General features: G+C 49.7%; 1 protein-coding gene and 1 non-coding gene across 2 annotated transcripts; one reads left to right on the plus strand and one right to left on the minus strand.

Annotated features, from left to right (window-relative positions):
• Positions 1 to 6,147: 6,147 nt before the first annotated feature.
• On the minus strand, positions 6,148 to 37,459 carry LOC144125691 (uncharacterized). Its single transcript, XM_077659308.1, has 2 exons — positions 36,754 to 37,459; positions 6,148 to 9,888 (listed from the first exon to the last, which is right to left on the minus strand). The coding sequence occupies exons 1-2, from the start codon at positions 36,762 to 36,764 to the stop codon at positions 7,434 to 7,436; spliced, it is 2,466 nt and encodes an 821-aa protein (XP_077515434.1). The 5' UTR covers positions 36,765 to 37,459; the 3' UTR covers positions 6,148 to 7,433.
• On the plus strand, positions 30,104 to 30,175 carry TRNAT-AGU (transfer RNA threonine (anticodon AGU)). The gene has a single exon. It is a non-coding gene; the product is annotated as a tRNA-Thr (tRNA).
• Positions 37,460 to 71,877: the final 34,418 nt, after the last annotated feature.

Here is a 71,877-nt window from a genome sequence, read left to right on the forward strand (position 1 = left end):
CTAGCGCACCCGCTGTGTGACAGATGAGCCTCCCGGGGATGCACGTCGCGGAAGCGGCCTTTCCACTTCTCTTCCTCGTCTGCCCCCGACGACGCGGTGGTCTCGACAGGCGGGGGGACAGGGACGAAGACGCGAAGTCCCTACGCCGGCGCCTCCACTTTGAAAGCTAACGTGCGCGCGGGCGTGATCAACTAAATGCAGGGACGGTGCAGAGGGACCGATTTATAAAATGAAGGAACTTTCTGCGCAAATAACGCACTGACTCGCTTTATTTCGACGAAACGGGTTCAAGATGAACGTGTTTTCTTCTGGTTTAGTAATTGCTACTGTGCCTTCATCTCAAATATGTTCATTTATTGTTCGCTTCCGGAACAGGTCGATTGCACCACGCCACTGATACTGCGAGGAGCGCACGAAAGGCGTGATCTGTGACGAAGAAGGAACACTAGGAACTTGGGGGCCTTCTTAACCACATTCTTAAAAAAGGAATATGTGATAGCATTTAGGCTGCCTGCTATGATCCCTACTATGAGTGTCTGATCTTGTTCTTGCGATTTTCCCGCCATAACTCCGGTTGGAACCGGTTCCATTGCCCTTATATGGTATGCGCTTGAATCATCACCGTCTAGAAAGTTCTAGCACCTTCCATTGGATTGTCATATGAGATTACACTAATCCGACCCAATAATCAACCCTAATCCGCCCATTAATCGGTACTAATCCATCTTAAGACCCCAGAAAATGAATTAATTCATCTTCTCTGGTAGGCCTACTTCCAAAATTTTGGGGGTCCTCAAATTTTCAAATTTCGTATTTCCCTATGATTGGTTCAATGGTGGTCTCGTAAAGTTGATGACGCCACTACCCGCATTAACAGATCGCGGGGAGGAGTCGTACCAGTACTGGCGCAGTGGTGCGGCGGTCAAGCGATGCGCCACTGGCCCGGCAGGTGGCTTTCAAACACAGTCACCGGTGAGACTTGTGAGACCCAGGTCGCCCTTCCTGACCTCCCGTGAGGCTCATGCGCAGCATCACGGTGGACAGGTGGCAACTGCATTGAATTGGGTAACGGTGGGCAGTTTGCTCACATTCGATGGGCAAGCCTCCACCTGCCAAAGCGGGAAGGTTGTGATAACGTGACTTCTCTCGAACAATCTGGAAATTTCGTGACAGTGGAGCCGGACATTTTTTATGTGACGACAGCTTAAATGCTGTCGCATTAAAACGGGATGATGCTTACGAGCAAAAAGTATGAATTAGCAGCGTGAACGTTGCAGAGAATGCCGGCCTGGACCCGTAACACAATACTGGCAGTCTTCAGGGCGCGTCTCGATGATGCAGGTGCCCAGGGTCTTCGAAATGTGGACGAAGAACACTGTAAGGAACGTCCGGAACAACTGCCGAGCTTCAAAAGCTTGGGCTGCACGCAAGCAACACGTACAGTTTTTGCCAAAAGTAACCAGGCTGCAGGGTTTGCTTCTCGTTCGTATAATAGAGCCTTTACGGCTTCCCTTCAGATCAAAGGGGTCTTGGAAAATGAGGACGTGCGTTCTCCTTACCACATAGAGATTGAGATCTTGAAGGCTGACATAAAAGCTTCAATATAGGACTGAGAAGCAAACCGTGCAGACTGGTTACTTTTGGCAAAGACTACAATGTGCACGATTTGGCGCTGGCGGAAAAGAATGGCTGAAAAAAAAAATGCCGCTTAATGGCAGCGATCGACACTGCCATGCAAAGCTGCGACTTATGAACCTCCGCTAGAGTCTGTATACCGGCTGTTCGCCGACCGTATAGTTCTTGTTCCCTGTCGGCAGAAGCGAAGCTAATGAGCCAGCGAATGCACTTCTGCCTCGAAATTTATTTCTGGCGGGTTCCCGCTGTACCCGACCTTTAACTACCCCAACGTTTCACCACATGTCACAAACATTTAACCGCTCCATTGTAGATTTGGCTGTCAATTCTGAGCCAAGGAACAGGGTGAAGATCTTAGCGTTGTTTTAATGCTTTAATAAAACGCAGTGTGTTCATTATCGCATTCACTTGAAACTAACCTCTTATACATAAAAGCCATTTCCTGTCCTATTTTGATTAAAAAGGAATTATTGTTATAAAAGCTAGAAAATGAATGACTTGTGACTTCAGAGCTGCCATTGTACGTGTACAGTGGATCCTTCCTGTCCACAATAACTACATTTCACAGACATTTAACCGCTCCATTGCAGATTTGGCTGTCAATTCTGAGCCAAGGAACAGAGTGAAGATCTTAGTGTTGTTTTAATGCTTCAATAAAACGCAGAGTGTTCATTATCGCATTCACTTGAAACTAACGTCTTATACATAAAAGCCATTTCCTGTCCTATTTTGATTAAAAAGGAATTATTGTTATAAAAGCTAGAAAATGAGTGACTTGTGACTTTGGAGCTGCCATTGTACGTGTACAGTGGATCCTTCCTGTCCACAATAACAGCTGTGCCTCAATTTTCGGTCAAGCCGCGAACGATAGCTTGCTCTCCGTCTTAAAATCAAGGTGTTTTTCCCGCTTCTCCCGCAAACGCACTTTTCATTGTCAACTTTCAGTATCCGCAAGCCAGAAAATAAAATAAAAAATTAGCTGTTTTTTAAACTGTGGTTAACCCTAATGAGAAGCGAAAGCCTCATTTGCCATGGCTGCGTTCACAAATGCCGCACACACTGCCGAACGGATTGTCTGTAAAGCGTCGATGAAATTCCGGATGGGGCAGTTGCCACCTGCCACGGTGGGCAGATTGTGATGACGTCAGTAGGTCACATGACCTGCCACGTGACACCTGTCACGTGACTGCACTGGCGCTGTTTTCTTGAAGACCTGGCTAGCCTAGTGAAGCTTTCGCTTAAAAAAATCTGTCTTTGCAGAAGTTTCAGATGTTCAAACGTGTTACCCGGTGCTGCAGCCCTTACAGACGGCTGACGCGTAAAGCCTCAGCTACCAATTAAATCTTGCTTTCCAATCAACCTGTCTCATTAGCATCGGCAGAGTCGCTTATGGCAGCGGCGTTGCATCCAACAAGAAGCGTGGAAATGAATGCTGGACGCAGTTTTACACGACAGCCGAATCGCCTGCGAGGAAACCGGAAGCGCCTGCCATTTCGCTAAGCACCATCAGTCCAGGTGCATATCGTGTAAAAAACACACGGCCTTTAAAAAAGAAAGTTACGGAATATCCGCCCTTGAAAATGTTAGGCTCTTTCGAAACGGCAGGAGCTGTACTTTCGCATTCTAGGATCTTCTTTCTCTTTTCTCCTTTGAACGCAGCAAGAAACGCCCAGAATATCGCCAGTGTGGATTGTTATCGTCAGGTCCACAGACATGTTCTTCGACGGGTCTTTATTTGCCGTACGCATGAATTACATCCTGGATGTTTAGACCTTCACGGTTTGCGATACATCAGGGGCAGCGGCAGTTGTTTCTGAACGTCCATGTCCAATATTGTTGGACAAAAATTTGTAATGTCGGGAAATTATAAGGTACTGTTGTAGAAATGTTTAATGTAATGGTCCAGTCTTTCGATATGTAGCGAAAATGTTTTCTTTTGAAGTTTTTCCATCGCTCGCATGGAGCATTTCAGACTGGGATTGAAAACCAATGGGCAAGACTTTTTACGCAAGGAAAAACGCTAATAGCAAAAAAAAAATGAAGCCTGCCGACGGGAGATCTGCGGATATATTGATTTTTGTAATGAAATCTTAGAATATATGAAAAAGTTAAATTCATATACTCATTTCTGTTCAAAAATGCTTTTGTCCAGAATAGTCGGGCATGCTTATTTCATTACTTCCTGCTTGTAAGTGCTCTGCGCAAAAATTGGAGTATATTGTGCGCACTTTTGACTATTTTCCATAGAATCCCCTTGCCTTCGGAATTTCTAACAAACACATTGGAAAATTCGTAACGAACGCGCGCCCTTCTGTTCACGCACCTTTCACGTCGTCCCATTCTTTCAGCCATACTACTGCTGGATGCGGCGTTTTCCGTTCGAACATAGATTCAGCACGGGTACGCTACGGGTTTCTTCACGTCGGTCCGGTTAGCTTCCCAGCGCAGTTCGACGGGGTTGCAAGTTCCCTGCGTATCATAGAGTTTCTTACTATTAACTAGAGGGAAAGCTGCCCCCCCCCCCACCCCCCCCCCCCCCCCCCTACGGGAGTTTGCATCGAGCTTCCTCGAGGCCACCTGTACCACCATGGGCGCTCTAAGCATCATGGGGCGGAGAGCTACCTACTGCAGAGCTACAACTTTTGGCCAAAAAATAATGAAAAAGAATCATTGTTCGATAATCAAGAATGTCCTATCATTCAATATTCTGTCTATATATTGTAACAAACGAGCAGAAAAGCATGTAAACGCAAAGTTTGCTCAAAATAAGCGACGACTTGCTCTCCTATTGGCCAAGCATTGCAGACCAGAAAAGCCAATATTTTGTGTTTACCAGGCGCACTTTTGAAAAAAAAAATAAGTTTTTGAAAAAAAAATGTTCTCGCTTCAACATTTTAAAAGGTTTTTCCACAGCATTTCGGGAAACAAAACCTTTTATTGGCGTCGTGTGCTCTTGCGTTTTCGCTACTATAGTTTTTGCACACTACTTTTACGCCGAAGTCGTCTGCGCGCGAACCGCGCCGTGGATACGGAATGGGACATCTCAGTAACGCCACTCTATGTTCCTGAAAAAAAAAAACCTACTGTTCCGCACCAAGTAGCTCATCGCCCCATGATGCTTTGCGCGCCCATGGAGGTACAAGTGCAGCGCCGCCAGCTTTCCCTCTAGTTAATAGTAAGAAACTCTATGCTGCGTATTCACCTCGCGTCTGGATCTTTACGACAATCCGAAGCGCACGCGCTCGGCTGACCGACTACTTGCCTCGCTCTCAGGCTCAGCACGCGCTCCTAGTCGATTTCGTTAGCGTCGGCGCTCTGCTCTGCCAGAACCAGCCGCTTAATGTATATGTATATGCCGTTGATTACCGCTCTACTTTCCCCGTCGCTCGAAACGGGCTTGCCTCGCGAGGGTTTTGCTTCTCATCTTCTCGTCGAGACCACTTCGCTCGCTCCGCGCTCCCTATTTCGTCCAGTCCTCGCACCGAGGAGTCTTCGCCGGCGTGGCCTTCTTCGGAGCGGCCCGCTAATCGGCCTTCGAGAGCCCGCTGCTGCGAGCTCCAAATTCGAAGCGCGCCGTATTTATTACAGCCAGGCCACGCTGCTACGGATGCTTTCGCTCCGCCGCCGCCGCTCGCCCGCCTCCTCGAGGATAAACGGCCTCTTGCTAAGCCTGGCTGCCGTCGTGGCTACGAACGCGCGCGCTGAGCCTCGGACGCGGGCGGCATCGTGTGTGAGGCAATAGGCATCTTGATTCCTGCCGCACGCGGTCTGCAGCGTCGGTGCGTGTGCCTGTGCACGTGTAATGACGGCGCCGCGCCCGTGCAAGCGCCTTGTGGCCCACGATGCATTGTTTGTGGTGCGGGTGGCGACGCAAACGGAGAAAACCGTCCGTTGCTGCAGCAGACGCGTGGCTATTAGGCCGCGCAGCTGGCCATCATGTCTGTGCTCTTTTAACCGCCGCGTTTCGCAAGGGGCGATTGTCAGGTTTTCTTAACCTCGTTTCGTGGGACAAGAATTGTCGGTGCGTGTGGCATGCCATGCTGCTCAGCTCTCTGGACTGCGCTTTCTTTCTTTTTTTCTTTTTTTGTAGCCTCGCGCTGTAAACTGGTTCAGCGGCTGAGCGAAAAACCAGTCTTGATTGTTTACATGGCTCAAACAGTCGAGTGTGGTTAATTTTTCTGCAAATATTGCGGTAAAGAAACTAAAGAAATCAAGAAGCGGTATTTGGGCTTAACGGCATGTTTCTTTAAACAGGAGGCCCGTGATACTGATGAAGTAGAGAGAACAAGAAAAAAATGAAGTATTACGCTGGGACAAAGCATGACCGCATACAGCCTTTCGCTGTTCTTCCTGGTCTCGAGTTTCTAAATAACAGCGCCGATAAACTGGCGTGACGTGGAGATTATGTTAGGTTCGCAAACCGTACTTTCTCTTGCCGAAGGAAGTTCGCGCGTATTACCTTCAATGTCAAAGAACTAAATACAGAAAGGAAAGCAATGAAGGCACACTGCGTAATCAAAGTAACATTTTATGAAGTTCTCTTGCAAAAAAAAAATAGTACAACAATCAAAGCACTCGTACACTCATACATAGCATGTCTGCCGCTAGCGTTCTCTTCCGTTGACGTCAGCGCGTAGGTTGACATCCACGTGCGAATGCACGTGATTCAAAGCACCCTATCAAAGCAGAAACCATTAACTAGCTTCTACCAAAGCCGTCAAAGTCACTGTCGCCATAGCGTCAAGGCTACCAAATGCAAGTTCGCCCCAGCATAGCGCTGAAACGAACGGACAACTCCTAGTTTGTCATTGGCTGGCCACCGCGTTGAGGGTTGCTTGCATCGCACGCTTTCATCGGGTGACATGGGTGAGCATGTAACGGCCTCGGCCTACGCGGCACGAAGTATGCAGTAGTATTTACAGGATACAGTGCATTTCGAGTACTGTCCAGGCGTGAAGCTGTGAGCTTTAGGTTCATTTCTCATACATCGCGCACCACTCCCGAGGATTCCGAGGACGAGAATAGTCTCATGCAGCGGGGCAGAAAAGCTTAAGGCACAGCTGGTATTAGTTGATACTTTTGTGTTGAGGAGGAAGGATTCTCGTTTGAGGTAACTTCCCTCGTTGAACTTACAAACACGTGTTCATGTTGCTGAAATAACGATGCGGCCGTTTGTATTGTTGTAATTAATTGCCGACAGCACAAATCGTCAACGTGTGTCATGGGGCCCTGTTCAAGGAAGCTGTCTCCTATGTATTGGGAGTGTCCATGGTATCTGCATAACATTTCTTTCTTCTCTGTGACGGACACTCTCACTACTTAAGAGCGGGGAGAGGGGGGCGCCATTGTTTACGCAACAAATACCCGACCTTCTTTGCTTCTGCACAGGCGTTCTTATTTATGTCTAGCCTTCTAGACTGGTCCTGGCATAGCGCCACATATTGTTTTGCCTATAGTGCGTGCAGGAAGTCGCGGAGTAGAGGTCCTGCACGCTCTAGTTCCGTGGGGGTACCCAGGCGAAACGACCAAGGCTATACTCTCACGCGCTGTTCGGGCAGCTGTCGCGATCCACGCTGTTGGTAGAGACGACAGCTGCTCGGTTGTTGGCCTTGTCAAGCGACGTTAGAAAAAAAAAACACAACAAGGAAGCTGTTGGTGTCAGCTCATCGACCACTCCGTGGAGCGCCGCTGCTTCGCACCGTTGACACACGACCGCCACGGTCTCACTGCGCACGGAGAGAGAGGAGGAAAGAGTCTCACGACATGTGTTCTCGTGATCTCGCGTGCCGGGTCACCACTCAACGTCCCAGGGTCGGCCGTGGCCGTCCACCGAAGAGCGGGGTCCGCGGTCTGGAGCCGAAGCGATTCCGGCCGTGCGCCGGCTTGCTTTCGGGCGTCACAGCGGGCGCTTCGGTAGCGTGGCTGTCCTCGGAGGTGGCCTCCGACTCGGAAGGCGCTGCTTCCTCGTGCTTGGAGGCTGTCTCTGTAGACGCCGCTGAAGCCTCTTCCTTGTTCTCGGGCGTGGTCACCGGCGACGACTCCTCGTTCTCTTCCGGCTTCTCTTCTTCCTCGACCTTCTTGGCTCCGGGTCGGTGGCGGCTGAACGGGGCGCGGGGTCTGGGGCCTCGGTTGGTACGTCCAAACAGGGCTCCAGAGCTGGGCCTTCCAACGGGCCGCTTCGGCGCAGCCGTTGTCGAAGACGCCGCCGTCGCGGATGTGCCGGATCCCCTCGTCCTGCCAGACTTTCCGCCGAAGCGGCTGCTTCCACCGAAACGCTTCTTACCGCTGCTTGCCGGCGCAGCGGTCGTCGTTGTGGGTTCTGCTTCCGCTGGAGACGTGCTCTCTTTCTCTTCCTCCTCAGGTTCTTCTTCCTTGTGGTGCCGCGAGTGAATTGGCGAAGGACGTCTGCCGAACTGCAGACGGCCCGATGGTCGAGGAGTCGGCCGATTGCGCCGCAGTCCTCCCAAGAGTCGTCGCGTGGATGGTGTGGCTGGTGTAGTCGATGTAGTGGACGTAGTATGCGATTTGCGAGGACCGTGTCCCCTGGCGTGGTGGGGACTTGCACCGTGAGGTCCTCCGAACCGTCTCCTGTTGCCGAAAGGCCTCTTTGTCTTCTCGGTCGTTGTCGGTTCCTCAGTCGTAGTTGTCGTGGGCGCCAGTGTTGTCGTTGGCTCTGTCGTGGTCGTTGTTGTTGTCGGGGTCGTCGTCTCCACAGAAGTTGTCAGGAGGTCGGCTCCCTTCCTACCGCTGATCTCGTTCACTCCCTGCGCGTCCGCTGGTGGCGATGCCGTGGATACGGGCGCACCCTGCGGTGTGACCAGACCGCGCACCTCGGGAGCGGGGCCAATCGGGACTCCAGGATCCGGCACCAGCTTTGCTCCCGTGAACTCCAAGTTGGGCGGGCCTGCAAGCGGGGGGCGTTTGGCCTCAAATGGCTGGCTTGGAAGCAAGACGTGCGTGCCTTCGGAGACCGAGACCGAAACGGAGACTTGGGTGACCGTCTGTGGAGCAGACGTGACGCCGGCTGCTTGCTCAGAAGGGAAAGCGGCAGGCGGCGCCTGCTGCTGTCCTGACGGAGGACTTGTCGTGACCGTTTTAGGTTCGAACCTGTTCTGCGGGTTGGGTGAAGCGAGCCTTTGGCTGGAACCCTTGCCTTTGAGCTTGGAGCCGTCGGCCTTGTCAAAGCCTTCCAGGTTGGGCACGTCATCGAAATTGAGGGACAGGTTGTTCTTCTTGTTGTCGTCGTCGTAGTAGTAATAATAGTAGACCACGTATTCGTCTTTGTCTTTGTCCTTACCCTTGGCTGCCTTGTCCTTGGCCTCGGCCTGCTTGCTGGATTCAATTTCAGACGCAGGAGACTTCTGGATGACCTGGGCAGGCGGCTGTATGGAGCCGACGATCTTGCCTTGCCTCAGGGCATCCTCAGACGACGTTGACGAAGAGGATACCGAAAATGACTGTCTCGGGAACGACTGCAGAGCAGGAGGAGGTTGTGGTGTGGTGGACGGTGTGCTGGGTGCCTGCTGCGGGAACGCAAAGCCTAGGTTGGGCTGCTGATGGCCGTCGGAAAAGCTGAACTGCTGGCGCTGCTGAGGCAATTGCGGCTGTCCCTGTTGCTGAGGAAACTGCTGTTGCTGCTGCTGTTGCGGATTGATGAATGGCTGCTGTTGGCGTGGCTGCTGCTGTTGGTTGCTGAATATCTGTTGCTGCTCACGGGGAAACTGTTGCTGATGCTGTTGGACTGGAAGTTGAGGCTGAGGTGGAGGCTGTGGGTTATGCTGCTGGAATTGCCTGAACTGCTGTTGCTGTTGTTGCTGTTGCTGCTGCTGCTGCTGCTGCTGCTGTTGTTGCTGTTGTTGCTGGAACTGCTGCTGAAGCAACAGCTGCTGAGGGGAAAGCGGCTGTGGCTGACGACTGAATTGTTGAAACTGTAACTGCTGTTGCTGTTGCTGCTGCTGCGGCTGTGGCTGCGGCTGCGGCTGGAACTGGTGCTGGGGCTGGTTGCGCACCGAGAACTGCGGCGGTTGGGACTGCTGCACCGGCTGAGCGAAGTCGTTCGCGAAACGGACCGGGCTGTTGGGCGGCTGCTGTTGGGGTGGCGGGCTCGCGTGCGGTGGCAGCGCCCGCACGAACACGCTGTAGTTTGGGTCGTGCGAGGGATCCTGTGGTGGCCGCGACTGGCGTCTCACCCGCACCGGTTCCTCAGCCAGGGCCCGAGCCGCGAACAGAGCGGCCATCGCCACGAGTGTCCACCTGCGGAAATAGACATACCAGCGTGCTGTAGAGTACATCATTCTTTTTTTTTTAAAAGAACTGATCCTCATCAAGCATGACGCGTTTTCTGTTTTGCTCGAATGCATTAAGCTGCAGGCACACCAGGCATCAAAGCAGGCATAGAAAAGTGTTCGATTCCTCCTTCGCAATGGCAGTATGATCCATTTTTGAAACTGAGATAAAAGCCTGTTCTCGAGTTTCATGCGCGTAGAAACATTACAGAGAGAGGAAAAAAGAGAAAGAGCAAGTAGAGATAAATCGCGAATTCATCCCGGAATGAAAGTACCTTCATCGTGCGTGCTGGCTAATGACTGCCACGTGCGTTTAAACTTATCAGCATAGTGATCCCTACATGATGTCTTACTACAATGTAGTCCTCTCTTCTTTACGTCGATATAAGAGGGCTAAAGTCTGATAGTCTTTCCGTGTACGTAATTTCGCCTGAATTCTGACGATGTCTCGTCACATTGAGCTTTATTTTTATATAATCCGAGAATAGGGAAAGAGGTCTTCACGTTTCGTTTATTTTTACGATTACAGCTACAATTGAAGAAACGACAGTTACCTGAAATAGTTGCGTAAGGACGTCGTCACTACCTTTGAACTAGCGTGATCCAAGTTAGCTCATAATTATAGGACATAAAGCTTGACAACCTTAATAGCCTTCCGCAACGGAGGCTGCATGCGTCGCGCGGCGATTGCTGACCATTTCGAAAGGGCGCCTTCCGAACCGCTAACAAAAAGAAAACCGGTTCGCCATATGCTGTTACCATCGAACTGAAAAACATTTGCATATGAAACGAACGTATCGCCTGGAAAGCGGTAAGGCAAAAGAAACACTCAGGGTACTTGATTGCAGACCGACAGAATAAAGGTAAGAGCTGCTAAATGTGCGCAGAAGTTGCGGCAGCCCGAGGTAAACAACCGTGCAATTGCGTAACGCTTTTATTTGTGTACTAACGTTTGCATGTCATTGCATCTCGAGCAATCGAAATGCACATGTAATCGCTTCAGGCAGCTATTCGATTGGGAAACTTTTGCACACAATGCCCGCATCAAACCTTTCGCATAGCTGTTCGCAGACTACCGTGTAGTGGACGAAAAGTACACGTCCGATGGACGAATGAAAGTTCCGACTCTTTCAGGGTTATGCCGTGCAGTACGTACGTTACATGACCTCGTTCAAACCGCGCTCAGACGCAACCGTGGCAAAACGCAATTGTTTTGCGGACCGCGTTGTGCGCTTACTCCTTGCGAAATAATGAAACAGCATTGTTTCCAAATTGTTTCTTGAGGTGGATCACTCTTCGTCCCGAGGCAGCATGGCGGCTGGTCTCTGCCATTACTGCTGCGCTTTTGTTTGCGTCCCAAGTTGTAGTTGTGTAAGCTGGGTGGTTCTTCGCACTGTCTGCGGCTGCTCTGAAGGCCGGCTTCGATCTGTGCAGCTGTGGAGAATTTCAGCGGTCCACCGAATGGCGCGCGTGACTCGAGTGTTCTCCGGAGTAAAGTTTGGCCATAACGGTGTAATGGCCGCGTAATGGCAGTTTCTCGCCAGAAATGCTTCTCGCACTAGAGCATGCCGCGGAGCTGGCCGGCGGCTTTAATGGCCACCCGCAGTGCCTAGAAAGGCCGCAGCTAAGGAAACCCTGGCGCTTGAGTGGAATGTAAGTTGGTTTATTTCATTTGCATCGGCCTGCGGGCACGCTTCATGGTTTAGAGTTTTGTTGATTCTTGAGGGGCCGCTGGCGTTTGGTGCCGAACCTGCTGCAAGCCCTATCGCATCAGGCGCGCTGGCAATGTTTTTTGTTCGCCGCAGTACGTATGCTGTGTTTGAATATAAATGAACCAAATAAAAACTGACGAAACGCACTAGTTTGAACAAGTTCGACGTTAGAACGTCTTATAACAATGCTGTCTATCATTTTGTTGCTCCCTTGCTTTATCAGGTTTCATCGCCGGCAAGCTAGACGTTTACTAAATGTCACTGTTCCAAAATAACTGTTATTTCTGGGCTTTTTTCGCACATCAGGTAAAATATTACCGCGGTTATGAGGGATCAAAAAGTGCCATACCTGAATCTTATATCGAAAGCTAGTTTATTGGTAACTGTATCGCCCAAGGTAAAAACTAGCAGTCAGAAAACAAATCGCAAAATCAGTCAATCAATCAGTCAAATGCTCGATCAACAGAGTTTAAAAAATCCAGCGCAAGCAATAGCACACGAATTTATAATGGCATAACCTGGGCTATGAGCCAAAATATTGCAGCTTATTGTGATGAGCGAAGAATTCACAACAAACAAGCAAGTCTGCATGAACTATCTAGCTCACTGGCACAACTGTCGTATTTCCATCTTCTAGCAAATACCGCGCCGCAAAAATGCAACTTGCTGAATCGCTCTTTTGTGACAAGTGACCAACTTCATTTGATTGTCTGTTGGAGCTTACGGCATCGGATTAAAATAAAAATTCTAGCATGTTGATGGTGGTCATAACTCCTCAGAAGCGCGGCGTTAACGGACGTTGAGGCCACACATCGCGGAGTAGTCCCTACATCCGACAAAAACTAGACATGGTAGCAGTGCACCTGGCCGCAGCAGGTGATTGCCATCTCTGCTGTATTTAATTGACACGGATGTACCAATTAAGGAAAGTCTTGCTTTCACGAAGGGGCGACAAACTCTCCAAGAAAGCACCGCAGTGCTTGCTGCTTTCAGTGGCGACAGCATTAATTATTAACACTTAGCTCCTCCGTGTAAGTTCACTTAAGGCAGATCTTCCATTCGTGCCAAGCGAGGATAGAGCGTATCAAGTGCCAAGCGTGTCGGCACCTTGTGAAGTCGACAGAATGCGAAAAAAACGCGCAAAAAATAAAGAACGATTTAGAGAAGGTGTCTCGCAGGCCAAGTTCATTATAGCCTCTACGCGGGCCTATCGGATGACACTTCTTTGACTTGGCAGCAACAGTCTTTCTGGTTTCTCCCTGCCACCTGTTTGCCGTCGTTTATAGGACCGTTGCATAGCCGCGTCCACTCGGCCGCGTCTAGTGCAGGCCGTTGGATACATCCAGGAAGCTGCCGCGGTGAAGGAGGAAGTGTTTAGCGCATTAAACGATCCCCGCTTTTCAAGGCCATGTAACGGTCTCTGCCCATGGTTGCGCGGTCTTAGTTCGGTAGAGGATCCTGCTACGTGATTTTTTTGAGGAATTCCTTCTCTGCGTGCCTTCTTGAGGACGTCACTGCAGCCGTGAGCTTTAACCTTGGGACTCCGCCCTTTTTCGTATGACAGCAATCCGGCCATCACGAATACCATCCGCGGGCGTGCCTTTCGAGCTACAGTGCTTTCGGCGGTGACCTGACGCCAAACGTGGACGATGATGCAGCGGACGCGTCATTTCGATGTACAGATAACTGACCAGATAAGTCGTTAGGCGAAACTTGTCGGAATGAAAGGCAAGAGAGTCTACGTAAGTAGCTACAAGGATCAGGTTCTTCCCGAAGAAAAGGCAAAACCTTCTCTTCGCCTCTGCCAAGAGAGTAGCTGTACGACAGGGCCGATTTTCGCTTTTTTGTGTTTTTCCTTTCTTTTTCTTTCCCAGTTCGACGACTTTCTTCTCCGAAAATGTTGCCGGCCTTGCAAACGAAGACGTGACCAGGGAAACATTAGTCCGAGCTCCTTGCAGGCTGACCTCGCCAATATGCGGCGCTGAGTAAGGCGTGAATAAAGAAAATGCTACGTTAAAAGTGTTTCTCGTTTTGCAAGCATCGTTGTTACAACATTTGGAAGGCTAGGTTTTGAAAAATGCCGAAGCAAAAGAAAAAAGATAGAAAGAAGATAAAAGAAGAATAGCGAAGAAAGAGGAGGTGTCTGGGATGCATGAAAGCGGATCTAAGAGGAAGGAAGGAAGAAAGGCCTCAGACGTTGCAGGCACATACCCACTACGGGGGAGTGGCCAAGACATGGAAGTTACAGGCGATACTTCCTCTTTGTTCCTGCAGGTGACGTCTCGCAGAAATAAAGCAGCATTGTTCGTGCTACATCCTGGAATAGTGAACATCTTAAGGGGCAGCCGAGGAACAAAAGCTTTGTCTTAACGCGCGTTTAAGCACACAAAGCGGTGCACTTTTCGCAAAGTAATATGTGCCAGGCATTGCGCTTTCGTTTTATGTACTTTTTTGTTAGCAGCGAATAAGCAGGTTTGTTGATTAATCACTTTCCTAATTTTCACGCTCTCAACGGGTGCAGTCCTTGCTTCTATATTTTTCCTTATGGTCACTGTTTCTATGCATGTAAAACAAAGCTGCAGTTCTCTGCGCAGCACATTTTACAGATCCGCTGCATGAGCTGCGAAAGTAGTTAGTATAGAAGTTAATTACTTTCTATTTGCAGCAGCTACCACAGCGCAAGTTTTGGAAAAAGTAGGTCGCAGAGGAATGGGGATCTTGCAAAGGGGACCTTACAGCTTGAAAGTGCGAAACTAAACATCTCCAATATATACGAAACAAAAATCATAAAAGAAGAAAGGAGAGCCTCGAGTTGTTTTACTTTTTTTTTATTCGAGAAGTGTGCCATGAGGCATAAGTTGAAAAAGGAAGGGGGGAAGGAATGCACGGGATTGAAAGTTAAAAGAAGGGGTGAAGAACCGTTGCGCTGAGGTAGTCGCAGAGGTTGTTAATGAAACGGTTGTCCATTGTCCACTTCACGTAGTCACTTTCGCGGTTCCACCGCAGGCCCACCTCCCTGAGGAGCCGTTTTCTGATAGCAGCCGTCGCTGGGCACGTCCACAACAAGTGCCGCACATCACATATGTCCGGTGCAGCGCCACAGTGAGGGCACCTGTCAGGTGCTGGCAGATCTTTGGCACGCCACCGATGACGGACAGATGGTGTCAGAGCCGCCCCTACTTGCACGCAACCCTGACTTCGCGCATACAGCGCGCAAATAAAATTCGCCGTAGAGAAGCATTCCGCGGGGAAAAGTTTTGCGTTACGCACAATAACACCGGGCTCCGCCCGCCTTTGTTAAGTATGTAGCCAGCTTCCCTCCGAAGCTTACCGGGAACGCCGACCATTCTGCCCGTCTTTGTCCCATCGCCTTTTAGCGCAGTGTTGAGCTAGTACCATGTGTTTTTTGTGCCTTTAACGCAGCTGCTACGCACACATGTAGGCCCTCCGCATTTGAAGGATTATTACTGGATATGCCGTTCTATTGCTATTCATTATTTAAAGAAGCGCTGAACTGCACGTTCATCTTTGAGGCCCGATCGTCAACTCCGTCAGTGTCAGCATACCTTGATCGGAAGTTTAAAACTATCTTCCTTCCAAATGTGTTCTATTCGCAACAGCAGTTTTTCCCTACATTTTAATTAGAATGCCGCCCACGCCGCTGCATAAGCCCTCGAGCCGATAATTTGGATCCGAATAGCGTGCCAAAGCTTTTGCAACTTCATCGGAGCCAGTCGAACGATTTTGAAAGGTTTTGTAAGAAATTTCAATAAATATATAAGACTCAACAAAATATATAAACGACGAAGGAATCCAGCGCGTGCGTGGCATTTAATATTCATCTGGTGCTTAGTTCTTCACGGGGAAAAGCGAGGAACCAAAAGTAGAACCAGACAGACTTGTTTCCGAGAAGAGCGAAACGAGTTTAGCGGAGACAGGAAAATAGAAACGCGAAGGGTCGGAACGTGCCTGTCTGAAAGGCTTCGCTGTGAAAACAGCTTTTGCGTCAGCCAATCTCAGCAGAGCCCACTTGTCGCATTCTGTTCCGTGCGGCTTGCTTTTCGCGAACACCGCCATCAAATGAGCACCGCTGAATAATCGCTAGCGCGGGTAAAGGAACGCGATTGGGCTTCGGTCGCACAGTGCGTCAAATGACTGAGCGCTCGTTGCGAGTGGGGCTTTATCATTCGAGGCGGCATGAACGCCGCTTCGTGTCATTCTGTGCAGAAATAAACTTTTTCTTTCTTTTTTTTTTGCAAAACTTCCCTTGCTTCTCTTTTTAGGGCTTGCGCAGTTTTATTTTCTCGCACGTGTTGGAGGGGCACGAGGGAATGGGGGAGGTGCCTGCAGTGTTCAAGGGTGTGCCATGGTCTCCAGGACAGACCCAAGTGTGCACGTTGCGTAAAGCGTGCGTGGCATATCGCACTCGCAGTTCAGTCTCCCCGCTTTTGACAGCCTTCGCCCCTGCCCTCATGCGAGCCGACGTTTAGGCTTCCACCCATATATATATATATATATATATATATATATATATATATATATATATATATATATATATATATATATATATATATATATATATATATATATATAGAGAGAGAGAGAGAGAGAGAGAGAGAGTTATCGCTCCTACCCTTTGTGCAGAACCTCCCCAGCTGCTGCCATCCACAGCCAGCGCTGACGTATGTCGGAAGTATACTTTCCCGCGCGATTTCGCATTCTCATCTGTAAAAGGCGATGCATTGTCGAGACAAGCATTCTCTCAAACTATTACGAGTTTGTGACCACCGTGCCGTTTGTATCTATGTAAGGTGTTTCCCTTAACTGAACAAAATCATTTGAGAGTGCCAGGAAAGGCGTCTTCAATCCCGACATGGTACAAAATTTCTCTCCGGTAGAAATAGCAATTTTAAAATATTTGTCTTTGTTGTACTCATTTTTCTGTTGGAATGTGGCGAATACTACTTAAAACTGAAAAAATAAATAAATACAAATGGTAAAACCAGTGGTCGAAAGTTCGAAGAATGTCCAGGCCGTTTGATTGCGCTCTTACGTGCAACGCCGCACGCCCGCATGGACAGTGCAGTGAACTGCAGTGCAGGGAACTGCTGCAACAAGGATCACCACGACTGCTAACAAACTCGCTACGAATGCTAACAAGTATAGTGCGGTACACTGTCCAGACGGTCGGGCATTGCAGGTCATTGCAGTACATTGCGAAGGTCTTACATGGCACGTTGCTTAGCAACACTATACCTCGTTACTCGGCAGAGCGGCATAAAACTGTCGCGAGAGTTCATTACGAAGGCGCATTGTAAACATGGGACATGGCGTACAATCACGCTACAGCGGACGCTGATATATGCGTTAAAGACGTGATCGATGGACACGGTTTTAGCAGTGTATACCACCGCTGACACAGCTGGCGCGAGTCACGACGATTGAAATATGGACGTTGCCCGCGTGTAACGTGGCCAGAGACTGAGAGCAGACATTTCCCGGACCACAACACAGGTCCGAAAAGATGCCGGCAGCACGCTACAAACACAGTCTGACGTAGAATTGTTCCTTGCACTTCTTTTGCATTGCTTTTTCTTTCGGGTTCATTTCTCCTATACTCGACTGAAGAAGTCAGCGAGCCCCGGTTAGCCAGTCTTTCGAACTTTTACTTGTTTGCATTATGTAAAGAAGCAATGATTTATTTTCAAATTTTTTGTCATTATGAAGGACGGCCAGAGTGGCTTATTCACCTGGCATCGTTATGACGTGGGTACGAGCCCATCAAATAGCCACAGCGAAGCTGGGGAAATTTCCGCTGCTCTCACCCACCCCTTTCTCAGAGTTTTCACTGCGGAAGGCGAGTTTTAATACCTTCATATTTTCATAGGAGAGTCACGCTTGCTTCTCTTGTTAATTGGACAACACATTCTTTTTTTTTGTTTTTTGGAAATATTCCTGCTTTCTTGACTGGAACGCGTATTTGAAAAGCTATTGTATTGTATGTGTGCGTGCGCGTGTGTGTGTTCAATAAAGTAGGCGCTTTTCTAAGACGCATTGATTATTTATTGTCGACATTTCGACCGTCTTCAAGTGTTGAAGAAAACTAGAACTTCGCGGCTAACTTGTCGCCAGATGATTTCGCCAAAGAAGCAGCGCGAAAGTTTTTCCCAAAATACGATGTTGTGCCTTCTTCAGCCGCTAGTTTAAATACTGCAGGAATCCCAGCGCACGTATATCAAATGCCGTCTGATGTCGACGCTGGTGGAATTGCGTGTCCGTTCTCTATGCTTGAGTTGCTGGCTGCAATAGGTGATGCGAAACGGAAAACAGTGCCCGCCCCGGACAATATTCAGTACGAGGTGTACAAGAACCTGAGTAGCGCTGCACTCCCTCAACTACTTGACACCATAAACAAAGTATGGCTGGATGGCGTCGTGCGCGAGAGCTGGAAATCCGCTGTCGTGATTCCTATTCCGAAACCAGGAAAGCCTCCGACAGACCTTGCAAACTTACGACCTATTTCCTTAACTCCTACGCTGTGCAAGCTGGCGTAGAAAATGCTAGCCACACGATTGTCATGGTGGCTAGAGCAGCACGGTTTTTATCACCCCGCACAAATCGGCTTTCGTCCATATATTGGTACAGAGGACGGGTTGGCTGTCTTGGCATCTGCAGTTTTGTCATCTACCCGCAGCCGCAATGTGCGTACCGTTTTAGCAATAGACGTTGAAAAAGCATATGACAACATCAGTCATGCAGCCATTCTGAACTCCATTGACATGCTCATCTCCCTCTTAGAGTGCGTAGCTTTGTGGAATCATTTTTGGAAGGCAGAAAATTTGCGATACGCCTCAGCGGCGAAGCGGTCGGATCATTTGTTCCTCTCTGCGGCGTGCCCCAGGGATCAGTATTGTCGCCGACGTTATTTAATATTGCTTTCATCCCGCTGGCTTGGCGCTTACATGACATCCGTGACATAAAATTTCTGCAGTACGCTGATGACATCACGGTGTGGAGTACTAACCAAGATCTGCGTACTCAGGAGGCTGCCCTCCAATCTGCCTTGGATGTTACCTCTAATTACGCATCATACATCGGACTTCAGCTTTCCGTGCATAAAACAACATACACGTCGGTCGCCAACCGCTGGGGACGCCGTAAACTTGCTGCAAGTCCAATCCGTCTTTGTCTATCAGGCACCCCACTTCAGGAAAGTCCGAGTGTAAAGTCCTTGGCTTAATGATTCACCAATCAGGATCAGAGACTGCATGGCTTTCTCAGGCAAAAAGGCAAGCTATTCAGACTGTGGGTTTGATTAGAAGAATTGCTCCTAAAACGGGTAGCGCAGGCTCGTTCGTTGCACGGCAATTGGTGAGGGCAGTTCTGCAGCCACGTATTGTTTATCAAGCCCAGTTTCAACATCTCACAAGAGCCCATTGGGATCGCCTTGACAGCCGTGAACCGAGAGGCTATGAGGACCATTACGTGCCTTCGACGCATCCCACCGGTCATAGCTTTACAAGAGAATGCGCAGCTCAATACCATTGATGAGCTGGTGCAGCAGCGCCGTGATGCGCGCAGCCTTAACGCCAGTCTATCGTACTCCACGCATGCACTGAGGACTTATGCAACGTCACACATCATTCCTCAGCCGCCAACGACAGTTCTTCTTCCATGGAAATTTTACAGCTCAGCGACAACAACCCAACAGATAATCGCCGACCAACATCTGCTAATTCGGCATCGTTGCTTCACCAGAAATTTGAAGAACAAGATGCTTGCCTGCCTGAAGGGTCAATATTTGTCTACGTAGACGCCAACGTCCAAGCCTGCGAAGCAACAACAGCAATCTAGACCTGCCCTGAATCAAACCTCTAGGTTTCAGCTTACGGAACCCCCTTCGTCCTTTTGTGCTGAGCTCGTTGCAGTTCAAGAAGCACTCTTCTACGTGGCCGACATAACTATGCTCCCTGCGGCCCGCGTTGTCATCCGCACTGACGCCCTTCAAGTTGTCCGGTTGCTGCGACGTGTTAGCCGCTGTCCAACGATATGTCAGGATATCCAAAGGCTCGCGGCACGCATCCCGCTGCCGGTACGTATTGAGTGGGTCCCAATGGATCTGCTGACCTATCAAAGCCAGGCAGATTTAGTGACCCGCCTTGCGAATCCAAACTCATTACCGGGTCGGCTCCTTCATTTGAACATTTTTACCCTCCTTTCATCAAGAAAGGAACTCCTCCGGCGCCGCACACGTGCTCTCATCCCTCCGTGTGCAGTAACCCTCCCCCGCGGTCTTACCAGTGGAGAGGAGGTTGCGCTTCGGAGGATCCGGGTCGGGGTTGCCTTCACACCTGCCGTCATTCGGAAGTGGCCTCAGTACCGAGATTTCTTTCCTCGGCCTGGGTGTCCGATATGTAAACGCGAGGACATCGAAGCCGACATTCATCACTTACTGTGGGACTCTAGCTCTCAAGCCTACAAGGATCCGGCACCTGAAGGTAGCGGGTCTTTCACCAAGCAACCCTGCTTCATACATTGCCTGGACGCAGGGACCGTACCATCGCTCTCTGCTGGACTTGATCAAATCAGCTAGCCTTTTTTCATTAATTTAACCATTACTACAGCTTTGATTACACCTTCGCCCATGATTGATGTCCTGAGGCAATAAATCTCGCTTAAAAAAAAATAAAGCCTACTGACTGACTGACTGCACAATATGCGTTGGGTGGCTGGGTTTTCTCTTCTCTATCTGCGCCTTGAAAATGGGGGCTAAACCTCTTCGAATTTTGTCCACTGTTGTGGACAGTGCGCAACAAACAGCAACATGCAACATGCTCACATGCCGCAGTTGCTTATCCTTTTCGTCTCTATTTTTCTTCTGCATGCTCTCCGAAAGCGTAGCACGGAAAAGCTAGGGCATCATTTTTTCCACCTTCACACTTTGGACGATGTCTTTGAGCTGGCACGGCCGTCTCCTTGTTCCGCGACACCGAAGCAGCATTCTCGGCGTTCGCCACCCGCTAGCGAAACCTGTGCGGCGTCGGCGTGGCCTTGGCGTGACACTGGCACCGGCGGAGGGAGGAAGCCGAGCAGCGGGTGTGTCGGCGAACTAGGCCGTCGTCTTTGCCGCCTCGTTCGCCCCGTGGACCGCGCAGCGAGACTTGGGGGGCCCGCAGCGCGGACGCACACAAACGCGGTCTATAGCGGCGGTTCAGCGAGTCCTCCTAACGGGCACTCTCACGCCACCACGGTCTCGTTGTAAACAGAGGGAGGGGGGCGTTGCGCGCCGAGGGGTAGCGGGCCGCGGAATTCAGCCCGCGACCCCCTTACACCGCGGCCCCCGCCACTGTAAAAGCGTTTGCCCAGGGAGCCTTATTGCATGTAATTCGGATCCTGCTGCAGCCGCTGGGTGTTGGCTCGCTGACCCGATTGCGTCACGCTGCCACTTGCTGCTGCTGCGGCCGACCTCTGCCTGCAGCGGCCAGGACCTATACACCGCTGCATGCCTGCTTGACATGCGTCACAGAGCGCGGGCGCGCACTTTCCTAACCCTCCAGAGAGCGTGGCTGCCAGCTTACAGCAGGTCGGCATGGTTTTGAAATGCGGCCTAGTCCTCCATTTAGATCGGAACGTAACTCCGGGAATAGGTTTGACTGGTCCGCTCGGGAGCGCTCGCAGTGGCGTCGGCAGCAGTTCGGCGGTGTTGCTTGCACGCCAGCACCGTACCGAGACAAGTGTACGCGCTCGCGGCCAAGAGTTGTCGGTGAACAACTTATTTGTTTCCATGTAGTAAGCATAAAAGGACCCTCGGCGAAACTACACAGAAAAAGAAAGGAACGTACTAACAGCCGCTGTCGCTGTCGTTTAGTGGAATTGTGACTTTTTTATCGGCTTTGCGTTTCCGCATGCACCATCATCAGACTATTTCAAAATGTCCGAAAAAGGAAAGGAATATCCGTTTATAATAATCATTTTTTAAGTGACATTTATTGTCTCAGGGCATAAAGGGAATAGGTAATGATGATTCAAAGAAAAGGGTTGTTAAATGAATGGAAAAAGGTTGGTCGGTCTAATCAAGTCGAGTAGTGAGGGATGATGCGGTCTTAGCGTCCAAGCGGTGTATGACAATGGATTGGTCGGTGAGAGACCCCCTGCCGCCAGGGGCCGGAATGACGGCGACAGAGCAAAGAGCCTCTTGAACAGCAATCAGTTCAGCACAGAAGAGGATGTAGGCTCCGGGAGTCGCAACGTGAACGTCTTATTAAGGGTAGACTGGCAAGGCCAGTGAACTGCAGTGTTGCATCTAGGTAGATTACGATGTAACCATTAGGCAGGTGAGCATCTTGTTTCGTAATTCGCTCGATAAGGGACGACGCCGCATGATTTGATGCTGGTCGACGTATATCCGTTCGTTTGTTGTCTCTCAGTTGTACAAACTGCCAGCGAGGAAGAGTTGGCGGAGGCGGTGGTAGGATGGAGTGTGATGAAGCATAAGCCTTGAGAACAATCGTTGTGTGCGAAAGGACCGCCTTAAGCTATACGAACATCACGTCGCTGTTGCACCAGCTTATCTAGTGTATTTAGCTGTGCATTCTCTTGGAGCACCACGATACGGGTGATGCGTGCAAGGCAAGTGATGACCCATCCTGCCTCTCTATTTACAACTTCAAGGCGATTCCATTGTGCTCTTGTCTAATGCTAGAATTGGGCTTGGTAAACGAGGCGTGGTAGCACAACCGCCCTCACCAACCGCTCTGCAACATATGAGCGGGCGCCACCCGTTTTAGGAGCAATGCGTCGAATCAGGCCCAACGTCTGTACCGCTTGCTTTTTATTTTTAGCTCGAGAAAGCCAAGCAGTCCCCGTTCCTGACTCGACGATCATCAAACCCAGTATTTTTACTGTAGAGCTTTCCTGAAGTCGAGTCCCGGAAAAATGGGAACGTATTGGCGTTGCAGCGAGTTTACGGCGCCTCCCGGCGGATGGCGGCTGTCATGCACGTAGTTTTGCTCACGGAAAGCTGTAGACCGACTGAAGAAGCATAAGTCGATGTAATATCTAAGGCTGATTGTAGAGCAGTGACTTCAGTCAGTAGGTCACGGTGAATGCCCCGCGCCGTGATGCCATCAGCGTACAGGAAAAAAACCTAACGTCAGGGTTATATCTATGCGCAATGCAAGACAGATGAAGGCAGTATTAAATACAGTTAATCACAATGCATATAGCAAATTGTAAATATTTTACAAAATTGCGCAATCTAAGGGAGAGGTATAGCTCAGTAAGGCATGTTGCTGGGCTAGTTGGTAGAGCATTTTTTGAAGCTGGGAAAAAATCCACCTTGGCGCAAATAAATTCACACAGTAAATTCACATGTCTCCTTGTGTCTTTTTTCTGTGTGAATTTATTTGCGCCAAGGTGTATTTATTCCGAGCTTCAAAAAATAAGCGGGAAATGCAGCATGTCTGTTGGGTACAGGATGGCAGCATGACGGATGCTATCGAATGCCTTTTCGACGTTCATGGCGAGGGCAGTGCATAGATTGTGCCTGCGGGTTGATGACAAAACTGATGATACCAAGACAGCTAGCCCATCTTTAGTGGCTATGGACGGGCGAGAGCCAATTTAGGTGGGCTAGTAGAACCCATTGGGCCCAAACCACCATGACAGTCTTATTGCTAACATTTTCTCTGCCAGCTCGCACATCGTTGGCGTCAAGGGCATACGTCTGCAGGCTGATCCCCTGAATTTGGCACGGGGATCACATTAGCCGATTTCAGCTATCTGGTACGACGCCGTCTAACCATACTTTATTAGTGGTGTCGGGGAGTTGAGGGAGCAGAGCGCAACTCAGGTTCTTGTAAACCGCATACGGAATGGAGCCGGGACCGGGAGCTATCTTCCGATTGACACTATCTATTGCTGCAAGAAACTCAAGCATAGAGGAAGGGCTCGCGATCCCCTTGGCACTGACTGTTGATGGCAGCTTATCGACACGAGCTAATGCATGCCAAGTAAGATCCTGCGGCTTTTGGAGGCCACGCATCATACTTTGGGAAAAACTTGCACGCCGCTTCCTTTGGCGAAATCATCCAGCGACAAGTTAGCTGCAAAGCATACTGTGGACGTTGCTTCGGGATGACGGCCGCCATGTTCCATAGCGCGGAGCATTCGCCAGAGAAAACCGTTCGATGAGTTTGTAGGAAATTGCTCACACTGCGCATGCCACTGCTGTCGTGACAGGTCGCGCTCAGTTCTGCTAGGCTTAGCATTTGGATAATTCAGCCGTGTGCGTGTTTGTGCAGACGTAGGGTTTCGTGAAGCTTCCAGCTCAGCTGGTCGGCGAGCAGCCCACAAGATAAGTAGACCGATATCCGGTGCCGGTCAATGCACGTCGGCCCAGCTGATGGCTGTGCCCCTATTTAGCGCGCATCCTTTGTGGTCAGCGAACATTGGTGACGACTCCGCAGAGAAATCTGGGGAAAGTTGTCCCAGTGGACCGCAAAACACTTGGGGTGTAACCGGCGGGCCCATGACGGGTGGAGAGCGACGACGATATATGGTGGGCGTCACTCCGTGCGCCGTGAGGTAGCGGCGCGACCCGACCACCACGCAAGGTCTGGAGCATATGTTGTACTTCGAGCATGCACAGCCCGCGTTGATGTATCGGGATGGTTCAACATGCGGAACAAACAACACACCCGACAAGGCGTCCCGCACACGCCTACCGCGGGGTCTCCAAGTGGGGTACCCCCAATCCGGGTTCAGGGTGTTGAAGACGTGTTGATGCGTGGCGTCCGTGTGCAAGGCTGTCGTTCTCCAGTATGCCTTCCGAAGGACGCTTTTGAGAACGGCGTTGACCTGAGGATTGCGTTGCTCCTGACAAGTCCCTTGGAGTGCTCGGCTTCTCGTGCATTCCGGTTGGAACCGGCTAGGCAGCCAATGTCGGCGAGAGGGAAGATCAGTCATTTGGAGGAGGCGGGGTGTGCGCTGGACCGGGAGCAGGAGCTGCGCCACCTTTAATGCCGCCGTGGCGAGAGGCGCCGGTGAAGCCACCTCCGCCAGCGCGTCACCGGAGGCAATAGGCCTAGTCTCAGGGCACAGCTCAGCAGCAGGGATGATTGAGTGACATTTGTCGAATGTCACGCAGCCCGACGGCGTAGGAGCGTCCGGAGCTTCCTCGGATGAATCCAATTCTCATGATATAGGGAACGCATTTACACGGATGGCGAGATTTTTCACTGTTGTTCTCCTCAATTTATGGCGCGTACCCACTGCGGGGGGTTGTACAAGACACAGGTGGTGACTTACAGACGCTCAAAAACGTTTTTAAAATAAGGAAAAAGGAATGCAGATTTGGCGAATGAAGTTGAGAACAATTCAGAAACTGCGATATTGGTGAAAAATGGAAATAGAACCATGTTCAGCCACCTTAGCAAGGACACTTCGTCATTCTTCTCCCCAAGAGTATTGTTGTTCGCCATATTGGAAACAGATGAGCCGTATTGGGCTGTAGTGCAAAACTGAACGAATAGCGGTACTCCATCTTAGCGTATGCTTCACTTTCGACAATATCAAACGTCAGCGTCCTCTGATTACATCTACTTCGATTGTCATTTTCTCAGCTGGCACGCTCGTGAGTATAAACGATGCACACCTTTGGGGGCCACGGCGAGTCCCACTTCTATGAGGTAGTACACTTGAAATGAACGAATGTCCAGCCAGTTCTTGTTGCAGTCATTCGACTGCCGACGAAGACGGGGCCAACCGGTTCACAAATCCACAACACAGCCGAAGCACCGCATTAGGGAAGATTAACATGTTTCAAGAATTAAAAAAAAACGCACGCTGTTTAATCTCTCGATGGACCATGGCCGTAATTTTTCGTGCATGCTTTCTTCCATTGTGCTTCAAATGGCCATTTGAAGCTGTTTCAGGCAAAGGGAAATGTGGTCTTTGTTTAGCTGCAGTGAAAAGTAAGGCCATTTTTTTATTGCGGAAGACTGCTTTCCATTAGAACATGCTTGGAGGTCTTATTATTAAGAAACGAAGCGAACTGCTGGTGTTCAGATGCTACGTGCAAGTAAGCTCTGTTCCAAAGGGGGCTATCCAGTTAGCTGCCAAACCTACCGGACCTACACCACCGAAGGTCAGTGCACACTGTTGTGCCGTTCTTCAGCGAAATATCAAATGTGTTCCCTCGTACAAAATCAAAGCATTCCTACCTTCCCACACTTAATACCGTGAACCGCGACAGACACGCGTCAGGATAAAAGCCGTCGCCTTGCTTACAAGAGGTTTCAACTCCACCACTAGGGCCTGTCTTGCTCGACGTTTCAATGTTTATGAAACAGCAAAGTAAGCCCGCCGAGACGGGTGCGCTGTGCTCATCGATGCGTTGCAGCACGCACTCCAATTGCCACTATCAATCGCAGATTGAGTCAGCCGGACGGTGCTGCAACGAATCCGCCTAGTTACCAGCTGCGTTCATACTAGCGTGATTTCAGCCTCATTGCAAAGAGAACCTTCAGTGACAGAGCGCTCCTGCTGACGTATTACAGTTCCATCGAAGAGCTTAGCGGTGTCTGAATAATCACTAGTCTTCCAGCACGTTCCTCATTACACGTGCCCCTCAATCGTAAAGCTCTTTGCAACAGTGTATGTATTACCGTATCTTTTCACCAGCTAACGAGGCTAAAATGCAGCCAAACTAAATTTATTGCCAGCAGCTCCCGCGCTATGTGCAAGGTCTAATGTAATGAGTTGCATCTCAAACGTACGCTAACCCATTATACGAGCTCGAACGTCACGGCCCTCTATTCAGAGAACCAGGAATCCCGGTCCTGCAGAGTTGCTGAGAGTACAGCCTCCTAACGCGAACGCTTCACCAAGAAAAACGCTGTGGTATAACTTCGTTACAGAAACTAAGGCGCGTGAAGAGAAACACCGGCACGTCTTCCCATGAATATGTATGGAACAAGCAAAGTAGGCGTGTGCCCGTTAAGCGTGCAGCAGACTGGGGCATAAGGCTGCAACGTCCAGGTGCGGCACCTGCGCCCTGACTGTTCTTTTTACATCATTTTTTTTCGTCTCATTGCGAGCCATTATGAATCTTTCCCGGACGGGTTTTCTCCGATAATTTATCAGGGCACCCTGTGGAACGCGGCTCTTGACGCGAACTGGCCAGAGTGGAGGCCGAGTTTGTTGTCGTTGGCATCGTCCTTCCAGTCTCGGGATGCGCGTCCAACTGGCGATCGGCGCGCTCCGATAGCGATCGAGTCCCACAAGGCTGGCGCGGAGAGCTGGAATGCCCGAGGACGCGCGCTGGCCACGGCGAGCAGATCGCGAAAGCGCCATCTGGGTGAAGGCTGAGCGCGCACTGCCGTCGTCGGGAGAAGCGCATCCCAGAAACGAAAAGGAGGCGCACCGGCAAAGGCGGTGCAGCGACACCGAGGCTGACGTCACGCTCAAGCACGAGCGAGCTCTCAAGTAGCGCATACACGGGGCAGGAAGAGGAGGCTCTAACAGGCGCTCATTTACGAATGGTCCGCATCTTAGAAAGCAAGGACGTATAGTAGCAGGAGTCCGCGGTAGAGAGAGGGCATGCAGATGGCTTCGTGACACTCAAAAAGGGCATCCTGAGGCTTTTCCCTTCCTTGTTCACTTTGTGAGCTACAGTAGCAGGAGTGGTTTAATATTACAAAAATACAAAGAGCAAGGAAAAAGTGTTGCCTGCCGCGGCATACGCCACCTAATACCTTGAGCACCCGAGCTGCGCCCTACGGGGAGAGAGGCACAGAGGGCAACGATAGCGAGACAGCACAGAGAAGAGCTCGAGTTCACAGCCACTGTCCTAAATACGCGAGCGGCCACTGCGCATATATACAAAAACATAGAAACACTGTATATGCAAAGCAGCGCGCACGTAGCGTCCTGCCGCTAATGGATCGCGCGCGCGGCTCACTGCAGAAGCGGTCGGGGTGAGGCGCCCGGCCTCGGACGACTAATGGACGCTCGTTAATTCAAATCCTCTTAATTCGAACTTTAGGTTTATTCTAACGGACGCTTTGGTCTCGTCAACACCACGTGTATCCCATACAAAAACGTCCTATGGGCGTCTGTGGAAAAAGCTATGTCCGTCTGTGGCCTTTTATGAACGTCTATAAGCACCCACAGAGTTGCTTATTGCCAGCTATTGAAAAATCTATGCCAGTAAAGCTATAGCTTTGGAACCATACAACTGTCTTAAGCTCTCTATAGAAAAATATATCAGCCTGTATCTACAGCTATAGATAGAAATAGGAAAGGCCTATAGCTGTTTGGGCCAAATGTCTATAGCCGGCCATAGGAGATTTTTATATTGGATTGCAAATGTGCCCTTTAGTTTGAACTCCGCATAGTTGAAAAAAATTTTCGGTTTCCTTCGAGTTAAATAATCGAACGTCGGCTTACGAGGCATGAATCGGAACACGTAGCGAAGGAAAATAAATAGTCGCAATCAAACTAACGCATCTCAGCGAAAAATACCGCACAATTAGAACAGGATAAACGGAGCAGACCAGGGTAGTTGTAGATAGAATTTTCCTTACCAGTTAATAAAAATATAAGTCCTAAAAAAATTTCCCAACTAAAAAATAGCAACCGGCTTGCCCGCGATAAGCCGTTCTAACCTAAACCAATTGCGGACGTACGCACGGAGGCGCTGCATACTAAAAATAAAATGGGAGCAAACGCCACTAAACCATTTGGTAAGATTGGGAATCCGGTGAGTCGGCCAGAAAACTAGGGTTCCGCCTGCAGGAGAACTGAAAAGAGAGGGGCTGTCGTAAGATTCTCGGGCTTTGGACCGCCGTTTGCTTTGCGCAATATTCGACTATCTAAGGCCTCAGTTTGTTTCAGTCTCTGCGAGTGGTTGTTCGCTTGGTTTTTCTAGACAACGTTGAAAGCAGTGCCCAGAATCACTGTTTTGCTTCGCTATTTATTTTCATTTCGATTTGAAAAGAAAGGTGCCCAAAGCACATATTTGTGGCAAACGTGCGAGCTCAAGCACAGTCGCCGTCATCCATAAGCAACAACGTCGCTGCATATTTGCAAATTTTTGAAGATTTCTACCGTGCAGGTCCTTTACTTTTTCTTTTGCATACGCAATACTGAAAAGACCGCGCCAAGTACAGCCTGAAATACTATTCTTCATGATATCCTGGTTCTCGCCACGCTATGTGAAGCGGAACTTATCGCTTTAAGCATGCGCGAATTCAAGCTACGTTTGGCCTCTTAAATTTTGCCCATATTTAAAAGTAGTTGTTTGTAAAACTAGAGTGCGCGTGCCAGCGACACCTAAACGGATCGGTACGGTCGCTAGTTGGGCTTAGCGCTCGCTCTTCATACGTCCAGTAGGTCAAGTGCTCTTATCTGCGCTAACGCAACGCAGCCTTGCCCCTTGGTCTGCTTCGAGTGAGCCTTGCTTTCGCAGTGGCTCGGGCTTAGTCGTGCGAGTGCCAATGTCGACAAATCATTTAGAACAAAGTAGAATTCGTGTCACTAGCTCAGAAGATAACTCCCGTACTACACCATGTCAGTGCATGCAAAAGGTTCCGGCCAGTCGAGGCAACCCCGCGAATGCAAATCTACTCACGGAGCCTGGTCACCTTCAGAGGTGGTGCCCCATACCTGCATTACAAAACGTGCCGTTTCATGCGTTTCCCGTTTCTTTTCCGGACATTGTGCAGCTGCTCACACGACTCAAGCGCAGTGGGGCCCAAAATGAAAAACTGGCCAGCGCACAAGTTGGAGACCACCCCTATAGTATACGTCGGTTCTTGCAGACTCGGTGTGTGGGCAGGGTGCGAGTTGAAATTGGGAGTAATTTACTGCTCCGTTCGCCATGGGCTTCTAGTGCCACAGGTACTAAGGCCCTTCTTTGCTGACTTTCGGAGGTTGGCATCGTGCCATAAACGGTTGCCGATAACGGCGAGAATGCAGCGTCGCGGGCTTTTTTTTCTCGTTCATGTCGGCCGTGTGCATTTTGTTTTGGTGCACTAGAGGAAAAGCATTTCTCTTTTGTGACTGCACGGCCTCTCATACGCTGCCTGACTTCCTTACCGTATCCTTCGCTGCTCGTTCTGTCTTCTCTGTCTATGGAATTGTGTGTGCTGTGTCTATGGGGAACTTGCGCTGAAGTTTGCGGTGCCGATTGCAGCGCCATAACGCACTGCCTAGCGAGAAGAGCAAGCAGTTTTGGGTAGTACTCCTAGTACTTTTCCGCGCCACCTTCAGGCGCTTATTGGCGTGAGCCTCCGCGCTCTGTCGAAGGCGCACGTGCCGTGCGTCAGCTATCTGGGCTACGCCGAGAGAAGCTAGGCAATGAATGCTGTCAGCCAAACGCGGGTATCTAATCGCGCATAATGTGTTCTCGCGTTTGTAGCGGCCCAAGCGGCTGACAAAAGCAGTTTTGAGTCCCCGAATGGAAGCCCCGCCGCGGTGGCTCAGTGGTTAGGGCGCTCGACTAGTGATCTGGAGTTCCCGGGTTCGAACCCGACCGCGGCGGCTGCGTTTTTATGGAGGCAAAACGCTAAGGCGCCCGTGTGCTGTGCGATGTCAGTGCACGTTAAAGATCCCCAGGTGGTCGAAATTATTCCGGAGCCCTCCACAACGGCACCTCTTCTTCCTTTCTTCTTTCACTCCCTCCCTTATCCCTTCCCTTACGGCGCGGTTCAGGGGTCCAACGATATATGAGACAGATACTGCGCCATTTCCTTTCCCCAAAAAAACAATTATTATTATTATCACCGAATGGAACAATTGCAGTTCCACCTTAGCCGCGCAGGTTCCCCATAGCGACGCCATGAGGGCAATGGCTTTGTGTTCAGATTGCAGTTTGCTCTCTCGTACGAAGCGGCACGTAAGGAAACGTGTTTTGGCTACCTCTTATTATCATATATCATGTTTACGAGGAGACAAACACAAAAATAAATACAAGCACTTCCTTTGAAACACGTTTTAAAGCAAGCGCTGGAATAGTAGGCGCAAAACCGCTACGTGACGCAGTGGGACATAACGCAATTTGATTGGTTTCATGGGCTTTAACGTCCCAAGTCGACTCAGGCTATGAGGGATGCTAGTGGAGGGTTCCGGATAACTTCGACCACCTGGAGTTCTTTAACGTGCACTGGCATCGCACAGTGCACGGGCCTCTAGCATTTCGCCTTCATAGAAATTCAACCGCCGCGGCCGGGTTGGAACTCGCGTCTTTCGAGTGAGCAGCCGGGCACCATAACCATGCAATGAGCCACCGCGGCGGCTACAGCGCATTTTGAAAATCTAGGAAGCGAGGAGAGCGTTCGTTACGCACCTGCCTCACTGGCTTGGAATGAAATATAATCAACTTTATATTGCACGTAAAATGCACCCAGCGCTTACTGGGCAGGAACCATGTTATCAGATTGTTTGGTACGGCTGGCATTTGGCTTGCCCCCAGTGAAGGATAATAAATCAAGCACGCCAGAGCCTTTCTCCCCTTCATTTAAGTCGATGAGGTAAGAACACACACTGCTTTCGTAGTCGCATGCGAGCGCCGTAAAACAGTTCGATTGCGAGCGAGAACCGTGCTTATCTCAAGAGGTGCGCTCTTCAGAAAGGCACGCGAAGCAAATAGAAGATGTTTTGCATGCGCTTATATAGATATCCAGCGGATTGTTTTTGCGAATTTCAATGTCAGTTGTTCTCGCCGGCTTCTTTTCAGCGATTACTATCAGCGCTTGAGGCCGTGTGGGATATCTCACATGGAATGACGTCAGCACGCATTCGCTCGTCAATTTTGCGTTTTTACTGCTCTAGTATCCCTTTTATCTTTCCTCATCTCTCCTTCCCTTCCCACAGCCTCCTGCTTCTCGGTCTCTCCTGTTTTGTTTTGTTTTCTTTATTTTATTTTCGACGTGCGCTCCCTGGTATCGCTACGCTACGTGCTGCTAACTGCAGACGCCATCTCAGACGGCCTCTGTCGCAACGCATTTGCAGACGAGGCAAAGAGGACACAGCCTTCCCCCATGCAGCCTAACAAGAAGTCGTGCATAGAACCGGGTACAAAAATAACGCCTACTCCCGTTTCCGCTAATAAAACGCGGCAGGTGGGATAAAAAGAGACAGTCGAGCGGAAAATGCGCTTTTCCTCGTGCAGTTCTTTTTTACACAATCGCGCCCACTTGGCCGCAACCGCGCCGCCACACATCGCGCTGCGTCCGTTTCTGGCCAGCGCGCGCGGTGTGGAGGGGAGGGATTCTGCTTCCGCGTATACATGCTGCGTCGCGTTTTATTGTTACGAGCCACGATTCTCCGTTCGTGCGTGCGTTGATCCTGGGCTTCTCCTTTCTGCTGCGGCTTTGCGCGGGGAAAGCAATCAAGCGGGGCTGGCCCCACGGGACGCCTTCTATCCACGAGGCGGGATTGCGAGAGCGCAGTCATAGCTGCAGGCGCTGGTATTTGTTGCTGCTCGAGACGCCGAGCTTACGTGGTACCCGACCAGTGCGCTCGTGTGCGGGGTTTTTATTGCTGAGGCCGCCAGAGGGGCACAGGTTACGGGCCGAGTGTCGCTGGAGACCCACGCATGAGAAGAAGCGGGAATCGCCTCAAAATCACGGTGACAAAAAGAAAAGGATACTGTGGGTGCGTTCTTTTTTGTTTGTTGTTGTTGAAAAAAAAACGAAACAAATAAAGTAGTCTATTAGATTTGACCAAAGCAGATCGGGCCTGAGTCGAGACGAGGAAAAAAATCGGCGGACGTTTGATGGGTGGCCGCGAGGTGGGCATAAAGTGAGCGGGGAGGGGGAAGCACGAAAAGCCGTTCGGTCTGCGGAGTTCTATAACTGGATGCCGTGTTACGGAAATCGGCGTGGCGTCAGCAGAGAACGACGGCGTTTCGCTCCCTGCTGTAGCTGCTGCCCGGGTGGCCGAAGCTTGGGGGTTCCTCTGCCCCGCCAAGAACCATAAGTGCGAGCGTGTGACCCGTTTCGGAGTGGAATGGAAGAAGAGTGGTCGCGTGCACGAAAATAGCGCCGGGGAGACTTACGAAGCGCGCCGGTGTCCGCTCCTTTCCCGCTGCAGCCGCGTTATGGCTTGTGTTTGTGTGTTTGGCCGGTAATCATCGTTGCCTCGCGTTTTGTTATTTTTTATCATCTTTCTCGGTGCGTGTCATCACAGCCAGGGAATAAAAATATTTCCTCGATGGCTTTCGCTTAGATTTCCCTCTCCTTAACTTTTTGACATTCGGTTTTATCTGGTCTCTCTTTTAGCCCCCCCCCCCCCCCCCCCGAATATTGTCTTCTCTCTCTTGCTGCTGGTTTTTCTTCTTTCTTTTCTTTCGTTTTTTCGTTCCTCACCTTTGAGGGCCGGCGAAGTGGAGCTAGCGTTTTATTTCCCAACACGGGACGTGATGGCACGCGGACCCTGAGTTCGATACGGGCGAAGATTGCCTCTGGATCCGCGGATATCTTTGGAATGCTGGTACCAGATCCTCGTGGTATGCACATGCTCGTTGTCTGGCATGCATTTGCTTTCAGCACGGTCACCATTTTTTTCTTCGCATTCTTTTCATTCGGAAGCTTTCGAACTGTCACGATCGACGATGTCGAAATAGAGAGTAAGCAATACCGCAATACCACAATGGAAGGAATGCTGCCAAGAAATTCGCACTATATTCTGCCTGAAGCGGGATCATCCAAGAAGTCTTTTTTCTTCGCATATTTTTATGCGTGTATCCCACGTAACCTGGAGTAGATAATTTAATAACAATCAATTCCTCATTATTTCAGCCGGTCCTCCATTGGCTGATTTTTTATGTTTCGCCGAGAAAAATAGCTGAGAGCAAGAGGGAAAAACGCGCACGTGAGAACATAATGACGAAAATCATCTAATTTAGGTGTTTAACGCTCTTCCTCTTTTTGGGTACGAAATATGCGTGTTCAATCAGCGTTTGTAAGCACATCCTGTAGCTGATTTGGTAGGTCGCGAGTTGTTTGGTGAATGCATGTCGTGTTCTCGTGTCTCCTTTTTTTATCACACGCGATGTTTTACAAGAAACACGCATTTACGTAACGCTGTGTCCCCATAACGAGCGCCCAAAATTTGTCAAAGCACTTTTGAACACCCTGCTGAAACATTGCATATGAGCCGCTTGCATCCAATTATGACAATATTTAGTCCATATGACATGTAAATATATACAGAAGTTAATGTTTTTTGTATGGAGTTTGTAAACTTTCTATATAATTTCCATATAGCGTGCATGACGTCTTATAGTCTTTAAGCTTCCATACGCGCTTTCTATATATTCTGTATCGACTGCATATGCTTTATACAGACTTCATATAATCCATATGGAAACATGGAATTGTGGGGTTATCATATGGAGACTTTTACTAGGGGGCTCAATGTCTGACTAAAGACAGCGTATAGACCTAAAAGGCACACTGGGGGTAAACCCCTGTCAAGCGCACAAGTTAAGTACACTTACGTGAAGTGCGCTTAGGCACCCCGAGTGACACTTTAGGCTACGTGGTTCTAAACGGGAAGGCAAAGCGCAATCGTAGTAAAAAAAAAAAAAAAAGTGGCGACACGAAATGAGCGCAACTTTTGAAGAAGTCGACGAAAAAGAAAAAAGTTTAAAAATTGACTGTTCGGCGTGATAGCTCAAATAAAACGAGCTTAAACAGTTTTTAACAAAAAAATACAAATACCAGAAAAGCCGAGACCAGTCGAGACTATCCAGAATTTTGGCAACAGACTAAATGGCGGCATGCAGCAGAGTTGCATCAGATCGCGTTCCTTTGTCGTGTTGCTTAGCTTGTAGCTATAACGAAAAAAAATTAACAGTGTTATAGGAAGTTAAATAAATTTGAGTACTTTTTATGCACCATACATATTGTGTCTTCAATGTCGCTGCTGTCGAGGTTACGCTCTCGGCTCTCAAAGTATGTTCCGTGAACACACTCCAACCGGAGTGCACTCTTCTGCGAGTTAATTGAAGCTGACGACCTGTATCGGTCGACTGCGGCATTTTGACGACAGAGGGACCAGTCTCACCAAAACAGAGCTTTTATACGCTAGAAAAGGCCAAGCAACCGAGTGCGAGTGTCTCCATCACCGGCAGATTTGGGGCGCCGATTTTGTGCGCGGATACCGGAGGCTATGCTACGCCGCCAATCACTTCAAAACGGCGGCAACTAGTCATTTTCCGTGTAGATGGTACGAGTTTGAATCCAATGGCGGGAAATTATTGAATTTCAATTTTATCAAGCATAAATGCGAACAAACGTCAGCACAGCCAGACAAGGTCAGAGAATCAATGTTCACTCACAGCAATAATATAACGCAGTTGTAATTGTGTCCCTTAAATTCTAGTAAATCTTGATGAAGTCAAACTATTGGCCAGACTATTTTGGCGACCAATCAAGAGGCACCAATGATGTGCTGTAGCAAGAGATGGTCAGTACTAATGTGTAAGGCTAGCGGGGATTCTGTGCATCGCGTTTCTGTAGTAGTCGAACAAGCGTTTTCCTCTTTCCGACTTTCGCGTTCTAAATATACCCCCGGAAAAGTGAGTTTCGCTGCTTTGAAAGCCTTGTATAGATGCAATAGCATGCATCTCCGCCATATCAGTACGACGACACGCAGCTGTTCTATCAGATGTCAAGTCGTCGCTGCAACGCCATGTTGCTGGTAAACTAGCGTGTAAGATCACATATGGAAGCCTCGCAGACTTATCCTATAAGGTGCACTACACTCTTCGACAGTGAAGCAGAAAACTAGGCCTTGTGCACTGGACTCGCTTTGTCCGTTCATGGTCACGAACTTTCAAACTGGTACCAAGCATTGAGATTTTCATTTCAAGCCTTTTTCTAATTTATGACCATGAATGGTAGCTTATCTTATCTATTAAGTGTAAGTATACGCATTACTTCCATACCTAAACATGCACTTTAAGGAACGGGTCATTGCAGGAAATTTATGTTTCATAAACTCGTGTTATCTCTGTTTTTGATCAGCTAACATAGGTCAACATATGCAACCTCAACCGAGCCAGGAGGTGCAACAAGTAATTATCTAGGCTTCGTCATGTCTGACTTAACCTCCTTCGAATCGATCAAGCTTCGTACGCCTAACTGCATAAAATGTCAGGGCCGCCTTCCGATGGTCTTCCAGGTCTTTATAACCATAACCAGTTTAGTACCACAGAAACGCGCTGCCTAAATTAGTGCAACCATTATGTATTTCCCAATGACGTAATTATGGCGACGATTATTGCAATCGCGTTATCTAAAACACGTATGGTAAGTGCGTCCTTTCATATTCATTACCACTCTAGTCGAATCAAGCTGGCTTCTACCGAGAAGTCTCACGAGTGCGGGTAAGAGATACATATTTTGTTTGTGCCCTTGCGAAACTAGGCAGCTATGCGAGTTCCACATCTGTGGCGGACGTGTTGGAATAACCGGAGATAAATACCCGTAATCCAGAACGCTGGGACGGTACGATGGGTTCGTGCTTTCTTCTTTTATGCCACGTGGGCGTCAAATGCAATCTATGGCCTCCGTATCTTTCTGCTTCGTGGTTTCAGTCAAAGTTCCCTTGGCTCTTTACCAATTTGAGGATGCTTTCCCGCATGAAGACCATATGTGCGGAAAAACCTGCTTTCAAACTTGCTTTTTTAGTTTTTGTTCGAAGTTGAGCGTGATCTTTTACTTTAATAATTATACGAAATAATAAGGATAGGAAGAAAATATACGAAATCATATAAATAATTTATTTTCACTGGGTGATACACACTGTACTTGAAAACTGTACTGAAGAAATGGGGTGGGGCTCGAAGATGTGCGTAAAGCAGCCGCTGTGAGAAGGACGTCATTGGTTTAGAATTGATTGCTATCTCACACTACACAAAAACAACTATTATTCATCAAGTGCTCTTGAACATTCTAGCACATTATGCGCGGCACATATCTATAGTCCCTGATGTCTAAATGTCTAAAGAGAGCAGCAGCTAGAGCACTGAGCCAAGCAAAAATTAAAAATGCGTGCGGACCGGAAGTGATCAGAGCCAGTCGGCGTCAGAGGAAAGCAGCGCCACCTACCTGAGCTGCATTATCCGGTCGTACGTTGTGGACCTCGACGGCCTCGGTGGGGACAAAAAAAATTCAATCAAAATGGACGCAATCCTTTCGCGAACACGAGTGGCTGTGTGGCCTCCTGGCGCCCTTCAAAGACGCGATGGCGGCCGAGATGGGCGCGCAAATCCTGTCGCCGCGCACTCTGAGATAAGGCAACAGCGAGTGTCGTGTCACTTGCACAATACCTCGTCACCTCACTCACTCTCACTGGCACAAGCGGCGATTCGCAGGACAAGCCCTCCTGCTGGCTCTGAGCGGTCACTGCGGGACACGTACGGCGTGACGCCGGCCGGTCAGGTTGAGGCCATGTTCGCACAGTCGACGAAGAGCTGCCGGTCACGGCGGCGCTTGGACGTTCTCTGAGCTGCGGGTACCAGGAGGGCGGAGGAGGGGGCCCGTTACTCGGATCTCTTTCTCCCGTCGTCGCCGCCTCTGCCGGAGGCTACGTGTGTGTCGCGCAGGGTAGAAAAAAGCCGTTGTTCGGCCGGCCCTACAGCGGTATATCTGCCTACCCGCTCTCCCGTTCGCAACGTGCGCCGCGCCAAAGGAGAGAGACGCCCGCGCAAACCGGCTTGCGTTTTATACGGGCGCTGGCAAGACTGGCTCGCCGACAACTGGTCTTTCGGGATTTTGCTTGCCGTCTGGAACGGAGAGTTCCTCTCGCTGCACTGACCCCGTTTCGGCGAGCACGCCGACGTCGAAAGCGCTCGCCACCAACACCGAACCTCTCTCTCTCCCCCTCCTCTTGCCGCTGGAGAGTCTGACCACCGGCGGCTAGCCCCTCCTCACACTGCTTGTCCTTTCGATTATATCCAGCACGTCGCGAAGAAAATAAGCTACGTACCTTTCACTCGCTCTCCTTCCCTCTCTGATGGCTTGGCTGGTTATTTTTCTTTTCCTCTTTTTCCTCTCCCTTCGACTGGCAGCACCAAGACCCGATGCAGTAGCGATGAATAAGAGAAGGGTGCAGAAGGTCTTCGCGGAAAAGACTCTTCTGGAATAAACTTCTGGAGATGACGTCGTGTTCGCGTTTCAGCTCTTATTTTCTCTTCTTTTTGCTTTCGTTTTCAGGCATTCCGGTCTGGAAGGGGCCAGTTCTGTCACTCGGGTTTATACTTCTTCACGCGAGAAGAGAGGGCCCGACCCCTGGGCACCTTTATCTCTGTGCGTGTTGGTGCGTCGGTGAGCAGCGCTTGCCGGCGGGCTTGCCGCTCGGCCGGCCATGGCGAGACCGTCCGTGGCTGCCCTCTTGTTTGCGTCGGCCGTTCGAGGAGCCTGTCCGGCCTCGTCTCGCTCATTTCTTGTACTTCACTACTCGCTGCTCGACACGTATTCGACGGCCCGTTTCCATTCCCCGCGAGGGTTTCTGCGCAGACCGCATTCGCTGATCGCGGCACGACTTTGCCTATGCGGTCGAACACCGTTGTCTCGTACGCCGAAAAGCAGCTTTGGCTTTGAAGGTCAAGTCTGCTATGTTTGTCGCCGATAATGCCGCAACCTTCGGCTGTCTTTTGCGGTGCGTGTATCTTGTGGAAGCCGGACGCTTTTATTATTTCCACTCGCACGGATTGCGACGACGTCACACACTGTTCTGGATTGGAACGCGCCGCTTTCATTCCACGATGTGGTGTGCGGCCCCGAGTCTCGCCTTTCCCGAAGGAGATAACAAAGAGACCATTTTTTTTCTGATTGATAGACTGTTTGATTCTAAAATTGGAATCAAGCAATTGCAAACTCGCTGTGGCGATTTTGCAAGCCTCAGTGTTGAGAAGACCTTGCAAACAAGGAGCCTTATTTGCAGTAAATGATTCTTTCACGGGTGCATTACTTTTTTTCCTCTGTGCCGACATCGGGTGCTGTCGAGCTTGCTGCTTTCGCTTCAGGCATGCGTAAAGTTGACCCTCTTTCATCGCAAGGACAGCGCGTTTCTGTACGAGCATGTCTACGCGACAATTTTTATACGAGGCACACACACCTCTAAAGAACAGCACGCAGCCCGGGTTATTGAAGAGCATCGCCTCTTCTGCCGGATTTGCTAACGTCCTATGGACATAAATATTTTACTGGCTTTATTTAAAATACAAGTTCTTATTTCGGTGTAATAGTGTAATAACTGTTGTTTGTCTGTTGGCTTTCGAAAGACTGACAACGACCTAAAGATGACAGGCTCTCAAAAAAAAAAAGTTGCCCTTTTACGCTTAAAATACGCAGAACCATGAAACTGCCATTCAGTTACAAAAATACTCCTTAAGTTAACTGTATACAAAATTTCGAACGGTACCGTTTCGGAAAGATGGGGCCTAAACAACTCGCGATACCCCGCGGCAACGCATTTTGGGACCCAAACGCTCAGTCACTGTCGACTTGCATTATGCGCTACCCGAGGTTCCAGCTTGGTGAATTATTCCGCGCCATCCTCTCTGACCGGCTCGTTTCTCACTACTGCTTGGCCAGCTTTCCGAACGAACATGTTTCAGTGCTAGACGCCGGTGGATGCATTACGCTGTATGCACGCTGGATGGAGTCCGGTCAATCTTGGTCTTTAGCTGGCTTCCCGCGGCCGGTTTCACCTGCTTTGCGATGGTAAGCTGGACGTCCAAGTTGGTTTACTTTGAAAAAATGAAGGCACGGTGCTGTGAATAATTTACGGCTGCAGTGAGCAGTTACGGTAATGCACTGTATTGCTTCTCCCATGTAACGCAGCCACCTTCCGAGCTGAAATATCTGGGCAGCTACAAGTTTTTTTGCACTTGTTTTCACGCACTTCTATCTGTTCCTTTTTGGCTTCAGATGCTTTCATCGCAGCAAAAGCCGAGCGAAAGAGACACAATATACACCTCTCCGCAGGCGACCCCTGAGCGCTCTCTCTCTCTGCGTTCTGTATTTCTTTCGGTTTGCTTCGTATTCGCCTTTGTTCACTTTGCAGTCGTGTCCCCACCGACTTGCTAAATTATTTATCACCATTCTAGAAGATTGCATTGCACTCCAATAACGCCTTCCAGCAGAGCAGCTTCTGAAGGCTCGCTGGAGTGCGCTTCAATAGCGGTCTTTGTCGTGCCGGCAGTTCAGTGATGCTTTTTCAGCTAGCTTAGGTGAACAGTGCAAGTTTCACTCCTTTGTCTCAAAATTGATGTCACTTTTATTAACTGCCAGTTCATCTCGAATGTTGTTTTTGTTAGGGCTGTGCGAGTAGTGCTTCTTCCCAAAGCGAATCGAATACGAATACTGTATTTTTTCTATTAAATCGAATACGAATCGAATCTCTGTACGTATATTCGCTGCCTGCGCCAACATTCCATGAGCAATCGTGAGAAAGAGCGAAGCGCTGCTTTCGCAGTTATAGCTCTTGAAAGGCGCTACACTGATTTCTATTTGGGGGATCGCAACACCAAGTCGGTGCATTAACTCTATCATAGTCATGTTATGCGCATAGAAAAGCTACATTTTGTTGTTGATGATGGAAGATAATAAACTAGCGTCACATCCCAGTGCGTGAGGCGGGCGACAGCTATACATATGAGGCATGGCCTCCGAGGTCAGGCATAGAGGCCGGCCCACTGAACCTGCCTGGGCCCTGCCGCGTCGTCCAATCTCTGAGGCCATGCATGAGGATTATGAACACCGCCACGCGAATGGCGAATGGCACCGCGGCTCTGAACCCTCCATCCCGCGCATGTACCGATCGCGGCGGCACGATACGCTACGTGTATGATACCTTTTTTTGAAATAGTCGCGAAAGAAGCTACGGCAGGTGTTCTTCGAACTTCGCGACAATTATTCGAAACGTATTCAAAAGCTTGAGGGCATATTTGATTCGTTTCGAATAATTTTTACTATATGCTATTTGCAATACACTATTTGTTTCATTCGAATAATCGAATAGGAGGAGACTTGATTGGTCATTCCAAATTTCCGAATATTCGCACACCCCTAGTTTTTATTCATGTCGATAATATACGTGGGCGCAGTGAGCGCCCCGTCACAGAGACAGGAACACTTCTATTTATTTATTTATGTTGCCTGCTGACGTCATTATGTCGTTTAGGTTGGTGCTTTTTATTCCCTTGTTCTTTTTACTGATTTGCTGCGCTGTGCGTTGCGTTGCGTTGAGTGTTTTGCAGCATTGCATTGAACCGCGTGTTACTTATTTTGTCTCTTCATTCCTTATGTTTTTGGTGTTTTTCGTAGCGTTTAGCCTAGCAGCCCGCGTTGCTGTCAGGCGCCATCTCCTCTGGGTATCAACACTGCTCATTCGCATTCTAGCCGGTGCTTACTAAGAGCAGACGAACCGTGTGCTTTCGCAGAACTTTCCAAGTGAAACTTTCTTGAGCGCTCTCAGATTATTGCAGACTCTCACGCGTTCATAACAAGGCCATGTTTCACAATCATAGGATTTGACATACCGCATAGGCAAACAGGCCGCTCGTGGTTTTCAGTCTGTAGTGCAAATCCGTTCTAAATTGTATAGCACAGGAAAAAAACTGACGCCGTTTTTTTTTATTTTTTTTGTTCAGTCTCGAAAGGTTTGAGTTTCACTTAGATTTAGGAGGTACCTAAACGCAATAAATTACATCGCTGACGTCTAGCTTGTCTTCTTGGAAACTCTTTTGGGGTGGGTACAGAAACGCAAAACCAACACAGGCCTACTTTCCTATCATGGCGCACATTCTAAGTTGCTACAAGGGCAATATTTTATGGAACTTTATGTTTTTCTGAGTTGTGCTAACGTTCCTTCTTCGTCCCTGTTCCTTTCGCACAATTCGTAGACTGTTCTTGCATATGTATTCACATCAATAAATACACAGCCCAACCTTAACAACCTCCTATTTTGCTGCGCTACTCATATAGCACAACGTGCGTATGTTTGTGAAGGTTAATATTGAAGGTCGTAGTGAACTCCTTTCGTTTTCTGTTTTAGTGCGCTAGCGCTAGTGGCCACACTCAGCGATGTCGCTGATGTTTGTCTGGTCTTACCTTGACAGGTGCCCGCCGTGCGCACTGTGGCAGGTGGCAGTTCAACTAATGAGTGGTTTCCAGGTAATAGCAACCTGAGTCTCACAAGATCCACCAGCGGCAGCACCTGCCATCGCAGGGCAGCGGCGCATCGCCTAAGCTCTTTACTGCTCTAGGCGTGGTATGGACTCCCAGGGATCTATTAATGCAAAGTAGAGAAGGACCAATTCTCCATACATGGATATTTAACCAATTAACGCTATCGGCGAGCTTCAGTTCGATTTCGCCAATCTTTGTCTGAAGCCTGTTCGACTTCGAAAACCGAGCATCGAACCGTTCACATTGGGAGTAACCACGCTAAATCATCAGCTGCGTGCGTGCGTGCGTGCGTGCGTGCGTGCGTGTGTGTGTGTGTGTGTGTGTGTGTGTGTGTGTGTGTGTGTGTGTGTGTGTGTGTGTGTGTGTGTGTGTGTGTGTGTGTGTGTGTGTGTGTGTGTGTGTGTGTGTGTGTGTGTGTGTGTGTGTGTGTGTGTGTGTGTGTGTGTGTGTGTGTGTGTGTGTGTGTGTGTGTGTGTGTGTGTGTGTGTGTGTGTGTGTGTGTGTGTGTGTGTGCGCGTGCGTGCGTGCGTGCGTGCGTGCGTGCGTGCGTTCATTCAAGATATTTCATTCAAATTTCGCCGGACACATTCCTGGCTCCTTCGAGCAATTCTCAGGCTACGCATGCTACGCCTTAACGAAAACTGCTGCCAAATTTCCCCCACCTGAATTGTAAACTTCAGCCACATTACTTATTCCATTGTGCCCCCGTCAGCGGCGATGAACGTCAGGGAACCGGTCTTGATGCCTCTGTTTCCGTTCGACGCCGTGGCGCGCCAACGACTTTCGAAACAGCTCTACTATACTGCTGACTTCGCAACGGGCATGCTACGCGACAGGTTTTTGACGTCTCCATCTATTGCTACTGCCCCTTGGGCGTATAGTACTAGCATTCTGCTCGCGTGTGCACCCACATTCTCTACAGGCGCCAAGCCTCAGCCTGTCTCTGTCTGGTGCCGCTTCATTCACAATAGTAGTGTTGCAATGCGTGACGTGTGTCCGCAGTGCAGCCCACGGAAGGTTTGAACGGGGGACCATAAGACAAATAAGGCTTGGCTGGCCTATAGCGCTGAAATTTTTCGTCAGGCACGCCCGTAAAAGGCGTTTATTAATTTGTTTGTTTTTCTCGCGTTTGGAGAACAGGAGCATCGCAGTCGAAATCGCCAAAGCGTTTTAGTGCCAAGACAAGGGTGGCCGGCTGATTCGTTTAGAACTTAGCCTCCAAAGCAGTGACAATTGAGGTAGGGCCTTACATCGAAGCAGGAATTCATCATGGCCGGGGAACATGATTCTTTAAATATGCTTCCGCACGCAAAAAAAAAATACTAAAACGAGTGAAAAGAAGCTCGCAAGAAATATTGGAAACGTCGCTTTTATTACAAGATGTGTGTGTAGTTCATTCGCTTCTAAGTCTGAGCTAACTCAATGCAGCCACATTTATTAAGAAGTAAAATATGCCGCAGAATTGCACTCCACAAACGTTCTTGCATGTTTGAATAGCTAATTACAGTCTCCATGGGGAGATGGTGACCACTTTCGAGATAGGGAACATAAACTCCTGTGACGTCACTAGTGCAGAGTTTTCCCAGGAAGATCTGAAATGGAGGAACATCGCATTCACCTTCAAAGCGCTGCTGATTTTGTCGTCATTTTATAAGAATGGTACGAGGTGCATTCTTGGCTCTTGGTTCGGTCTTCGTTGAAGTGCCTTTCAAAGCTGGCGCAGTGGATCCCGCCGATGTTGCAATGGATTACGGCGTGTTTTTCTTTCATCAACGGAGTAGAGACACCAAATTTTGACTGGGTGTTCTTTCTCTGGAATAATGCGCAAAACAGAGATCACCGACTCCCAGTAAATCATTATGAATCGAAATTTCAGAGCGTGAGCTCTTACCTCGTTTAATTTTTTTCTGTTTCGCGGCATCGTCATCGTCATCGCCGTCCACGGCGCCGTACACAGCGCACGTTCTTCGCGCTTCTTTTTCATCGCTGATCTCCCGCGTGCAAATCTCCTGCTTGAGCTGTTCGAGCGGCTGATTCCTAAATCTTTATTTATGCAATATTTAATCCAAGTTAAGGCGAATTTTACTTCTCGAGTCTGCACCAAACCTTGGCCATTCCTCCATCTTGGATATGTGCCGTTCCCTGTTAGTGCTTCCAGCCCAATCTGCCTTAGCTGCTCCGTATGCTTGTGCTCTCTTCACCATCCGTAAATTTGTTCTTCAAATATGACAGCGTTTTCAGTGCCTTAGCTCTTCTTAACTAGTTCCTAAGTTTTAGCGCCGTTGTTGTCGGCGCCGTCCGCAGCGAAGACCTTGGAGTCGCGCCAAGATGGCGCTCGCCAGTAAGGGCGAGGCCTAGCCTAGCCTAGCAGAACACAATAAAAAAAATTTTGCTCACACCACAGCTAACGCTAAAATATTCGCGTTACACACTCGCAACCGTCCTGTGATTGGAATGGAATGGAAAACTTTATTGGTTCTTAAGATATTAGCGAGTTGAGGACGAAGTCTTCATTCTTGATAACTTTGGGTCCTCTTCAGCCTTGGGTGGGCCCCTAGTCCAAGGCACCACTGAGTCGGGCCACCTCGCTTGTGTGCGCTATGAGGGCCCTTTGGACCCCTAGCTCGCAGCTGGTGAGCCGGCTCTCCCATTGCTCCGCACTTGGTGTTGTATGTTTGTGGAATGTCTTGTTTCTCTCGCATTCCCATGTGATGTGATGTCTTGTTTGGCTGTTGAAACCGGAACAACATGAGAGAAAAAAAAATCTCACAGGACGGCCTAGCCAAACAAGACATCACAGACATGTTGAGGTAACGATGAGGCATACAAAAGCTGCGACGCAATAGCTGCTTCATTTTTCTTCAGCTCTTGGGGCGTGAGAGTTGGAGTGAATTAGAACAACGGAGCAGCGATTATGTTTTACATCGTGGCTGTTAGAGGGCTTCAGGATGCAGACCGTAGACCGTCAACATCCGATCACGTGATCGGTAACTTGACGGTGGCGCACGCGTGAACGTGCGTCCGTTGCAATCGTTTGCTAGCCCAGGTTATTGCCGCAACCCATCAGACTTTAAAAAAGGGCAGGCAGCAGCACGGCGACAGTTTTCGCTCAGTTTAGCGCTCAATGCAGCAGAGCGTAAGCACTTGGAAATTTTGTACGCTTGACGTTATTTGAACGTTGTATCAATTCTTCTGTGACGTTGAAAGCGAAATCGAAGCAGCCTGACGGAAGAAGGTGATTTACGAATTTTTTTCAAGGCACGTGTAAATTTTGTGTGGTGACACGTACACCATTCCAAACAAAAACTCATGCTTCCGTAAAATTTGGCGTTCCAACAACTTCACCGCTGGCTGACTGCGTTACTTAAATGAAACTGCGTTTCTTTCACTAATTCGAGTGAATATGCACACGAGCGCCGGAGTTATGCAGAGCGGGCGACCAGCGCAGGACAGCTCGGTGTGAAACGTGCCTCCTCTTTTGTCGGAACCCGACCTTGCCCCGTGGTGGGGGCAAGCTTGGTTTCCGGTGTTGTTCTTTCGTTTGTTATTCGTTCGCGGCCTTCTTCGCCGCTCGCTGCCCACGCGAGCCGCCTCACCTTGCGCCTAACGGGCCTTCTCCGTTACCCAAGGGTAAACCTGAGCCCATCCTCCGGCGTGGGCTGGGCGGATGCGTAGCGAGCGCAATGCAGGCTCCCTCATGTGCATAACTGGCTCGACATGCGAGCGCCGATTACTTCCTCGTTGCGCTGGCCTTACACGCCCCCTCTCCGAAACGGTTATGCGTCGGCCTTGAAAGCACCAGAATGCCGCTTTCCATTGCCCACGCATGCATCTCGCTTCTAGGTTTCTCCGACAAGCACGAGATGACGAATTCTCTCTGTTTTGTCGGGGTCGTAACGTGCGATCGAAATTGGCCTCGGCCGTGCAATCGACGCCTGAGCCATCGCCTTTATCGTCGCTGTCATCTCGGCTTCGGCTTGCGTCGAACGCGCGCCTCAAACTAACGAAACGGGAGTTGCTTCCACGCGTCGCTGTTATCGCGCTGGCACAGAGAGGCCAAGCGTCATCAAATCGCCTAAGTGATGCCTGTGATGTGTCGGGGTCCCTCCCTGTTTCCCAGCAGCTGTAATAAAGACGGCCAGTCAAGGTCAGGCAGGCACGCCCTGCAGTTTCCTCCACTCCGCAAGAGAGACCGGCATGACGACAATAAAGAAGCCTCAAAGGCAAAAGTCCATCTATACACCTAAGCCGTCCGGGCTCCTTGGTGCCAGAACCAAATGGTCGGCTTTTTGCTGCTTCATCACTTCTTCGTGGTATGCATACTTTTTTTTTTACTTAACTTGTGGTCGTCCATGCGGAAGAAGACGGAGCCAGGCCGCGCTGTTGGCGGCTTGTCCGCGCCACTCGCGGAGGCGCCTTCATCCCACGTGCCGCAATCCTGTGCGCGCCGTTATAAGCGGCGAAGATCGCTGGCTGTGCGTGCGCGGGCGTGCCTTGTAAGTATACACGCGCCTCTGCGGACCTTGCTGGCGCGTGAGCGCGCACGCAAGTTGCGATGGGAAGTTGCGTTTTAAGAAAAGAACAAGAATTGAACACGAACGAAAAACCTTCGCCGCGCGAGGGCAACTGTGAAGACGTGGCTCTGGCGAGGAACCGCGCTGTTGCGCAATTCCAGGAAAAGGGCCCCGTTAATCTTCGGTGATAAGTTGCCAGCTCCGAGCGGCGTCTTTATGGAGGGTGCTCTCGCACCGAGATGCTGGCATCTGCGCCGCGGCTGTATATCATCGCTCAGTGCGCAGCATATCTACTCAGTAGCGCGCCTCGCTCTGCAGCTGTGTTCAGTGCAGTTTAGTGAGGTAACGTTTACGTTTCTCTCCTTCCTTCCTCGGCTGACTACAAGTTGAGCCTGTTCGCAGAGCAGTGCGGGATTCCTGTAGAATAGGCGCTGTGACGATATGCAGCAGTGCCGGTTAGAACTGGCCCTTTTATGGCGATACACAGGCTATAACCATAAACACGCCCACTTAGAGCGCCTGGTTCGCCGTATACACGAGCAACGTTCGTAGTGAGGAATTGCGCACACGATGCAAAAGGCACGCAGGCTGAGTCAGAAACCCTCGCTTATTCGCGACGGCAGATGCCTTAGCGTCTACGTTTTTCAACATATTCAGCGCAGCGTTATTTCCAGAAGCCGAGGGCTCGTTTTAGTGAGAGACGCGTCGTGTAGGTACTGAGAGAGGCTTTCGCTTGGTAGTACATAGACTTGTCCAGTACGGTGATGATGATCAAGCTAAGCTAAAGCAAGCAAGACGGGGGCGAACTTAGATGAAACAGTTAGAGAACTTTAGTGCGGGGACGACGTTCTTTGCATGGCCGACGAGACGGTGGCGGCGAACTTTTCCCATTCACGCACACCCACGCGAACGCTGTCATCTTCTCCACGAACACACCGCACAGGAAGCGAGGCTTGAACCACATACAGCACCCGCGTGCTTGCGTGCCCTTCGCCGCGGCAGTCCGTGCGAGTGCTTTGGAGCCCTTCACAAACAGACAGTCCCTGAGGCTCACATTTACGATCCAGGAGAAGACGATTACGACGCCGAAGCTCCTCTCAGAGGCGTGTGTCTCTCCCTCGCGTTCGTCCTTCGGCCCTGTCCGTTCTCTCATGCATGCGCGCCTGTGCGCCCGCAGTGGTGGGCCGCGCAATCCAAGACAAGGACAGCTTTCAGAGGTGATGGGCGCACCGCTCGACCTCGAGATCGCTTTTGAGGACGCCGAGGATGCATGATCAACGTACGCGGTCTCTGTATGTGCGCTTCTGCCTTTCCGCTTGAGTTATGTAATGACCGGGCATTCCTGCCTGATGCTGAGATTCGACGTCGTCGCTGGCTGAGCTATCTGTGACCCGAGGGAGACACGCGACTATTCTCGGCTGTGCTCCATGTCCTGTATCTGCGTCTATTTCAACCTGCTACCGTCCTTCGTGCGTGACTTCTTCGAAGTCTGGGCGGATAATTTTGTTTGGTCGGTTGTTGGAAATTAGATGCTGCCAGTGGCATCTTTCGTCGTTCCACAGGAGTGGAGGGTGTGTGCACGAGTACGTCGTGAAAATGATTACGGAGCGGACAATAATATATATGAAGCTGAGCACCGGCGCAACATCTCACGCGCTGCGCCATGTCTTCCACTTCATCTCCCTGCAGTGTAGCACACCCAAGGAAGACTCAGGACGAAGGGCGCGGCTCTGCCGGCTGACCGGTCTTTCAGGGCTGCTCTTTGGGTGATTGGAAGCGAAGTTTCTTTTGGCGTCCCCGTCGCGTTATGCGCATGCGCTCACACACGGAATAGGTTGAGCGTCCAGTGGACTTTTCTTCTCATTGCATCCCACCCTTTTCAAGCTTCCTGTCGGGGGGCTCCGGCTCTTCTGTATCCATCTTTTCCCATCACAGCCGCCGTCGAAAGCAGCGTATGCTTTGCCGTAACAGGCACGCATCATTTTCATCGGCTTCGCGTAGACTAAATAAGGCAGCAACTGCTGGCTCTAGGGCAGTATAATAATCAATGCGAGGTCCTGTCGGTTAACTATACATAGCCCAGCTTCGTTTGTCTAGCTGTAGTATTTAACCGCATACACCGTCGATGTTTTCTTACTTTTTTGCGAGCTTTTCGAGCATGTGTTTACGCGCTTTTCGGTTAAAATATTTCGCTACTTTTTTTAGCGGATGTTAATTGAGTATATTATCCTCCTTGAAATATTCGCCAAAGTGTTAGTTTAGTAAAGAAGATAAAAAAGGTTTTTATATGGAGGAACAGATGACGGCACCTTGCCCCAATGGTAGTGATCAGCGTCAGCTTGTTAGCGAAATGTTTGGCGAAATGATCACGCAATGCATACAGAGTTTGTTGATGGTTGCTGGGATCGTTCATGGATAATTACGATTTCACGAGAATGTCTGTTATAGCGTTCGGCCGCAGCGTCATAGGCTTTGTGCAATTTTCGGTTCTCGCGTCCTGGCTATGCCTGCACTGCCTACTGAAGCTCAGATCGGCGCTCGCTATCGTCGACAGATTGGTTTTTCGAGTGAGGTCCCCCGATGCGGCATCAACGACGAATTGGCAAGGCCGATTTTGGCTAAGCGCGCTCGAAAGTGGCGAGGCAAGTCTTGGGGAATTTCAGGATGTGGCGTCTCGAGGCGTCTTGTTTCGTTTCGAGGGTGGCACGAGGCGGGAGCTGCCTGCACTGGGTGGTCCCTTAATTTTAATTTCGCGCACTTGTCATAAAGGCATAATTTGGGTTCGCTGTGTACTAATTAAAGGAAATCAAGTAAGCTGTTTTCATGCAGCAGCCGGAGAAGGCTCCTGCTCTTGTTGTTGTCGGTCAGCCACTTGAGGAAACCCTCCTCCCTTGTCGCCTTTCGTCCCAGTTTCATTAGTGTCCTTGAAGCCCTTGTCCCTGCACAAGTTCACAGCAGGTGGCGAAGATCCACCCCTGCAGCCGGTGTGGAACACCTCGGGGAAATGGGTGGATCCTGCGTCTTCTTGAGAGCCCTATCGGCACGTGACCGACGGGGTAAGGGCCTCCCCATCTAAGGCCAGTTTCATTAGAATTCGTGTCCTTGAAGCCCTTGTCCCTGCACAAGTTCACGGCAGGTGGCGAAGATCCACCTCTGCAGCCGGTGTGGAACACCTCGGGGAAATGGGTGGATCCTGCGTCTTCTTGAGAGCCCTATCGGCACGTGACCGACGGTGTAAGGGCCTCCCCATCTAAGGCCAGTTTCATTAGAATTCGTGTCCTTGAAGCCCTTGTCCCTGCACAAGTTCACAGCAGGTGGCGAAAATCCACCTCTGCAGCCGGTGTGGAACACCTCGGGGAAATGGGTGGATCCTGCGTCTTCTTGAGAGCCCTATCGGCACGTGACCGACGGTGTAAGGGCCTCCCCATCTAAGGCCAGTTTCATTAGAATTCGTGTCCTTGAAGCTCTTGTCCCTGCACAATTCCACTGCAGGTGGCGAAGATCCACCTCTACAGCCGGTGTGGAACACCTCGGGGAAATGGGTGGATCCTGCGTCTTCTTGAGAGCCCTATCGGCACGTGACCGACAGGGTAAGGGCCTCCCCAGCCCTGATCCATCTAAGGGATACCTCCTCCAATCGCGTTAGGTGAAGAGGGAGGTAGAAAGTGCACGGGGGAATGAGGGCACGCGTACTTTTCCTTGAAGAGGATGATGCTAAAATGGGGAGAACGGAGCGGCCGTCAAAAGGGAGTCTGGTGGGGGATGCATTAGTGTTCGGAACTTGGTGTGTAAGACTGTCTACTTTTCTTTGCTCAGCGTTCTCAGCATCGCCTTGTGTCCAGTGCATCTGCATGTGTATCTTTGATTCCTTATTGATGCATGGATCTCCTGACTTGCACATAGTGTCTTTGTTACTCTTTTCGGTTATTTTATGGCGGCTAAGGAGACTATAAAGATGTGGGCTTCTGTTATAGACTATATTTTATTTATGGCCTCCATAGCATCTCGCATTGCATAAAATTCCATCACAGGTAAATCTGGACGGTCTGATACGTGTTCATGATGTACATTTAGCTCTCGGTGTGTCGGACTAACCGCTGCTGTTCTACCGCCCGTTTCTATAATCGACGCGTACGTCCGTATATGCATTGTATGTTCCTGGGCATACGTCAACCACAAGTAGAGTTCTCGGCCTCTCTTTACAACGAAGTTTAGTCGTCTTGTTTGTCGTAATAGTCGTGAACTTCCATGGAGGTAGGGTGAGCCATTCTAGGTGTTTGCACTGTCACCGCATTGTACAAGGATGCTAGGGGCATAACGTACTTTCGCTTCAGATTTCTTGTTGCCCCTCGCTGATCAATTAGTTCCGTCAGTGTATACAGCTGTGCAAATTCCTGTAGAATCGAGATGGGGGTAAGCTTTTGTGCGGCCATGATGGTGCACATTGCGTTCTTATTTATTGTTTCCAACTCTGCTCTTTGTCGTCTCGTCAGCCGTTAGAACTGCGCCTGGCAGAGTACCCTAGGCTGAAGCACCAATTGTGCAAGACTGTTTGCCATCTCCGTTCGGGCTCCTCCTCCTTTAGACGAAATGCGTTTGATCAACGTCAAGGAAATAGCTGCTGCTTTTTTCATCCCATGGAGCCATTGTGTTCCTTAGCCAGATTTATGTATGTCTAGGCCAAGGACTCTCAACTCATCTACCTATTGTAATGGCTGATTTCCGATCTTTAGCTTGACTCTTTTAGTGGCCAATTGCTTTCTTCCATTCTTGTTTGCTACATGAATGTAGCTGGACTTTTGCGGTGACAGGTCCTGAGCTACATCGTGGGCATGCTCATCTTTTTTTGTATTTGAGACCTCTTGCAGATAAAAATTCTGTGTCTCAAGATGTTTATGAGTAGACCAAATCGTGACATCGTCTGAGTAAATAACGAACTGCGCATCTGGTATGTCAGCTAATTTCGACGCCAATGGTATGACTGCGATATTAAATAACAAAGGTGCTAAAACTGAAGCTTGTGGCACGCCTCTATTTGAGGTGTAATGACCGATTTGTTCTCCGTTTACCCGGACATAAAACCTCCTGTCCTTAAGCATATTATGTGCTGCTTATATGAACTGCCGGGGAATGCCCATAAGCTCCACGTTGTCGAGGATCTTGGCATGTAACACGTTGTCGTGTGCCTTCGCAACGTCGGTAGCCACCGCAGTGCGTACAAGGTTTGCTATGAAGCGACGTATGTATGACCTCTTCAGCCAGTATAGCCAACCCAGTTTCTGTGCCAAGGCTTCTACGGAACCCAATTTGTCGGTCGTAGTATTTTCGTTCATTTTCCAACCACCATGATAGGTGCGTGGAAATCATCTTTTCATAGATCTTGCAAATTGTGGGCGTTAGCGAGACAGTTAGGGATCAGCAGCGCGAGCTCAATCATGAAAAAGATGCAGATATGATCGGCGCTCTCTCTCCTATATGCATCTTTTTCCTGATTGTGTTCGCGCTGCTGATATGTATGGATCGCCACCAACTAACCCGGCAGATGGTGTTAGCGAGATAGGCCGCAAAGACTGTAAGCTTGTGGGAGGTTTCCCAATGCCTTTGGTATTGGGACCACCACCGAGTGTTTCCAGTCGGGTGGAATTTCTCCCTCCTTGCCATACCTCGTTTATTACGTTCAGCAGGCTGTCAATTGCGTCTCCTTCTAAGTTCTTGAAGACCTCATAAGGAACATCGTCATGTCCAGGCGCAATTTCGCCACACGCTTCTTCGATAGCAGCCAATAACTCTAGTTTGGTAAATGGTGATGTTATCCCCGTTTTGTCAACCGCGTCTTTTGTCGGTGGACGAGCCGGATACTGTGCGGGTGGTCACGTGATCGCGAACGCACCTGTGCCGTGCCTGGGGGCGGAAACCACGACCACCAGCACCGACTGCGCGAAAGCCGGGGAAGCGAAACTGAGCAGCTGGCTTTGTGGAAAGCTCCACTTGCAATGTTGACCTCATGTTCACGATGTGACGCCTCAAGAAATGCAACTGCAAGCAACGTGATTCTAACCTATTCAGCGCCCGTAATGCTAAATATATATAAGCATTACGTCAGACGCTATTAGCAGGAGTGGCCAAGTCTCCGTTCGTGTATAATTACACCTGCAGCTTTTTGGCATCGCTCCGTTGTCGCGTGTGCCAAGCTTCTATTTTACATGAAGCTGTGCAGGACTTCAGCGTTGTGAGGAACAATAAGAAAAATGGTGTCGATTAATATGTTCGACCCCCCTGCCTCTTTGTTCTGAAGGCATGCGCAGGATTTATAAATGGCTAATACGTCTGTTTTCAAGGTTCTCATATCACTGCTGGTTCGGTAGCCTCTCGAAGTCAGGCAAATCAACTTACCTGCAACATTCCCCGAGAGAAAAATTTGAAACATATGTACCATGTCAGTACTCACTTTTGGATCTAAAGCTAATGCTTATCGGGGTGATCAGAGAAAATGAATTTAAATTAGTGACAACACGCCTAGTTATGCAAAGAAAGATGATGGGGGTAAGACAGTAGAGGGGAGCAGTGCGGGTGAAGGAAGAAAAACGATTTAATGATATTCTAGCTGAACTCAAGAAGTGAAAATGTACAAACTAAGATAAGAAAGCCCATTCCTTATCTTTTCCTATAGGTTTTGACGACTGTTGGCTTCCTTCATATACTTATGTAGCATGACCTGTAATGCGAAGAGAGGATAACCGATGTTCGCTTAGGGTAACCGGATGGATTCCAAGGGAAGCCAAGCGTTGGCAAGAGATCGTAGGGGATCAGGTGGACGGATCAGATTAGGAAGTTTGAGGCTATAAGCTGACCGCAGATGGCACGGGACAGGATTGCTTGGAAGGATACGACAAAGGCCTTTTTTTGTCATTCAGTGGACGTAGCTGGAATGACGATGATTATGGCGGTGCCGATGATGATACGTCTGCCTGGAGAGAGCTTTGCACGTAACAGCACTGACCGCAAGCCAGCAGTTGTTAACACCAAAATTGCTAGTTTCTTTCCGCTGGCAGTGCAGATTTTATTGGACTGCATTCATTTCCCACGGTAGCCCGTCGTTCTTGGAACGAAGTAACAGTAAATGTCGATGCTTGAAAGTAATAAGCAGTGCACAATTCGGTCGAATTACAATGACAGTGCACAATTCGGTCGGCTCACACATCGCTCCATGTTTCAGGAGGCAGTGCAGCGTCCGTGCACTGCCCGCGGTATATTTTCCGCCGGCATTCCCACCACGCGACAAGCACAAACGAGGGCCTCGATCCTCCTCCTCGAGCGTCACGCGACCACGCACGCGGCCGCACGCCGTGAAGAGCGGGAAGCCGCCGCCGCCACTGTGCAACATCAACAAACAGGCGCGCAATCACGCTTTCGCGCCGCCGGGCGTGAAAGTGGCCGCTTTACAGCCTCACGTCTCGGTTGCCGGCGGCCGTGCAGCGCGGACACCAGCCCCCTCCTGCGGAGAGAGAGGAAGGAAAGTGCGGTGCGTGGTTCCTCGTTGCTGGCGGCGGCATCCCGGGCTCTGTTTCGGGGAACTATAGAGGACGGCGGGCAAATTCTCTGCCCAGCGTCTTCACTTAGTGCGTCCGTTTCTGTTCTGTTTGCTTCTCTGATGTTGCATTTAGTAGGCACAGGTTGGGCGGAAGGAGAATTTCTTATTTCTGTAGCGAAGCTATCAGCTACTCGTGTACTCTGAGTTGAATGTTGAAATCAGACATAAAACTTAAAAGCACAGATCCGCCAGCATCATGCAAAAGGAGGTTGGCAGAGAGCGGTATTGGTCGTATTGTCTTGCCCTAATAAATGATCATCCCTACCGTATGTTAGGCAACTTCTACAGATAGGACACTGTAGTGTTGAACCAAATAAGACACGCGCATGGACAGGCGTCTATCGCAGCCTATTCCTTTTGCAAATCGCGTAAGTTCTACAAATATAACGAACGTTTCTGAGAAACGTTTGAAGAGAGTTGATGAACAGGACGCCCTGCCACAGGCGTTGAGCCCAGTTCTTTTGCGGGTTGCGGCGCTATTTACGAATGCCGCAAGAGAGGCATCCTCGCATTGCTGAGGTGAAAATCCTGGAGCTGTGACGGGACGGTTAAATCTGCAATACAAAATCGAATCAAATGTCTCTCTTACCCCCCTTTTTTTTGGTTCACTCTATACCAAACACGCTGGAGGCTGACACCTCAGTCGGCACACTGCTGCACTCCAGCGACGAAGGGGCATCACCGACGGGGCAGGCTTGTCGCACATACACTGGCTGTAGCACTCCACTGACTCTACAGAAGGGGTGCCCAGCTGTCGTGGTCCCTGTGTGAAAGATGGTTCCTGGGCAGCAGGCACAAGTCTCCGAGCGGCACGCTCAGGCAGACCCGGGTCCGGTGGCATCCGGTCAAGAGACACAGATCCTAGATGGTCAGTCCTTGCAGGCTGTCCCTTGCTGCTATCAGGTGCAGAAGACCTCGGTCCCCCTTCTCTAGGGGGCTCATGACTCAGTTCACCAGTCGCGTCGACAACATCCATAATGTGTTCTGACACCACTTCGTCGTTATGCTTCCAGTGGCCCTTACGCAACCTGTCAGAATAGCTCATGACGCAGTTCGCTACTGTATATCCAAAGCGTGGGCAATGGTTGCATCGAGGCGTACGACACTGACGCCGTACATGATCAACCCGGCTACAATGAAGACACAGCGGAGGCCTACCTGGGATTAGAACTAAAACCTGTACCATGAAAACATCGAGCGTGTGATAAATCGTACTTGGTGACACTCCGTCCCTGAGCGTGAGCGAGATTGCACGATTCGCTGCTTGCATGTGCTCCATTCCTGGGCACCGCCACTTAATTCTCACGCCCCACAGTTTATGCAGTTGGCCAAAAGGCTCCAAAGCTTCTACAATTCTCCGGACACGCTCAGGCAGACCCAGACACGTTTTTAGTGTCCAGGTCGGATACCATACACTTTGGACCTTTGACAAGAAGCTCTGCTTTGTCAATGGACTTCTGTTTGGAGGAACTATACTATTACGGGTAACCATCCAAACGTGGCTCATTTGGTACTGGCCAATACACAGAATGTCACGGAGGTCCAAAATTTGCACGAGTGCGTCTCGGAAGTCGGGGACACGTTACGGGCGACCCTCGAGGTCCGTATGCAGGGTGACGGTTTTGAAGACAACGTCACCGGTAAGGAAGTCGAGGGAGGACAAATTTGTACGAGTCCGTAGTAAGTGAAATTGTCGGAAGACTTCGGCCGATGCGCTCTTTCTAGCCACACGGATTTCGAGATACAACCGTCGTTGTGGTCCTCTGTTGGAGTGGCACAGGGGGGTATCGGCCAGGGTGCCTTGCACATTCAAACATTAGGAACACATTGAGGCATTTAAAATCGACGTGGGTGAAATTTTGTGTTAAAGGAAAATTTTTCAAAATTAAACGAACAAAGGAATCTCTCTGACACAGTGATGTAATTACGAAGGCAGTCTCACGCTGGTTTTGTTACCTATCCCCTGGCACTTGCTCCAAATGAGAGAAGAACCGCAATAGAAAGTACAAGCCCTAGTCAAGTGAGAGGAATCTCTAGATAAACTCTCCGCAGAGAAGCAAACCGCCGACAGGAGAGGATTTAAAGCGGACAACTGGGCTAGTTGGTGATCTTTAGATTCATTACCATGTTACCAGGATCCAGTTACCATGATCCATGATAAGGGATTCAGTTTTGCCACACGATTCATAAAGGTTCGACAGAGAGAACCTCGATCGGCACAAACAAAGAGTTAATTGTGGCATTCTGTACCGCAAGAGGGTCATTGACACCTCACATTGCCTTGAACTGCATAAGCGGACATTCCAAGGGTATGCGAAATGCTGAAAATCCGCTGCAGTAGGGAGAGGCTCTTGTCTCAAGGAGTGCAGTTGCAGGAAACGTTGAGATCGGGCTACTGTCAAATTCACAGTGTTCGGAATTAATTGCACCACAGGCCTGCAAAGGGCAGACTTTGCTAAAAAATCAGCGTTCACATTAGCATCACTGTCGGAATGACTGGGCACCCAGCGAAAACGCACTTCTTTAATATGCGATTGAATGAAAAATCTTAGGGAACGGCTCAGAAGAGCGTCCCTCGAGCCGGCGAGCGCAGTTAGGACAGAAAGGCTATCAGCAAGTATAATGACCTGATTTAGATTGCAGTGGATCTTTTGTAAGGCCAACTGAATCGCTAACAATTTGGCAACGAATATAGGCGTAAAATCAGGATCCCTGAAAGGATAATTCCAATAAAGAGCCCTGGGATAAATTCCAATAGCTGCCTTTCGTTTTGCTGGAAAGCATGTCTGAAAACTGCAGCATGGGTCGGAAAATTGTCTAAATACTCTTCTATAAGCCGTTTAACACATTTACAGGCAAGTTCATTGCATTTCTTGGGAGGGTGTTGTCAAAGTGAACTGCAGCATCAGTCTTCTGGTTGTGAATATGTACGACACAACTGATTGTGACTCAGATTTTCGACAGCAGTGAACTTGTGAACATAATTTGTGGCAGCTTATACCTAGACCAAATAATACCGAAAAACAGAGCCAGGTTTGTCATAAATATGGGACTAGCTAATCCTGGAATAGGCTCTAAAGCTCTTAGAAAATGTTCGCACAGTTGGAAGCTGAAACCTTGAGTCTAAATCAGGTATCCGCGCTTCCAAGAGCAGCCCAGCATTTGCCAGTGTTTTTGGTAGCCCAAGGCAAAGGCGCATAGCGCGTCTCTCCAAAAGAATCAAAAGTTGAAGCTTGTACCTCGGACAACCAGAAAAAAATAGCGCAACCAAATTCAAGTAGCGGCTTTACCTGACATTTATAAAGTAAGAGCAAAGTGTCGCGACGCATGCCGAATTTTTTGTGCCTGGTTCGAACCAACCTGCCAAGGGCGCGCTCACCTTTAAGCACATTTCTTTGTAGCCGCCAGTCTAGCTGGGAATCATAAATAATACCCAGGTACCGAACCAACATGTGGGATTTGGATGGAGCGATACAGTGAGTAGGTGTAAAGAGAGGATGTCGGCTGGAAAACAAGGAGGGCACTCTTATGAGCATTTAAAACTAACCTTAGGCTGTCCAATCCATACTTGCAAAGCGTTGAGGTACGGTTGCAACATCCGATACAAAGTGTGGACATATCCTTTGCTGAAGCGATGAATGCAATGTCGTCCGCGCACATGTAGACATTGGCAGCCGGGTGGGCAGGAATATCTCGCATGAGTATATTGCGCAGTAACGGCAAGAGCACTAAATCTTGGGGCACGCCCCTCGGCTGAGCGTACGTGTTGTCATTGTAATAGCCATCAGTGAAGGAGGCTTGAGGTCAGCTAATTTACGAAGCAAAATAAATACCGTGCTCAACACTGTAACGCATTTGCAATATCGAATGTAACTAGAGTTGAGACCTCTTTCTGCTTCACTGCAACCTCAGTTCGGCTCTCCAAGTCTACGTGTGCGGACCCGAACAGCCTCGGCGAAAACCAATCTGATCCAGTACTGAAGGCACGTAGCGTCGATGCATGATTCTCGAGGCACCTGTGTGCCATCGCCACCCGTTCCACAAGTTTGACCAAATTTGAAGTGGCATAGCGAAACCTTCGGCATCATCGCAAAAAAGTCTCTACTCTGTTTTTATCGTTGAAAGACACGAATACCTGACTTCGTGGTGACTCTCAATGTGCCACAAGGAATGCATCAACATGGCACCAGAAACCCAACGCTCATTTCAGTAAGGGAAGACACTGCTCTCGGGTTGATGGCAGCCATTAAGCCACACTTTATGTCATGAAGCCTTTCATAAAACTCGTGTGGAAACTCGTTTCCATCGCTCATGTGCCCCACTTACCGGTGAAAACGAATGAAATAATGCTAGGTCCTTTCGCAGTCCCCAAGACACACTGGAGGCGCACAGTACCACTAGCCTTTAGTGAAAGGGCGCGGCCTCAAAGGTGAGGAGTCAGGGCCTCCAGTTCTGAAGCAGTTTCGCATGAGTGCCCGTCTCGCCCTCTCGGTGACTGAAGAAGATCCGTCTTTATCAGCGACAACGCCCTGGCAAAGCAGAAAGTGAAATGAGCCAAACACGAACGAGGTCCTTCGTGTGCCAGAGCGTGTACAGTGCGACACTCGAGTTCAGCGCTTTCCTCTCCCTCCGAAGTGGTGCCGCACGAGTTCGCCGGAATTAAACGCGCCGGGACACGGGCAGCAGCACCGTTTACAGTTCCCCGCTTCTGTAAAGGCGTCACCTACTTGGCGCGTAATTGGCCGCTTCGCGCATGCCATCCGCCTCGGGCCGGGGGCTCGCCCGAGCTGACACGACCCTTCGAGTTCACGAGACACGCCCAGTCGCTACTGTCCCATGTGGGAACCGCGCAGTTGCCCCAGTATAAGCGGTATGCCTGCTGCGACTATGCTCAAGGCTGTCAGCGAAACGAACATTGGAAAAGGCGAAATATTCGTCGAGAAACTTTTTAAACTCCTTGCTGAGCAAGAGTTTCCAACTCTTCCGGTGGGTGAAACGATCTGCGTTTTGAGTGCCTGCCTGAGGCCTTGCTGGGCCGATGGCCCGTGATCTGAGACTGTGCACGCACTAAAAGAGCGCATAAAGGGGACGCGACCAGACGCTGATCATGCCTCACCTTCGCTATGCTTTAGCGTGTGCTCATTCCAAACTATGCAGTCAATTAACAAGCGTTATTTTCTTTCTCTACTTGTATTGTCTTGTCGCTGTTGTGACTTAAATAAGGTATCTAGTTGGTGTAACAATTGGCTTATGAAACCGAATACTAACAAATGTAAGGTTATGCATTTTTCACACAGGTCTGCTAACGTGGATCTTAGTCCCTACCACATTTCAGGCTCTGTACTTGAGCAAGTAGCAATGTATAAATATTTAGGCGTTCATGTAACTGCTAACCTTTCATGGCAGGCGCATGTCGATTATATTGTTAACAGTGCTAACCGCATGCTTCGCTACTTGCGTCGTAACTTTTCTATGCCTCCATCTTCTTTAAAGCTACTACTGTACAAAACCTTTGTGAGATCGAAATTAGGATACGCGTGCTCTGTGTGGGACCCGGGACTCGAAACTCTTACTAATCAAATAGAATCACTACAGAACCGTAGCGCCCGATTTATATTGTCTAACTTTTCCCGCGCTGCTAGCGTCACTGCTAAGAAAAGTACTATGAACCTTGCTAGCCTTTCCCTTCGTAAAAACCTGTCGCGAATGCTAATTTTCACAAAATTTACTACCACAATCACCAGTTAAAACAGGATCTTCTATCTACGCCATCGTTCATATCACCACATCACCTCACACAGATCATCGCCATAAGGTTCGCATTCCATACTGCCGGACCAATACATATTTTAGCTCATTTATACCGAAGACGGCCAGCGATTGGATCCACCTGCCCGCCTTGGTTGCCGATATTTCTGAAACGTGTTTGTTTAAAACAGCCGCTGAAAGCATAGTGTCTGACTAATCTGGCTTGTTACCTAATCCAATCTTATATCTTTGGTAAGCTTACGATTTTCTTTGCTGTATTACATTGTGTTTTTATTTTGCTGCGTTATAACTACTTTTCTTTTGTTCATTTTCCATTCCCTTCTGTAACGCCCCCGGGAGCCTTGAAGGTATTGAAATAAATAAAATAAATAAATAAGTCATGGTAGGTAAATCGAACGGCGTAGTTTTGAGCGAGTTGAATACAATTTATGATGATGACGATTGTTTATGACGCAAGGGAAGCTTTGGCCAAAGAGCACCATGAAGCAAGGTGCTTATCGTCTACACAGGATGGGGTTCAAGACCCATTTTTCAAGAATTTCAACCTCGATAAGCCGAGCACCAGGCCAGGGGAAAGCTTGTACCCTCTGTATCATAGGTGGGCACCCGGCAGTTGAATGTAATTAGCAAGGTCAGGTTGAGCGGGGTCCCAGATGGCATATGCGTACTCTAATATCTATTCCTCATGGGTGCCTTTACTACATGGCTCTGCTACGAACGGAAGTCTTATGCTGCCGATATCGATTATTATATGCTGTTCAGTGTCTTTTTCAAAGCATCATACGTAGTTCAATCCGTACCTACAACAATGCCAAACTGTGATCCGCTGCCAGTTCTTACCGAATTGGAGATGCCAGGAGTCGAAAGCGTGGGCAGTACGGACGTGGTTCTTTGTAGCCTCCGCTATGCCGTACCTCTACAAGCCGTTCGCGAGTATATGGCAAAGGAACCAGCGGAGTCGCCGACTGCAACATGTCGCACGCATCGGCGGTTCATGAGCTTGCGTGCAATTGGTGAGGAGTGCGCTGGCTGCATTCAGTGTTCAGTGGAGAAATTCGAAAACGAGGCACATCTCGGTGGTTTCTGCCGGTCTGTAAGGTAAAGCTGATGACGGCCGTAAACCGTTCATTTTTCATCTCTGCAGGAACAATAAACTTCAACGGCGGCCGCTTTTTGACGAGCGAGGCAAACACTGACCCATCTGTCTTCATGCTCCGAAATGCTCCAGTTCCTCCGCGCTGGGAAGACAGAGTAACGTGTTTGTATTTGTTTTGAGGACAGCGAAACGTCGCCGCATAAGGAGACAGGCTTGGTTTATTGGGATAAACTTGACTGGAACAAATATATTAATTTCGTAACGTCTAACGCCTTTCGTAAACTGTTTTTTTTCTAAGACAGGCGTTGAAGCTGTCCACTCCACCTGTCCGCCTTCTTGCCTACAAATCTATTGATTTGCCTACCTTAGATTATGCAGCTGTCATATGGAACGCGTTCACCAATGCTGACAAACAAATTCAAGAGGATTCAAAAGAGGGCTGCTTGGTACATGTACAACAGATACACACGCACGTCGGGATCACATCTTAAATAGCCACTGGACCGCGGTGGCACAGTGGTTATGGCGCTCCGCTGCTGACACGAAAGACGCGGCTTTTAATCAGAGCTGGCCTAACGACAGTAACGCAGCGAAATCGTTCTAGCCGAGTTAAATTCATGCACCAATTAATTAAAGATCTCTACAGAACTGAATCCACCATTTGCTTGTTTTTTCGTCAGGATTTGCAATCCTGCAGCGAGATCAGCTAACTTTGCTCCTTCTCAGGCCGGTATAAATGACTACTTTAAATATTAATTTCTTCCACTAAACATTTCCGATTGGAACAATCTCACTAACAATGAAGGGTTGCAAAATTCACTGACATCGTTCGCGTAACGTATTGCCTAGATTGTGTTGCTGCATTTGCCGCCTTGGTATTTTATTGTGTATTTTATTAATTTTTGTTGTTCCCACCGTAATATTCAAATGATTGTATTGCTGATGCTGGCAGCAGTGCTTTATACATGTACTGTTATTTTAATATTTATGTTTGCCTTTTTTGTGATGAAACTTTTGTTTTTCTCACCCTGCTAAAATCCCGACGCCAGTGGGTTCCAGCATCAATAAATTATAAAATAAATAAATAATTGAGGCGGTTTCACGAAAGCTAAGATCTTTTTCGGCTCCTCCTCTTATCGTCCTGACAGTTTCGAAGCCTGCCCTTGAATGGTTAGAGCATGGAATCCCCTCCGCAAAGTCGACCCCTAGTTCTCCGCACTTGGAGCAGCAACTGCACAGCACAGTGGTATTTATAAGCTTCCTGGGGGTATACCTTCGCGCGTACGTGTCTTGGGCACCAGAAACGCTGTTTGCTGATCCATCAAGAACGTTCCCTCAACATTCAGAGATCGTTAGAAGAAACAGTACCCAACCATTTCAGATCTTTGTGGTGGCCACGGGACCGCCCAACCAATCGTGTGCGTCCAAAGGACCAAAGCGATTATGATCATCATCATCACGTTGTTTCATGGCGCAAGCGCATCTAGGGCCAAAGAGCGCCATGGCACAAGGCATTTTCAACTTCTCAAGGTGGGGTCAAAGACCCATTTCCCAAGCATTTCACCCTGATTAAGCCGAGCATCAGGCCAGGGGAGCGCTTGTACCCACTGTATCACCGGTGGGTACCCGGCGGCTCTGGGGATCGAACCCCGCATATCCCGCATGCGAGGCGGATGCTCAGCCACTCGGCCACCGCTGTGGTCAACGGAATAAAGAGACCTCAAGCTGCTCTGCTGCACCGCATTAGCAAGAGTTGTGGTCGTGCCTCAACACGAATGCATAAGACGGGTCTGGCATCGTCGCCGCTGTGTACTGTGTGCACGGGGTCTAGAACATCACCTTATGCGGTGCCCAGGTTACAATGCAGAAAGGTGTGTCCTACTCGCTTCCTTCAGAAGGGCAGGAGAGCAACACGGTCCACTTCAAGACACTGTTTACCCACTTGGAAACCGTTGACGCAGAGAGGCGCCTTCCGTCTTTTGCTCAGTTTCGTTCAAAACATTGATCCGGACGCTAAATGGGCACAGCAGCAGCTGATGACTGTTGGTGTCTATGGCGGCGCAGCCCTGCTGTGTCACAGATCTGTGCCCCAAACTCTCGCATTTAATTCGTACTTAGATGTCGCTGTGGCGGAGCAATACCCAGAAGAATAATCGCAAGGCTAACCCCACCAGTAGCTTGCAACAACCTCAACCTCAACAGCCTGAATAGCACAGGTTGTGCAATGACGCCATCAAGCAGAAGGCTTCTCTGCTAACCCAGCCAGGAGACGAGGGCAATGTCAACATGCTGGGACGTCACTTCGTTGTGGGGCATCTACGCCCAGTAAGGCTGATATCCTCCGTTCATAAGGGGCCGTGCAATGGTTCTCTTCAGAACTGGCATACCTTAACCAGCTAATACGAAAGCAGTGTCCGTACACTAACTATCCGTTCAAATGCGAGGCTATTTCGCTTCGCGCATAGAAAGCGACGTGGCTCTGCTTGCTCTCGGCTTCCGCAGAACTGCACGGAACTTATCGAGGCGAGCTGCGTGGGACTGACTGCGAGCGGTGGCAGCGGCTGCAAAACGCGGAAGTGGATGTTGCCATCTGATTGCGCTCAATCCTGTGGCGAACGCACCGTCGAATTATGCAGCCCGACCGGGCCCGTCGTGAATACGTCCACGCCGCCGTCGCTGGCCCGGTGGGGAAGCGGAAGCTCCTGCTTGTGCGCTCCAGCTTCTCTGCATGGTTTTGATATGTCACGTGGTTTTGACAGCATAGCGTTACACGAGGACAAAGTGGAAAGTGGTATAATCATCGATGTTAGCGCCTTTCTGCCTCGCACCGTTGTTACTTTGTGAATTGCAAAGAAAAAAGAAACACGAAAAAGCTAGTTGCAGCCATTAATCACAGCGCAAGCCAACACCGTGTTAATGTTTGTTTCTATCTGAACGGGACCGCATGCGCAGCAACCTAAGAAGTTTCTCAGCCCGATGAACGCTCAGCAAGTACTCGGGTCGGGGTGGCTGATCGGCGCGATAGCTCGAGTGACGCGATAGCTACAGCTGACCGAGTGGAACTTGCTCAGTTGAATTGCAAAGTCAGTATTTCGCCGCTCCGTTTGTTGTTGTTGCCTTCGCGACATGGCACATACCAGCTCCGTTTCGCTGGGCGTTCCTTCTTCGTCTTCGTCCCACTTGACACGGTGCATGCGCACAGCTGTGGCAGCTCGTTTTCGCCGGCGCGCCGCGCCACCGGCAACAGCAGCTGCTCCGCACCACGTGGCTGGTCACGTGACCAACCACGCGACGAACCACGTGATCGGCCACGGCAGCTGCTCCACACCACGTGACCACCCAGGTGACAGCGTGGCGGCGCAGCCACAGGCCGCCACGCTGAAGGCTCGAAATGCTACCGTAATGTAGCTATCGCAACAAAATTCGCTGTGGCTTAAAGCTTCCTTTGCATGGCTACGATCACAAATGCCACACACACTGCCGAACGGATTGTCTGTAAAACGTCGATGAAATGCCCGAAGGGGCAGTTGCCACCTGCCACGGTGGGCAGATTGTGTGACTTCAGTAGGTCACAGGACCTGACATCACGTGACACCTGTCGCGTGACTCCACTGACGCTGCCCTCTTGAAAACCTAGCGTAGTGAAGCTTTCGCTTCAACATTCCATGGCACGTACTCACCAGCAAACGTCACCAGTGTGCCAGGAACTGTCCTGTCGCGCTAAAGCATTACGCGCAGGGGCTCCCTGCGCGTCCGTTCGCCGACTGTGAGAAACGGATGCGCACGATCGAACGTTGCGCCGAGCGTTGTGCGCTCTCCTATTTCCTGTCTTCTTTTCGGAGGTCGCAGGATACAGGACGAATGGCGACTGTTCACGGCTTCAGCTGCTTGTTTAGAGCTGCCGTGCTGCGCGACGTTGCAGATGCGGCGGTTCTGCGTTGTATCTAAGCTGTATTGCTATGATCGTGATTGTGATTCCTGGAGATTCCACCCGACAACCTCATCAGCCGCACCTTCAGGTTCACGCGGGGCTAAAACTAAGTTCAAATCTCAGTACAGAGGCATTTCTTCTGCATCATAGTAAAAAATAAATGGAATCGCGTTAAAGTGACTCTGCTTCCCGAGGTATTTAATTGAAACCAGCCACTTCTGAGCAGTCGTTCTGGTTGCTGCCACCGCTGCAGCGTCTGTGCTTGGAAGAAAGAATGCACGCATAAAACCCCGACACAACGACGAAATTGCACTAACACGAAAACTCAACGCAGCGAAATATGGACACTGAACGCTGGTCCAAATGGGAAAACGCGCGATTGAGTAACTTGACAGAAACGCGAAAACAGTCACACCTGCGAGCTCTTTGCATTCATGCGAGTTGACCGCGGCCGATAGAGAGACATGACGCGTAAGGTAAAGTGTACGACGAGAAATGGTATCCGGTTTTTGCTGCATCGCACCCGCGTAAGCGGTCGTATCATATGCTGTGTTCGGTCGCTTGAAAGTTTGAGAGGGGAAATCGGCTGATCCGGTAAGACGCGATCTAGAGGGCAGTGCACTCCTGCGGCTGCCAACCAACGCGCCAAATAACCTCGCCTCGGTGTCGGGCCGGTCTTCTCGTGACGAGCGCATACGGGTAATAACCGCGACAGTGCATCTCTCGGTTGCCCGTCCCTGAACGTCGTTTCTTTTGTAGAGATAGATACATTACGGTAGCATTTCGAGCTTTCAGCGTGGCGGCACCGCCACGCTGTCACGTGATTGGTCACGTGGTGCGGAGCAACTGCCGGCGGCGCGGCGCCGTGGCTGATCACGTGGTCCGTCACATGAGCAGCCACGTGGTGCGGAGCAGCTGCTGCTGCCGGCGGCGCGGCGCGCCGGCGAAACCGAGCTGAAACAGCTGTGCGCATGCGCTGTGTCAAGTGGGACGAAGATGAAGAAGGAACACCAAGCGAAACGTAGCGGCGAAAGACTGACTTTGCAATTCAACTGACCAAGTTCCACCGGGCCAGCTGTAGTTGTCGCGTCGTTCCAGGTCCAGAGCTAAACCATTGCCAATTTTTTCACTCAGTGCTGGCGACGTCGCCGCTGAACAAAAATGCTCCAAACCGCTCCAAACAGTTTTGTCTCTCAGTCAAATAATAACGCGTTCCTTGATTTCTCTTTCATTTTTTGTCTTTTTAAGGCAGGCATAATCAGTTGGAGCACTGCCAAAGTCTTGCACTACAGTCACGCATCCCCATGGACCATGGATACACATCTCGGTGCAGTAACGTCTTGCGTAATCTGCTGTTCCAGCCTACCGCCGAGACGTGTAGAATGAAAACTAAAGCAAAGAGAGCTCATAATGTCGAGTGCACTGGCAGTGTTCACTCGGCCGGGGTACAGGCCATTGCGAATCTACCGCTTGCTTAGACTTCGATCGAGCAGGTGTATGAAGAGGCATGTGTTCAAGAGCAAAATGCCTGCCATGCATTAAGTCGCAGGCCTACGGCTCCGTCGAGCAGCAAACGCACGCGCAGGAACGTGCTTATAGAAAGAAAATCGACAAGTGCCGCTGCATGTACGCTGTGTGAGGGCTTGCTCGCGGGTTGTAAAGGAAAAAAGAGAGCTCGGTACCATATGTCCGGGTCAGGGCAAGCGTGTGTGTGCGGTAGTAAAAGAAAAAATGGCGGCGGGCATTGGTGAATGCGAATATTTGCACGGCGAACTAGCAAGGCAGAGAGAAGCGGCCGCCGGTGGGTGGTCAGGGCAGAAAATGCTGGCAGGACTGGCTGAACGGCAACCGGCGCTGCGCGCAAAGCGAGCCTGTCGCTCACGACAAAGGACCCCTTTGACCGCGAAACCTCCGTGACCCCCGGCGGGTCTTTGATCAGCCTCAAAACGAGCCACTAAGTAGAATACGCTGACCGCACGCCTTTCGCCCGCGGCTGCTCTGCGACCCCGCGTTTCTGCCATGCAGCAGAGCCGAGGCTGAGGGACGTCTGTGCCCGCGACGTCCGCAGAGGAAAGAAAAACTGGGCAGGTTTGGAAGTTGCCTCATGTTCTGAAATGGGAGGGCGCATGCGCCGAAAAATGAAACACAAGGAGCAAAATTCACTCACCTCCTTGGTGAGTGCGGTCTGCAACTGGCCGATGATCGTGTATGGAGACCGCAGCTTTTATATGGTCGTTGGGCCGCAGCTTTTGGCTGCTTACCTTAGCCTGCTAGCGCTCCTGCGCTTGTCAATCACGCAGGGCTGCTAAGTGGCAGGAGCTTTTGTGACTACAGCTTTTGTCCTCTCCGTGGTGCACGCGCAGGTGTCAAAAAAAAAAAATAAAAACCTGCTCTGTGTACTTGCGAACAGAGGCAGAAAGCTCGCGATACCAGTTTCTCCGCGCTCGAGGGGTTGAAGAACCCGCGAGCTTGTCGATTGTTTCTGTTACTATCACCAGCCTCAGCGGCAGCACAATCGCTTGCGATGCATATAGGCATAGATGCAAATTTTCAAAGGTAACTTTCCTTTGCCATAGGCATGCGCCGGTATAGTAGTAGTAGAAAACATTTATTTCAAAAAGGTAGGAGAGAGGCGAAAATACAGATTTAGTCTCACACGAGGAACATGGCGGCGCACGAGGATGGCACTCTGTGTCCAGGGCCGGATTTAAGACTGAAGAAAAGGGGGTGGGGAGGTGCGATATCCCCCTTCAAGCGAGGAATTTTGCGTAGAAAAATCATGCTGAACCCCGTTTCTTCGACTAAATAAGTCCAAGAAATTCATGATTCAGCTCCCTTCCCCCACCGCGCAACCATCCTCCCCAGACGTAACCTATAAATCCGCCCCTGTCTGTGTCGCAGCCTATTTCTGAGAAATAGTTTTACGACGCATTAATACAGAGTTACAAACGCAATAATTCACAATTTCTGTATCACTCAGTGCAGGCGTCTGCGATCACAGGCTTCATAGAGGCTTCTTTTTTTTTTTGGAAAAAAATATGTGAAATAGCTGTGCGCTGCGCATAGCTCTACTTCTGGAGCTACTTTATTCTGGCGCAGAGCTCTTCACAGTTAGTAAAATATCGTCTGTTTGAGGAGCTTGTGAAGACGAGACATACTGCCTCTATGAAGCCGTCCCTAGCAGACTATTTATTTTCGGTTCTCTTTAGAAGCTACAGAAACAGTAGACGAAAATACAGCGGATCGTCAGTGAGAACGAAACATACACAACTAAAAATGGGACAGGGTTTACTCGCCGCGGTGGCTCTGTGGTTAGGGCGCTCTGCAACTGATCCGGAGTTCCCGGGTTTGAACCCGACCGCGGCGGCCGCGTTTCGATGGAGGCGAAACGCAAAGGCGCCCGTGTGCTGTGCGATGTGGGTGCACGTTAAAGATCCCTAGGTGGTCGAAATTATTCCGGAGCCCTTCACTATACGGCATCTCTTCCCTCATCTCTTCTCTCAGTCCCTCCTTTATCGCTTCTCTTACGACGCGGTTCAGGTGTCCACCAATATGTGAGACAGATACTGCGCCATTTGCTTTCCCCAAAAACCAATTTTAAGTTTAAATAAAACCTGGGTTCGAACCCGACCGCGGCGGTTGCGTTTTTATGGAGTCAAAACGCCAAGGCGCCCGTGTGCTGTGCGATGTCAGTGCACGTTAAAGATCCCCAGGTGGTCGAAATTATTCCGGAGCCCTCCACTACGGCCACCTCTTCCTTCCTTTGTTCTTCACGCCCTCCATTATCCCTTCCCTTACGGCGCGGTTCAGGTGTCCAACGATATATGAGACAGATACTGCGCCATTTCCTTTCCCCAAAACCCAATTATTATTATTATTATTAAGTTTAAATAAAAAGACTAATGTATCACTCCTCTGTCACTTAATTACTTTCAGCAGTTTGGGAGCCGTTTGGATTCATGCACTGAACAGGTCCCATCGTTTCTCTTGTTCTCAAATAAAAAGAAACAATAATGTGAAACGACCAATGCGAATAGGGTTGTAACGTCTGCGCAGCAGTCTCTGTGCGACAGGCTTCGACAGCACTGCACCGTACACTGCGGAGGCGCATAAGCAAGAAAGCGGGTTTCTTTGAGCATATTGCCGTCGCGGTACAGCGCTCGACACAATGGAAGCAGATTTGCGCCTTTCAATTTTTCGCTCCATGGCGCGATCGAGTTTGCACAATGGCATGTAAAGAGAGCTTTACGGGAAGGATTGCGCCAGACCGTTCGTCGATGGTGTTGCAACGTCCCTTCAACCCTCTATTGAATATGCCTTGCTTTCGCCCCATATAGTTAACGTCGTTAAAAGCAAGAAGGAAGCAAGATTCTCAGATGCGCATACCAAATGAGCCAGCGTTTATTTCAACTCGTTTGTAAAGCCAACTAAAGCCACAAAGTTTCTGTGACAGCTGTCCTGAGCAGGTAGAAAACTTTTTATTCTTTGGATTGGCATTTATTTAGTTCATTTAGTTAAGACCAATCGCTTATGTTCAGACGATGAATGTACTAGTTTTTAAAGGAGCCTTAATGCCGCAGTTTTCGAGATTATAGCGCCTACAAAGTGGCAAAGCACAGTAAAGCCCGCGCGTCATTATTGAGGTCACGAGTGCTTAATATTTCAGCAGTGTCTATATATAGCCGACATTTTCAGTTGTAAGCTTCGAAGAAATAGCGGCTCTGTCGTCCTGCAATATTTGTCGCCTCACTATGCCTCGCTTTTTGGTTGTACACCCGGTAAACGATGGCCTTCCCAGGACACACAGCACGGTTAACTCACGATTTCACTGCAAACGCACTGCGCGACAAAGGCGTCAACACATCAAGCTTGATGCGGTATAATATCGGGACCTATGTCTGAGCACAAAATGTCGTCCTGTGCGTTCTTGATCGAAAGGAGTCGTGGGAGCATGAAAACAGCCACACAAGCGTTTGAAGTCGACTCCGTCTTTGTGTGAATGTTGGCCTGCTCTCGTCGTGTCTTTGTTAAGCGGCTGTCCCGAATTTCTTGTGAGATGCACACAAGTGGGCACGCCGTGCACATTTCTCCGTGAACATGGATGCATGTGCAGCTTCGATTACTTCTCTCTTCCAGTTTTTGCAGTGGTAGATTTTAACTACAAGACGTCCTCCGATCCCGTCGTCCGACGCCCGCTCCCGGCCTAGCTGTGCCGCCGGATGTGGCGTATATATATATATATATATATATATATATATATATATATATATATATATATATATATATATATATATATATATATATATATATATATATATATATATATATATATATATATATATATATATATATATATATATATATATATATACACACTGCCTCGCTCGGTGTGAGTCGGGTGATGGTGCTCTTCTCGCGTCTATTGAAAACGGTTTGCGTTTTTGCATCAATTAAAACTACGCATATAGTACGTTGTGTTCAGACCATCAACGTGTTCAGAAGGACGTACCCAAAAGCATAATCGTGAGCGTGGTCGAGAACGCATGCGTCGACTTCGCCAAGGTCCCGAATTGCGCACCCGCGAAGCTCAACCGAAACGGCGGTGAAAACAAGACCCTGTTCGTGCTAGAGCAACCGAAACGAAACACAAGCAGCAACAGGGTCCTTAGTTTCCCCTCGAGAAACAACAGCTGCTCTGTAGCCTGATACCCCTGTAAGTCGCCAAGGACTCGTGATGGTGCTACGCGGACATTAGCGTGAGTTTAACAACCCATTTGGCTTTGTATGTTCTATTCGGGACAAAAAAAGTAGTTGCTTCCTCGTCGATGGTAAGACTGCGTGTATATAACAGTCATCACCATGGATAAGCAGCAGCTCCGATAATCGCCTGTTAATTCTTGATTCATTTTGTTCTGCTTTGAGAATCCTCAGCTGTGTATATACATTCGGTGATTGTAGGACTCAGAGGAGATTGAGCCAGTAAGATAACTGCTTAACTTAACCTTAGCGAGCTGCAGCGAGCAGTTTGCCAAGAAAGGAACCATCGTAGGCTCGTTACACGGAACATCGTAATCCCCGATCTATCTACGCTACCTCGCTTCCTGGCCTTCGCCCTGTCACGCGTTGCGCCATTCGTCCCACAAGCACATTTCGGAAGCCTCCGTGCGGCGTCAGAGCCAAAGCGAGCGTAGTTTCATGGCACGTTCTGCATCGGCATGCGAAATAGCTTCTCGCGTGCACGAGGGATGGCCCTGCACCTTGAAGAGCCCGCTGCACCCCTCGTGCGCGGCTTGTCTCTTCTGGAGATCGCCGTGTGGCTATCGGCTCCTCACTGCTGCTGCATTCTCCGGCCGGGCCGTGGCTAGCGGCCCATCTCATTGGCGCTGCCGATCACGCTCGCTTCTCCGCCAGGGCAGGACGTCCGATCGCGATAGCGGCGGTGCTTCGACAGGGGGCGAGATTCCCTTTCGGTGGAGTCCGAGCGAAGACGAAGCGGGGGGCCGATAAAGACGCGCGGCCATGCCCCGCTCCGTGCTTGGCGCTCAGCTTCCTACATGCTCCGGCTTCACTTAAATGCGTGCAGCGCGGTGGCGCCTGTACTGCCGGGGCTAGGAAAGCGGAGGCCTGATTCGCGGCATTTGTTTTCAGTGGGAGAGGAAGCGAATCGTGTTTAAGCAGCACCCAACGACGGCAAAACACGACTTCCGACGATAGCCACGCCGGCGGTCAGTGCGTCATCAAGAAGCGTTGTTTTATGCAAGCGGCTTTGTGAAAAAATGTCCGGAGACTAGCCAGCTGACGGTATAGCTGCGGGTTCTTCAAAGCTGCACGCTTTTGGGTGAGAGAGGATGCGCAGCGGCTTCTCGAGGAGCTTCGTCTTGGCCGAGTTATAAACAGGATCGCGCGTGGACCGGGCCATCTGGATCGACACCGGCTGGCCTTGGACAGAGAGAGGCTCGACGTCGTGGTGTCTTCTTCTTCGCGCCATCTCTTCTTTTTTCTCTCTCTCTCTCTCTTTCACGATCTTTTTTTTTTTTTGCTCGACCGGTGCTGCATTTGCGGGCGGCCGCATGGCCAGCTCATTACGATGAGACCACTGTAAGCCAACGTGTCCGCGTGTGCCGTGGAAACTCTC

The sequence above is a fragment of the Amblyomma americanum genome, chromosome 3 (assembly GCF_052857255.1).
Source record: "Amblyomma americanum isolate KBUSLIRL-KWMA chromosome 3, ASM5285725v1, whole genome shotgun sequence".
Lineage (NCBI taxonomy): Eukaryota > Metazoa > Arthropoda > Arachnida > Ixodida > Ixodidae > Amblyomma > Amblyomma americanum.